Raw genomic sequence first — 72,089 nt, 5'->3', positions numbered from 1 at the left:
AATAAAACAGAGCTGCTCGTAATTGCCTCTGGCCCTCAGCTGAAGTCCATCGATCCCAACTACTGTCTCTTCATCCTGGGGGCGTAGGTGATTCCGGTAAGTTGCAAGGTCAAAACGCTGGGTGTTGTTCCTGACTCAGAAATTTCCATGAAACATAATGTTTCCAACATCTACTCTTCGTGTCCCTATGCAACTAGGCTCCTCCATCAGATTAGACAAGCAGTATTAAAACTGTGGGGCACAGTCCGGCAGGGTGCGGCGGCTGCATCTCTCGGGGGCCGTAAGAGGCCAGCAAATATTTTCTTTTTTTTTATATTTGAAGAAATTGCAGGGGCGGCTCACATGGTTGGGCAGAAGCATGAAACTGTCTCAGACACGAAAAAGTGGGCCACAGTTGTGAATGGATATTCATTCCTTTAATCACAGACTGTTTGAATAGTACCCAAGGGAGTGCTTTGTATTAAAATGTGATATTTAAATAATATTTATTCAGCAACAATGGTCAAAATTCCTAACTGCTCAATAGTCAAAATCTAACTGCATAGTGAAGTAACTCATCAAACTGGCCCACATTGTCCAAAACGGTGGCCATTTTAAAAGACCAACGCTAGGATTTTGCATTTTTGATACATGCATTGCCCTATCGGCCAGTCTGAGCCTGGCGGCTCATCAATATTGGCGAGGGGGTGCCCACCCAGTGGCTCCCTCACCCATTATGGAGGAGCTAAGGAGTCAGCCCAGTGAAGCAATGAGCACTCCCTCAGCTGCTTTTTCCAGCTGAGGGAGTGCTCCTGGGCTGGATGAACTGTCAAAGATGTCCTGTAAAAAATGTCATGCCTGCCCCAGAACCCATTGAAAACTGTTTGGCTATTTACCCATTTCTTTTTTTAAAGTATGCTCTACAATGCAACATTTTAACCCATTATTTAAACCCCCCCGATCCTCCATTGATTGGTTCAGGCTCCCACACTGCGCTCAGTCGCTTAGGCTTTTTTGGTGGAAATAGTTATGCCCCTCCACTTCTAAAATTCACCAGTCGCCACTGGCCCTCGGACTGTGTTGGGAACGGGATGGGAGAGCCCTGGGACTGTGGTGGGAGCAGGATGGGTGGCAACCATGGGATAGTGGTGGGAGCAGTGTGGGGAAAGCCCATGGTGTGTGATGGTGGGGGAGAGCCCAGGGACTGGGTAGGAGCGGGATGAGGGAGCCCAGTGACTTTTATAGGGGCAGTTGGGGGAGCCCAGGGACTATACTGGGAGTAGGGTGTGGTGACAGCACGCAATAATGGTGACAAACCGGGAGGATAGCTCAGCGGCAACATGCTCGCCTTGGAAGCAAGACGACATGAAGCAAAACAGGTTCGATCCCTGGGTACACGCTTAGAAACCTCTGGGTATTAAGCGTTATACATAACCTATCATATCATACCATACATACTGTCCATCTGTCCATTTGGCATTTTTGGGGGGTCCCGATCTGCCCAAATTTTGCTCTGGTGGCCCCGGCCAAAAAGGTTTGAAGACCACTGGATTAGACCCTTCCTTACATTAAAAAACAGATCCCTCCTGGCTACTGTTCTGGTAAATTCCTGATTGGAGCATCATAATAGCTTACTGGTACATCTCATGCCAACCTGACCGATCTGCAATCATCTCAAAATACTGTTGTAAGGGCAGATTACGGGTTAGCCAGAAATAACCAGAAATAACCATGTATCTGATTTTCAGAGGGAACTCCACTGGCTGACAAATAATTAAAAATAAGATTCTTGCTTTGACCTTTAAATATTTGAATTCTGCTGCCTCCAGTACCTTAGGGATAGGATTTCCCTCCAACACTCATCTAGAGAACGTCATCAAGAGAACTTTGCTCTAATAACACAAATGACCTACATCAACCTCTGTTCAAACTTAAGAAATTCAGGGGGCCATGTTTTGAAATGTATGCTCCTCTGAATGCAATGGTATCCCTGTTTCTCTTAGATCATCTACCTCTGTGGTTAAATTCAAGAAGGATGCTAAAACCTTATTGTTTAACTCTTCTTGCTGATTCCTGGCTTCTCATCGATTATTCCTCATTGTTTGTTTGGCTGTGTTTATTTGTGCGTTCTGAGGCCTAAGGGCATGTGGCGCTTTATAAAAATGTAAAATAAAAAATAAAAATAAATAATTACTTCATAATCAATAAACAGCAACCATATTTGGTATTTTCTAAATCTTCTTGTAAATGGGAAGGCAGGGACCTATGTGATGACATATACAGTTAAATAATGCACAGACATTGGAAGATGTGAAACGAATGGGGTGCATATCAAAACCTAGCATCAACCAAGCAGCATAAATCTACCCTTGACAAATATTGCAGCTGGATATCAAACTGTTTCCCGTGACCCCATGTTATTGACTTTCTACTGTGTCAGAGTTGTGGAAGCGATTGAATGTGGCTTTAAATTTGAAAAGTCTAATGAAGCAGTGATAAATGCTAACTGGTTTATGATGTTCACCACCAATGTTATTTTGCTTATTTGTGGAGATTTCTGGATTCTGCCAGATTACTGGCAACGTTAATCACCATGTGTGTGCATTATTATACATTCTTTGGCTGTGAAACAATGGTCTCTGTTGTCTATAAGATTAGTTCATATGTTATCCTTATTTAGCATTCCACAAATGTACTGTGCCAACCCCAGAGGCGACATAACCGGACTAATGTAGTTGTCATTCATTGAAACGTATTGATGCTATGTGAGCTGCTCAATACCATCCTACATTACTCAAGCCCTAAGAGCAGAGCAGAGCTCTACATGGGGCATTTTCTTATACTGCAGCACTCCCACTCTAATCTAATTGTTGCATTATTTAGCTCAGCTATGTACAGTTTCATCACCAACAATATATGTGAAATTGAGTCTTACATTTTGGTCAGAGATTTGAAAGTAGATTCCATCACTGCATTGTATGTGGAACAGTATGGGTACTATAATGTTCAGCACCAGTGCATGAGCTTGATTGTAACCTGTGTGGTACAGAAAACAACATGTCGGTAGTAATTTAAATTAATAAACACCAACCATAACTGGCACTTTCACAATGTGCTTGGAAGGGCAGGTACCATGCTGTGTGATCACATATGTTGTTACACAATGCACAGACATAGGAAGATGTCAAATGAATGGGGATGCATAGTATTTCCTATCATAAAATAAGCAGCATACTTCTACCCTTTAAAAATATTGCAGCTGTGTTTGTGCTGCAAAGTTGGATATCAAGCTGTTCCCTATGACCCCATATTAGTAACTCATTTTGTGTCAGATTTGTGAAAGTGTTTTAATGTGGCCTTAAATATGACAACAAGTCTTATAATGGAGTGCAGCTGATCAATGTTAACTTGATGTTGGGAAATGTTATTTTCTATATTTGTGGCAATTCATGGATTCTGCCATTTTACAGGAAAAGTTAATTTCTAATTTTGTATTAATATAACATGATATAGTTTTAACAGAAGCTTTACACATAATACAATTTGAAAAATATAAACAGAATAATAGGTTCATTCAATACAGTCAATTGTTCATTCCATGATTAAATTATTCCATTTAAACATAATTTTAACGTCCATTTCATTACACCAAAAAAACACATAAATACACAATCTCCAATAAAAGTCATTACAAACATAAAATCCAAATAAAAGTTAAGACACATTCAAAGTGCTTTTAGCATGTATTGCAGGCCAAAGGCCATCCACCACACATGAGGCAAAATACTGAGACAGAGTGATCACATCTATGGGACAATGCTCTAACCACCTTCACTCTTATTCATGTAACTACCAGGTACCCATACAATAAAGAAAGGAATTACAGCATATGGTTATACCTAGTTACAATCATGCCAGGTTCCTCAAACTGGAGGCAGCTTAACTTGGAGTATAAATTGGCTATTCAACAGGGGTCAGACACTTTTCAATCACTCTCCAGATCCTGTACAAGGCCATATGAAGACCTTTGCTATTGGTGTTAAGACACTGCTTCCAGAGTGGGGCTCCTTTATAGTGTCCAGTTGATGAACATATTTACCTAAGTGATGGATATAGACCATCCCAAGCAGAGTACACTCAGTTAATACGTTCTTTGTCATCTTAAGATGCATTATTTTCAGACAGATATGGCAAGAATGCTCTAATACTGCTAGAGAATGTGCCGAACCTATCACACTCCATACCAGTAACCAGTTAATCCATAGTAGAAGTATAAATCTTCTCAGATGGCGTGAAGGGCAAAGGTTCAGTTAGGGTTTGGCTTTTTCTTAAATGTATATAAAACATCTGCAAAAAATGAGTAACTTTTCAGCAGGCTCAGGTGTGATATATTCAACATTCCAATCCCAAAGATAGATATATCTTCCTAACAAGTGCCTCATACCGCTGGGATCCCCTCCCCAATTTGGCATCCATTCAAGCTCTTGAAAAGGGAGGTTCATACTATTACTGAAAGGGAAACTCCTGAATTCTACGCTCAGCGAGGGCAATCCTTATCAGTAACGGATTGGAAGAGCTACTTCGTCTTACAGGGAAAGTTAATTTCAACTGGTAAATTGCCAGTGAACATTTATTCTCTTGTGAAATGGTTTTGGAATTGTACTCTGAATGTATGGATATCCCAGGTATTACTAAATAAATGTTCACTGGGATGGGGGCAAAGGCAATATTGATGAGGTTCTCTAGGGCAGCTTTCTGGAGCTGCCCAGTGCACTTAGCCATTCAAACCCTAATGAGAGTACGGCTGGGCAGTGGAGAGATGACACACATGGTAATGGCTTTTGATGGGTAGCAGTAGTAGCTATGAGTTTATAGGTGAAATGCAGGATAGCGGGTCAGGCCATTGGCCCTATCAGGCCTGAACAGGTAGAAAAAGGTGAGACCCTTGTCTTTGCACGTCCTTTGATGAGGATTCGTAAGAAGGAGTGATTGAATGGGTAGTGGGAGGAGCATGTGAGTGGCAGGGCATGGTCATTTGACCAGCAGCATACTCAATGTTGTCTGACTGGAACTGGCCTACAGTCATTAGGTAAAAGCCTGTAAGGTGTGAAAACTGGAGCTGGGTGGAGCAACTGAGTGGCAGTGTATTACCTTCCAGCTCTTTCCCCTCATCACCTTCCTTGAGGACAAACCAGACATTCAAGAATGGCAGATTGCTGCATCAAATCAAAAATGTGTAACAGATTACTTGCAACACTTTATGTGTGTGAATTAAGATGTTATGATAATGTATGCCATGTTTACTCTGCTCAGGACTAAGAGGCCCACTTTGCACATTCAGTGTATAGAGATCATTGAATATAGACAGAGAAAACTATGTGCCCTTCCTTCAGATTTCTGGTGAAGGAATCCCTTTTGACTAATAGGCTGACATACATCTTGTAGATTATCCTCATATGATTGGAGTACGTGTGTGAAGGATTGCATGTCGTGTTAATAAGATATGTAAAGTAGAGTTTCAATGTGTGGACTCTAAGGTTGTGATGCATTTGTGGTTGGCACATTACGTTTTCAAGATGCTAAGCCTGAAAGAGACCTCAGCTAATTGTATAAATCATAGTGATCATTTGTTTCATATCTTAAGAATTGATGATAAGGGATGCACATATGAAGTGAAAGATATGCACCAACTATGGGATTTGCCAGGTCATACCATAAAAAAAGAAGCAAGGACATTTGCTATGGGAAATATAGTTTTCTCACACATAATCAAAGCACAGCATTGCTTGAACCCTCTTCAGAAAACACTGAAATAAAAAATGGAAAACCCTGCTTTCCAAGTAATACCTAGGCACTGTACTAAATTACACAACTAAATATACTGCAAACATTTTATATAAACAACAATTCATGATCGTTATTGAAAATATACAAATACACAATCACTGATTTCACCATCCAAAATTTATTTGTTTACAGCTTTTTTCTAAGATGCAGTCAAGCAAGCAACAATTTATAAATATAATGTTTTTAAAGTAGTGGTGTCAAATCTGCAGATGTGCCAACTGAACAAATTAATGCAATGTTTCAGTGGAAGTAATAAAAGGAAAAAAAATATCAAATACGTTATTAGTTAGTAAAAAAAATATGTTTAGAATAAAATATATCAGATGTGCTATCAATTTGAAACAGAGGAATACATATATAAATAGGAACGTGTACCAGTTTCGAGTTTTTACAAATCTTTGGAGAAGTGAGAAACCAAAATCTAGTTATGTTGTAAAAAGAAAAAGTAATAATTAAAAAAGCTTTTCATTTGAAAAGAAAATTGTTCATTTAAGAATTTAGTTATGGTGTCTAAACCATTTTATAGAAATGTAGAAACAGTTCATGTATGTACACATGACAACTTTTGTGATGTGTTTGGCGGAGTGGAAACACGCTTCTCATCCAGAAAGATTTTTTAATGAGGGGAGTTACGTTTAAGGAAGGAATAGTCCCCTTGCTATTGATGTGAGTGTGCACAGCTATGAAGTCCAAAACGGTGTGATTTCTAAAAAAGAAATCCTAAGGTCTGATATTACAGAAATTGGACGTTTAGGTCAGCATAGAATAATACCTGAAAAGGAAAGAGAGGTATGAATGTGCAATTTTTTGTCCAATATTGATACATTTCATTGTAAAGTCTTAAAGAGATGTTTGCAAGTTTTCTGCCCAACAATCATAATGCTCAAAGAGAGATCAAGATACTACAGAGAATAAATGACTGTGAAGTTCGTGAAAAAACAGGACTTCTGGTTCACTCTCTAGCTTGTCTTGAGAACATTAGATGTAAGAGCCAGTTTCATCATTTACGGATGCTGGCTGCATATTATACTATTATGAGATACCTTCTAATTAAACTTATGAGTGCAAAACATCAAGCATGCCTCTTGCACTTTTAAATCAAACACTTTTGAATAGAACTGTAGAAAGTTGAGTTTGTACACTGCAAATGATTATGTATTCGTAGATTAAACACTTAGAGGAAATGGAAATGATTATGTTTTCAAAGGATCTGATTTTTCAACAGTATAAAACAAGTATTGCAATGTCTGCGTTGTCTTCTACTGAAAGTCCTGACATTTTTTGTGTATCTTGCCAATGCATTTTATGTAAGTCTCAAGTGCAACTAGTGTATATTGAGGAGACAATTAAACAGAGCATAGAAGATGTTTGGAAATAACTTTATCTGTATTTGTTTGTAGAAGACCGATTTGTCACAAGTGAGGCACTTTATGTGTGAAGGCACTGTGTTGGGTTTTATATTCAAACAAGTATTCCTGTAAGAAGTGTTTTGAACAACATGGTAGTGCATGATATCCCTGTTGTGCTTCAAAAATGTAACATGTTTGAAGTGATTGCACTGCAAACTGTTCATCCTTTTCAAGTTATTGTAGATTGCAAAGAAAGACTTCAAACATAAATTAGTGCAAGGTGTAATATATCAAAGTTGTGTATTTATTTCTCAATTTGGAAGAAAATGTCAACACTCTAGGTGCCTGATTCATGGAACTATTTGCGTGAAAAATTGAGATTTGCGCGCCTTTTTTTTAGGGAGAAAGGTACGCAAATCTGCAATTTTCATGCAAATAATTCCGTGAATCTGGCACTAGGAGTGAAGCGTGACATTCCTGACCCTTTGTTTGTTTTTGTAAATGGTGTTTCCACAAAAGATAAGAACAATTGGCAACAGCTTATAGATATTGGAAAGATGAAAAAAACATTGGCATTTCTATTGCAGCACATTGATCTATACAAAGGCAGTGTGACTGTACTAGACTTGTCTATGTTTGATGTTGAGTCAACACACAAAAGCAGTGAAGGTCAGTTACAAGGTTTACCTGTTGCAGAAGGGGATAGTTTATATGACCCTTACACTATTCATCCTCTACACTCACGTGAAGACATGGGCAACAGTTTAGAATTATATCAAAGGTGCAGCAATCAGTTTCAGGGAAAAAACGCTAGAAAATTGTTGTTACCCTGTGCTTTTCCCTACTGTCACAGTAGGCAGATAGGATGATTGGAAAAATTCCAATTTCTTCTTCAGAATGTCATTATACAAAAATGTATTCTGAAGATTCCTGATTCTGTACCATTGTTGAATATATTTTTCACTTATTACGTGAAAGTGAATTTTCAACATTATGTTATGTTGTTGTTCATACATTTCAGACCAGAACTAGAATTGCATGTGAGATGCTGCAACAGGTGAAAGAAATTTTTTGTATGGGGTAAACTTCCCAAAATTCTTGCTTGGACGAGTACCAAGCATGTGGGGCTCCACATATACATATGCTGTTGTGGATGAAAGATGCTCCTCAGTTTGCTAAATAGAATTATGGTTGTGTAATGGAGTTCGTATAAAAATATGTTACTTGTTCCATTCCTGCTCAGCATGTGAATACTGATCTACGGAACAAGGTCGACAGATTTCAAAGGCACTGGTAAGTAATGTCACAGAAAATTCAAAAGTAAAGACAGATTTGGCTTTCCAAGGCCTGTGACACCAGTTGAATGAGTGAATAGTTTAATCTCATCTGTTCGACACCATTTTACTGGTAGGTCACCTAGAAATACCTATCATTTATAAAGAGATTTTGAATGCCACTTCAATAATGATAACAATCCTGTCATTGCTCAGCCTTGGAATGCAAATACTGATGTACAGAATATTGCTCATGATACAACAGCAGTTGTTCATTATGTTAAAGCACACATGGCAAAATATGGAAAGAGCAATGCAGCTGAGGTATGGGCTGACGTATCAGCAGATAAAAGTATTTGTCAGAAACTTCTAAGCTTTGGTCTGAAGATGCTCTCACATAGAGAGTGAGCTAGCTATGAAGCTGCACATTGGCTAACTAGTTAGTCTCTGTATAGAAGTAGCATTAATGTATTTTGGTTAAGTCTTGGCCAAGCTAGTACAAGAAAGTTAGCTGAAACAGCACCTTAAAGTACAGAGGTTCTGAAAACCAACTTGATTGATACATATTATCCAAATCGATCTCGAGAGTTAGAGGATCGTTGTTTATAGGAAGTAGCAGAATGCTACTCCTATGAAAATATTAAAGCAAACAGTGACAGAGGACAGTATAGAGTAAATGGATGTAATGGTTGGCTAGTGAGACATGAGAAGGCACGTCTCAACCATATGAAACAGTCTTTCCAAACTGCAGAGAAAAGGGAATGATTTCATTTTTGTCTTTTGCAGTTGTTATTCTCACAACTTACAGAGAGTGATTTGCTTGGAAGATTTGAAACTTTTGAAGAATATTTTTTTTGCTAAAAAAAAACTTAATTAGATATCCACAATGTGAGCAGTACTTGGAGTTACTGGGGAAAGAACTATGTCAAGAAGAACTTCTGGCAGCTGAATTGGCAAAAGAGACTCCTGAGGGAAGTCATGATTCTGCAGCAGGAAGTCAAACTGATGTTGAGCTTGCCATGGAAGAAGTAGAAAGTCCAACACAACAAACTAAAGTTGCAGATGCAAATCATGATGACATAGTTAGTACACCTAATATAGAGCAAAAAGAAGTTTATTATGAAAAGAAAGATATGTTTTTATGTGGTTGACAAGCATGAATAATTGTGTGTCTAATACAAAACTGTATTGTTGTATTTTAGTGGACAAGCATGAGCAGGTAAATCATTGTTAATTCATGCAATAAGAGGTATGACCCAAAATGTAACTGATTGCTTTGTGTCATGTATTGTAACTGTTCCAACAGGTTTAGCAGGTTCCATATGTTTATAATGACTACTTAAATAAGAAAAACATTTTCAGTGAAAGAAAAACAACAAAATAAGTTGAATGCTTTTCTCTTTTTTAAGCCCGTTGTTTCCCCAGCTTTATTACCCCCTACAATCCCTCCCTCACCCTTTTTAATCCCTTAACCCTCCCCATATGCTGCTACCAACAATCTGACATTTTATTTGTTATTAATTTTTCACTGAAAAAGCTATTCATTATTTCTTTTAATTATAAACACTGTATACCGTTTAGCAGCATTCATTGTAGCAGCATTCATTGTAGGGGCTGTTACTTTACATCGACTGTTGATGCTACCAGTGGAGCAGGACAACACACTAGAGTATTGAAAACTTGTGTAAAGTGCAGCACAAGAAGTAGGAAAGGTTCTTAGAAAATGAAATACCTTGATTGTAGATGAAGTAAGCATGGTGTATAACTTGATAACAGTTTTCATTCACTTGATTGCTTATGCAAGAACTTTTAAAGACTGACTACAGTTTTTCTTTTGGAGGTAAACATGTGCTTGTTCTTGGAGACTTTTTACAATTAACTCCTGTGAAAGTTCAACCAGCTTTCAAAATGCTGCAATGTAAGGCTAGTCAAAAAAACATGGAAAGTATTGGTAATTTTAACCTTTAGAATTGTTTTGAATGCCTGGAACTTACCATCAATAGGAGGCAATCTTCAGACTTAGAGTATGCAGAAATGCTTAATAAGATTTATATAGGTGTTCTTGAGGAGAATTTGAAAGGAGTCTTAAAGGGAGGACTGATTTCTAACATGTTTCATGCAGATTGCAGTCTGTCTGATGTCATGTTGACTCTTCAGAAAAAAAAACATTTCATGTGTTGCATTGATGTGCACACTTGCAGAGTATAATAAGTATAACTCTACAATGCTACTTTCAGAGTAGCAAAATATTGTAGAGATAACATCTTGTGATGTTTTAGATGGTCATGTTATGCCATTAGCACTGGATAAGAGAGAACAAGCTTGATTAGTCAAAATAGAGAATTCTAAAACAGCAGCTCTAGAAGCAGTTTTTAAACTGTGCATCAATGCACTAGTGATGTTAAAGAAGAACTTGAATGTAGGGTTTGGTCTAGTCAATGGAGAAATGGGAAGAGTGATTGCATTTCACACATTTCCTCACAGTACAAATATTGAACATGTTGACTCAAAGTTTGATTCTGTAGAAGAAACTCATTTGATTTTTTGGACCTCTGCACGTTTCATCCTTTTTAAGAATACCTTTGTGAAAAGAGCACAATTTCCATTGTGCTCTGCATATGCAATTACTATTCATAAATCACAAGGGTTGACTTCAGAAGCCGCATGTATTGACATTGGTCATATAGTGTTTAAAGAAGGAATGTCATATGTAGCTCTGTCAAGCATGAAAAATATTAAAGGTTTATTTTTAATAAACTTTGATGAAAGAAAAGTGACTGCTGACATTTCTTGCATTGATGAATACGATAAGTTACGTGTACTGTATGCTCCTCACCTGAACCTTATAGCTGTACCTACAAAGCACTTAGCCAAGAAATATAAGGAATCAGTGAAACTACATTCAAATAACATCATTAAGACTAAAAAAAAACAGTATCTACCGGAGCTGGAACGTCATTCAACTATGACATATTCTCACTGCAGATTTAGTAGTGAAACAGGAGTTGAATGCTAGTCTAATGTAGCTTTGTTTGTTGTTTCAAATGACAACATTGGTGAAAGAAATAGCTTCAACAACAGAGAAGCAGCTATGTGTGGAACTTTCATTTCTTAAAATATCTGTAGATGAAAAACCACCCAGTACACATTCGGCAATGTCAATCTGAAATGTAGTAGTTGTTGCAAGTGGAAATCAACCATTTTCTTTAAATATACAGGAAGATAGTCAATAATCTCAATGACTGTCTTCTATTTACTACTGCAGGAAACTTTTAGTGTAGATAGATATGTAGGAATTAGTAATTAGTAGAATCAAAAGTGTCCTCAAGGTAATAAAGATGATACTACTCAGGATTTTTCCTGATCAGAAATGTGTAAATTTTACAGATCTTCTAAATAAAGCATTCCTTGAGATGCAATGCAGTGACTTTAGTTGTAATTTTCAATCTACACTGCAAAATCTAGTTTTTAATAAATATGTATTGATTATGTTTCTAAGATACAGTGTAGATGATAGGAAAATAAACACACCAGTAAATACATTAGTGAATAGTCAAGTTTCTATTCGTAAGAACACTTTTATGATGTGTGCAAATATTTTTCATGAGGGGGTATCCATTCACGGTGGAGATTTCACAACATGGTTGCAGAAACCTGACAGTATTCTCCCACCTACTGCCTCAGGATCTTCCATTGAGCTGTCCAGGGAAGGGGCTTCGCATCCCGACCCTGGGGGTGGACAAGTGAGGGAGGATCACCTCAGTGGAGGGTCTGAGGGATTTAGAGGAGAATACCTATGGGCAAGACATGTTATTACTCCATTCCCAATAATACCCCAACCCACTCTCCCTCAGCCTTCATGGGGTATTTTCAATCACACCCCATCTCCCCTCACCATTTTCATCAAACACTGAGACAAGGCAGATGCAACTAAGATCAATGAGGATTACCCATAGGAAAAGCATGCGGAAGCAAGACAGTGCCTGCTACTACAACCTACTACTAGGCTGTCCAACTAATAGAGTCAGGCAAGATCAGGCACTTCATCCCAACTGTGCACATCTGACACCTCTTCCCTACACTATGAAAGGTGGAGTTCTGCCAGAAGCAGTGAGCGAGCTGGAGATGCTGTCTGTACCAGAGAAGCCAAAGACCAAAGAGGGGCAGGAGCTGAAGGCTTGAAGAGAATGGCATGTGAATAGACTAGCCTGGTGTCTGTGGGGGGCTACAGCGTGGTGAGGGAGCTGTGTCTCCAAGGAGGTGGAGTGGGGCTATCTGCATCCTGCTGGTGGCATACAGTGAAGTGCTCATTTCCATGCAACCTGTGCTGGCCGCAAGGGTGTCTGAAGGGGCAGGTTGTGAGACCCTGACCTCAACCCTGCATATCCTGGAGGGACTGCTTGTCAATGCGACGCTGCCCGGTGAGTTTCATGAAAGGTAACGAGAGAGAAACTCGGGAGCTTGTGTGTGACTGCAACGGAGCGGGAGGAAGGCACCGAATGAAAGCGGCACAGAGTTAAATGCAAGTGACATATTGTGAAAAGGCATACAGCAAGAAAGCAAGCAGAAACAGTGTAATGTGGCGCAAAAGAAAAAAATCCAAAAGCAAGAGAGAGAAAACAAATGGAACGTCGAAAAGAAAGCTTGAAGGAAAATGCGCTATGGGCACTGCAATAAGAGGAAAGTGAACTGTAAGAAATATCAGAGAAAGAAGGGTGCCAGTGACCAAAAGCAGGAAAGAGGTTGCCAGTGACCCGACAGATTTAAAAGGGGAAAGTAAAAGTGAGAGGAAATGAAAAGAGGGTACGAGTGACCTAAAGGCAAAAACAAGAAAGTGCGAGCAGCATTTTAAAGTGACAAGAAGGTGCAAGAGTGCACAACAAACGGAACAGAGAGGGCCAGGGGCACAATAAAGGCAAGAGCAGTGTGCAAGAGGCACAGCAAGATAAAAAGAGGTTGCAAGTGTGCACAATAAAAAAAAGGCATGCAGGCGGCATGGTGACGTGGAAAAGAACAGAGTGAAAGAGGCACAGAAGAGAAAAGGTGCCAGAAGAAAGTTACAAAGACTAATGAGAGGGGTTGCAGGTTAGAGTGGTCACACTTAGGAGGAGCAAAGAGCTCAGCATACTCGGAAGTCTCTGATATTATCCCGTGTAAGAAGAATTGTGAAGAGAGAGTCCCCAGAATGTCCCTCATGTCCTCTAAGTGCATGTCAGCCCAAAGGATTAGAAACGAGAAATGCCATTTGCTGTTTGGCCAAATACTGGGTAAACCATTGTATCTTACACATGGGAACATATATTCTCTTAGACAACAATTCAAACCCTATCCAGCTGATGTATTTGTGGACACAGGTGCCTCATCACTGGATGAGGTTGACTGATAATAACAACCAGCCATGCTGACATCACTTGTGACAACACATCATAGCCACGTTAGTCACAATTAAACTTGCACTGTTCTGTAGATAGATTACAGACACATATACCTACTGTTAAAAGCTTTTCTTTTCCCTAGCTGAATGCAGCAATGCAAGAGAACAAAGCACACATGGAACTAGCTAGAAACCACTTCATCCAACTAACTATGGGGAACTACAGGGACGCATGACGAAACTGTATGGTCCTGATCATTACTAACATATAAAGAAAATATTAGAACGAATTGGGAAACCATAGATGGACTGTGGTGAAGTTGCACAAAGCCACAGCCTCAAAACATGGAAGAAGAGATGCAGACTCTGCAGAGCGAAGCACATGGCCAGTTTTTGCAGCCAAGTACAAGGGTGGGTGGAAAGTTCTTGATTTCCATGGCAGTGAGCCACCTGCAAAATACAGAATAACATCCTCAATAATTGCAGACCAAACGGCTCAGTTTTGTGGTCCTCGGCTATGTGAGCCAGTCGATCGAACAATGGCCTTATACTCAAGGTGGGAAGAGGAGCTGTTCCCAGTGTAGCAGACAAGACAGATACCTGTGTTGTCCACCGAATTTTGCAGCCTACAGGCACTCTCCATGCTAGCTGGCTATATCAATGTCAACAATGAGGACACACAGTCTTTCCCAGTACCTTGAAAAGGTACACCATGCACTGTGAACAGAACAGAGTCCAAGGCCTGGAGAGACCCGCTCCAGCCAATCCATACGCTCCAACCCGGGGATGGTCTATAATGTTGCAGGGGCCAATGGTCACTGTGCGGCCCTGAAACAAAGTAATAGATATTTTTGGGAAAGTCTCAGGCAAACCCACCTGACATGGGAAGACCAATGGAATAACTCACAAAGGGGATTTACAGGTGATATCACCCGAACTACCCAATGGATGCAGCCCTTAGGTTATTGGGATGGGTTGGTGGTTATGACATCACTAACCAACAAAACCAAGTGACGTGGGCTCTGGAGCTGTGATTGCCAGAGATGTTGTTGTTTCCTGTATGATCCCTGTGTTTTGGAGAATAAAGAGGGTTTAATTGCCACATGGCTGAGTTCTCCGTCATTTTATTTCAGAGGGGACGGGTTTGGATGGGTACCACATACTCTGTTGACTTGTGACAGTATCAATACGAACACCCCCCATCCTCTGGGATACTATTACAATTGTGTAAGAAATTTAAGGTACATCCTGACCAGACAAACTTCCTTTGTTTGTTAAAAGACAGAAGGGTCGTCAGCTTGGGGAAGGGAACCCTGAGAGGCCTAAAAAAAGTTGAGCAAGAGATATTGTTGAACACTGTAACGAGAGGCCTCCACTTGGGCAAGGGAACCCTTAGAGGCCTGACCAGAACTGTGGGCCTCATTACTAGGTGGGCGCAAAGGGATACCGGGCACCGTCAAGGACATCGGTGCCTGTAATCCCTTAGGCCCTATTCCGAGGTCCCTTAGCGGGTCCCTTCCGGCCCGTTAAGTTACTTCAGAGCTAATAACGGTACCGCAATTTGCAGTACCGTTATTAGCGCCTTCCCATTGAGCCCTATGGGGGCTGAAATGGGAATGGGGAATGGCTTTTTCAATGGGGACTTACCGGTCGCGCAAAGGTCGGAATAGACCGGTAAGTCCCCATTGAACGAGGGCAGACTTGGTACCGGTATTGGAAGTAGTCATGGTGCTATTAGCACAATGGCTACCTCCAAACTCGTAATGAGGCCCTGTGTATTCTTTTTTTTGTTTGGAACTTGAGGAGTCCGAGTTTGGGAAGGGAACCTCAGGAGACCAACAGATATTGTGAACTTTGTTGATTTGCTCCAAGAGCCCTGCATGGAAGTTTCTAGGGGTTCCCCTTTTGAATTGAACTATCTTGCACTGGCAGAACTTAACACATTGGTAAGACTATCTGAAATCAGTTGTGGTTTGCATTTTCTTTTCTTTGAACAACTATTTTCTTTAAGAAAAGGTTCCATCACATTTTGTCAGAGAGTGAGGACAAGCATGTGTTTAGACACAGACAGATTTTGTTTTTGGACCTTAGAAACATGAGTTGAGGGATCAATCCCTTTAGAGTTAGGGTCAATTTGGCATTCTGCAAACCCAAACAAGCTTAAAAATAAAGGTTTTCAAACTGTTGTCTTTCAGTCACTATCTGTCTTTATACAATGCCTGTCTCACAATGCGTACAGAAGTAGATGGGTTTGTTTTTAATGACTCTATAGTCACACACCAAGCTAGATTGCCAACGGGTTGAAAAAAGGCTTACTTAATGTTGTTTGAACCAAAAATGGTATATACATGTTTTATATTCTTAGTGAATATAAACACACATAATAATAGTTTGAAATGGAAGAATAGGGTGATAAGTGTTTTATGTAAAGTTGAAGATAGATTGTAACTAGGATGTATTTTAAAATCAGAACAAAATAAACAAAATAAATATGGAGGTAATATTCTGAAGATTACATACATTAGAAGAGAAAACAGCATTCTGCAATCTTCTACTTCTGTTTTATTATGTAAAATAGTGTACATTTGAATATGTAAAAGTGTTCCCTATAAGTAATAGGTTACAAAAATGGTTCCATGTACATTATTTTTAGTGTTAGGGACTGTAGAAGGTTGTGACTGTTTACATATGAAAAAACGTAGATACAAAAACAATAATGTACAATGTTTGTAAAAAAATTACATCTAACTACTAATAAGAGTTTTAGGGAAGGATTTCGATATATTCTGCCTCATCATGAGTTTGGTGGTAACCCTTAAATGCGGCGGTAACACTATTACCGCCGCATTTACGTGTCTGCCACGGGCTTGGTGGATTTACCCCCAGCTCTGAGCTGGGGCAAATCCGCTGTGATTTTGCTGATTTTTGATGCTATCACCGCCGGCAGTAATAGCGCCGAACATTCCCCATTGGGCTCAATGGGGAAAGGGAAATTCCTGAATAGGCCCAAAGGGGAATGGAGACTTAGGGCCTCATTACACGGTAGGCGGTAAGGGTTTACCGGTACCGGTATTTTACCGGTACCGGTAAATCCTTACCGCCTTACTACGAGGTCCCTTTGCGGGTTGGAGAATTTAATGCCTGCTTTTTGCAGGCGTTAAAAACCAACCCGCAAAGGGACCAGGGAGCTAATTACGGTACCACAATTTGCGGTGCCATAATTAGCACCGTCCCCATTCCCATTATGCCCTATGGGGAAAAAATGGGAATGGGGAAGGGCAATGGGGGAAGGGGGAATTACTGCCCCACCAACCTTGGAATAGGGCGGTAATTCCCCTTTCCACCAAGGCGGTGCCGGTATTTTACCAGCATGGACCAAGGTGCTAATAGCACCTTGGTCCACCGCTGTCCGTGTAATGAGGCCCTTACTGTTCCGCCAAACCCGTGATACGGCGCTAATAGCGTCAGAGGGTTTGGCGGTAGGGCTAATAGCCCTGTTGGTAATACCGCCAGGGTTAGTGCCCAAATCGTGATGAGGCCCATTGTTTCTTACTTGTCATGTATGCCAGTGGTCAAAATAAGTATGCAGACAATGGGCCTCATTACGACCCTGGCGGTCCCGTAATGAACGGTGCCGGTATGGGACCGGCACCGTTATTACGGGTGCATGATTACGAGGTACGCTAGCAGGACCCAGATCAGACGTCGGGTAAAACCAGAGGTCCATTCCCGGTCCCACGAGGGGACCAAGGAGCTAATTACGGGCCGGTTATTAACCGCCCCGTTATTAGCTCATCCCCATTCCCATTGAGCCCTATGGGGGCTCAAATGGGAATGGGGAATGGTTCTGTGCATGAGGAATTACCGGGTCCTCCAAGGTCGGAATGACCCGGTAATTCCTCATTCACAGAGCCCAGTATTGGAGCCCGGTATGGAGGCAGTCATGCCCTTATTAAGGGCATGGCTACCTCCATACTCGTAATGAGGCCCAATGTATTAAATAAGTTTTCCAATTCAATAAAAATATGAAAATAGCTTACTTTAAGTGTTAGTTTGTCTAATGTTTAAATATCTTCTATTTGCAGTGCGGAAGTTTTCAGAAAAGTAATTGCATCACTACATTGTGGACTTTTTTATAGTAGTTTATGCAAAATTGTCATTAGCTTGTTATGTGTGTAGGTGGTCAAAAAAAGGACACACACCAAATTAAAAAAATAAGCATTCACATGGCAATGTATAGATACTTAATATATTTTAAAATGAAATTTGATTTCATAAAACAATATTCCACACTGCTCACATCTATCTGTGCAAATAGAAGTTTAAATAACAAATTCCAGTTTGAAAACATTTCAAATATGAGGTGTACATTTTGAAATGTCATTATCAATTTCTCACGTGTGCACATGAGCAAACAAAGGTTTCATACAGATTTCACAAGAAGTATGGAAATTACATTTGTTAGGTTCTTAGTGTACATTTTGGTAAGTGTTAATACGTTTACACAGATGCACACGTTTTTATTGACTAACTATGATTTGAAATATTGGTATGACTACACTTTAAAAAGATTTATACTCAAAATAATATTACAATATTGGCATGTCTTCATACATGTATTTGTAAAACTGAAGAAAATAATTTGCACATATGTCAATATTTAATATTAAATTATGTTTGTACTGTATTGAAACATATCTTCATTGTATTCAAATGCCTTTATAGGTGCACAAACTATTGACATTGTGGGCAATTCTATTTAGAACTTGCTGTTGCAAAACCAAGTTCTTAGTTACCTAAATGGTTGGTGTTGTTGAGGTAATCATACAGCATTTACTGTTATTCCTTTACGATAATGTTTATGTGAACACTTATTAACATTTTTATTTAACCTGTCGTATAGATATACTAATAGAAAGTGAGATAGGATATAATTTAGGTATATGTATATGTACTGGTGAATATTCTAAAGAAGTAAATATAGGATTATTGTCCCTCAAACGAGGAGTATTTTTTCTCTGTAGCATGATTAATAAATACAACCTATTGGTTGTGTACTAGGAATACATTCAGTATTCACTTATTACCATTAGAAAAAAAACAACATCAATATTCTTTTTTTTATTTTTCCTATGAAATATGTTTTATTCTGTTTCAGAATTACTATTATTCAACAAAGAAAATGACACATGTAGAGGTAGCAGGTAAGACATTTCATAAATATAATATATATATGAGTGATGTACATATTTATACATCCAGATTTGTATATTTGTTATTATTATTTATAGCCTTGACTACAGAACCAGCCAATATGATGCAGGTATATGCAGGCACAGCTAAGGAGAGCAATCACTGGAGTGATTATGTTCTTGGCTACAGGCCCACCTTGCAATATTATGACCGCGGTTAAAAGTGAAAGTTTGGGGGGATTTGAGCCACTCAAACTGTAAAAAATAAATTACAATAGATAGTGCAATATATTTTCGCAGTCTGTGTTCAAATGAATCTATTTTTGTAACTTAAAGGGTGGCCCTTAAAAGGGTTGTTTTGGGGGGAGGAAAGAAGGGGGTTGGAATAGAGAAGGAAAACACATAAGGATGAAACATAAAATAAAGGGAATTAAATAGAAAAAAAGAAAAAAATGTTGGGTCATTTTCTTTGTTTTTTTTTCAAAAAAGGGTGGGAATGAAAATTGACACTTAAAAAGAAAATACGAACTACAGTTAATGTAGTCATCAGGGGCCAGATTACAGAAACATTGCACCGGTGCACGGTATGAGCACTAGGGCAAAGTTTGCCCTATTTTTAAAAACACTGGGACATATTAGAAAACTTTTGCACCATGACAACTGCACCTTGGCATTGTATAAGCACCTGGGAAAAAATTGCCGTAGTGAAAGAAAGATACATTTTGGATGCTTTTTTTCATCAGGGCAAAGTTTTCCCTAGTGCTAATACCATTCCGTATTAGCACTAGGGCAAACTTTTCCCTGTTGCAATAATGCAGTGAAAATCTTTTTTGCCCAATAGCAATTTTTGCCCTGATGCCTACACCATGCCAAATTGCACTTGTCATGGTGCAATAGTTGTCTTATACGTCCCAGTGATTTTTAGAAATAGGGCAAACTTTGCCCTAGTGCTAATACCGTGCAACTTTGCACTTGCACCGGTGCAAAGTTTCTGTAATCGGGCCCCAGATATTCACTTCTCCTGCACCTTAGTTGTGGCAACTCCCACAACTACCCATTGGTGGCATAGATCACACATCACTCTCATAACCGAGACATTGGGATCGGGCAACATTGGAACACTGTTGCAGGAGTTGAGGGTTCATTTAGTGTTAGTGATGTCTCACTGGTGGATGCAGCTGCTGGAGGTGGTGCTGATTTTAGTGCAGATAATGCATGAGCCCCATACATTTTAAGTTTGTGGTGTTTGTGTGATTTCTGATATGTGTCTTCCACATCCCAATGCACTCTCTCTAGATGATTGATTATCACATATGACTGAGGGCTTTGTGACTGCACATCTTAGCATCTTCATGTACAATGTGCACTCTACATCCTCCGCCTCCTTGTTAGAGCAGTGTTCTTTGACCTTGAAATATTTCCGACTATCTGCAGGGGTTTTCATTCCTATGGATTTCTTCCTGGGTGGGGATGGATTGGGGGCCCAGTTGACATAGTCATTGTTGCTGCTGCTATTCTCATGGTTAGACATGTTGAACTGTCCAACTGGGGAGGAAAATGTGAAATCATAAAAATGACAATGCTAAAAAGACAATGCCACAAAAATGAAAACATCTAAAAAAAGTAAAACAAAAAATAGACAAACTGAACAAATAACAAGACAAGGAAAAAGACAATTAGGTTAAAAGTGTGTAAAAAGGATGATCAATTAAAGGGTTAAAACAAGAAACTTGGTAAACCTTTCACTAACATGCTCTAGTAGTAATGATCATTATAAACATATCATTTTGTGGGTGGGGTGATTATTCGGTGCTATGCACTTCAGCGCACTTTGATTGGTCCCTTTCGCATGCACAAATTTCATTGTACGGCGTGGGCGTAACTACATCAATGCATCACATCTTATGATTGGAATGTTCATTGACGCAGAGAGAGAGGAATCATGTGTAGACACGCAGCCGCAGTATGTGATGTGACTGGCTGGCACCTTAGGAGCAAACACAGGTAGCCACGCAGATGACTCTCAATGTCAATGCACAGATTTCATCATACGGCATGGGCATAGCCTCCTAAATATACTGCAGTGTGTAATTGGGTGTTTGTGACATGGCTAAGCTTGGGCAGTGCAGTCCATGATCCGATCAGCTGTGGAAAACAGACTTGATGCTTCTTAGCCATGTGAACACAGCTATCAAAGTGATAAGGCCTTCCCTTGACGCGGCTACGGCCATGTGAAGGCTCGTCTCCTCGTTCACTGAGACGATTGGTCAATAATGTAGGTGCAAAGACGTAATTGCACTTGGGTGTTCTTACGCATATGGAAAACAGTTTCTGGTTTGCTATATCACATAACCGTGGTTGTATCCCTCCACCAAGCACCTCTTTCCCTGTTTTCTGGCATTGCTTTTTGTCTCTTGATGGGTGAATTTCTTTTTAAGCCTTCAGGAACTTTTAAAATCAGTACCTTGATTCATCCATTCCTCTTTTAATTTTCTTCTTCCTATACTTGTATCCTTTGTCTTGTGCTTTGTAGTTTCCCATTGTATGTTATTTTAGCTTGTTTTTTTTTATTTTGTATGTTTTTTTTATTTTAAAGTGGCAGAGTCCTGTTTGTGTTGTGCATTTTTACAGTATTTACTTTTCCTCCACGGTCGTGCATTTCAAAATTACTACGACCAGCAGTGATGGTGAGGTGGCGTGGGTGGTTTCAGCTTTGCCACCACGGAAGAAACAACAAGAAATATTTCTGCAGAATGGACAAACACAGCAGAAAGGAGATTGAGGAGGTCATGTGCAATTTATGTGGTAAGGTTTTGCGGAGGAGACCTTCACACAAGCCGTCGTAAAGCTTGGGAACATCCACGTTAATTCAACATATTGTCTGCCTTCATTGGGATTAAGTGAATGATTCATATAGGAAGGCTCATGTGAAACATAAGGTCAGAGCACATAAAGCAAGATCAACATAGTAGTGTTTATCATCTGCGCCACTGACTTCCAATACGATTTCTAGCTATTTTACATCAACTAACACCCAACCTCAGTCCATACTGATCTTTCTAACTTTATTGTGAAGCGCAAAATCTATGACAGCTTGACTGAGGTTGGAGGTGGCATCATAGACGCTTTGAGCAAGGCTCTTTCAGAACATATGGCCAATTTTCAATGCTAGATATATTTTTAAGTGTCCTTTTTTTAACTCTATTCTTTAGAAAAGAAAACACAAAACAATGTACAACATATAAAATGATAAAATGTGAAAAAAATGAACGTTCTTTTTTAAAACCTTTTGTTATATGTATGAATCCTAGGGCCTCATTATAACTTGTGCGGAATGGGTTTAACGGCGCCGGTAATGGTGCCGGTGCCATTAAACCCATTCCGCACAATTACGAGGTCCGCTCGCGGGTCCTGCTCTGGACGTCTGGTTTTTCCATATGTCCATAGCAGTTCCCGCAAGGGGACCAGGGAGCTATCAACGGGCCCGTTCGTAATGGGCCCGTTGTTAGCTCCCTCCCCATTTCCATTGAGCCCTATGAGGGCTCGAATGGGAATGGGGAAGGACCGGGCCCAGGTTCCCTGAAGGAGGAGATACCGGGCCCTCCATACTCAGAATGGTCTGGTATTTCCCCATTCAGGGAACCCGGACCCAGACACAATTTTGGAGGCAGCCATGCCCTTGTTAAGGGCATGGCTACCTCCAAAGTCGTAATGAGGCCCCTAGTGTTTTTCCCTTACCAGTTCTATCCTCTGTTTCCCTTAACCCCCCAAACTGTCCCTTTCAGGTCCAACTTTTCAGTTTTACAAATTGACCGTAAAAACACATGGGGCCTCATTATAACCCTGGCCCTCCCGTAATGAAGGGGGCCGGTACGGGACCGTCCCCTTTATTACGGGAGTGCCGTTTACAAGGTTCCCTTTGCGGGACCCGGATCAGACGTTTGGTCCCGCAAGGGTCCCGCAAGGGGAAGAGGGAGGTAATAACGGGCCACTTGAAATGTGTCCATTATTACCTCCCTCCCCATTCCCATTGAGCCCCATGGGGGCTCAAATGGGAATGGGGAATGGTTCCTGCAGGGAGGAATTACTGGGTCCTCCTATGTCGGAATGACCCGGTAAGTTCCCATTGCAGGAACCCGGTAATGGAGCCCGGTTTGGAGGCAGCCATGGTGCTAATAGCGCCATGGCTACCTCCAAGCTCGTAATGAGGCCCATACTGTATATATGAACCAAAGAACTTTAATTGATTCTTTCAGTACAATGGACCTCATTACAACTCTGGAGGTAGCCGTGCCGGTAAATCCGGCACAGCTGCCGCTGGTGGGTTTTTTTTTCTGATACCCGCGAAGGGCAAAAACCGGGTCAGGACAAGTTTGGCAAACCCGTTAATTGCCCATTTGAGGGTGCCGGCAACAAGGGCCTCCCTATCCCCATTCGGCCCCATAGGGATGAATGGGGAAGGGGACCTCAGATGCACCGGCGCATTCAGAGTGCTCCTGGTGTATCCGACAAGCTGTGCTCATGGGTGCCCGTCTGCCCACCAGGTCAGACCTGGCGGGCATACAGGCACTTGGAACCACAGCACATATTATGGCGGTCTGGGAACTGCAGTGCCAGAATGCTTACCGGTAGCGTAGTTCCCGGACCGTCAGGCTCTTAATGAGGTACAGTGTCAGTTGAAAAATGCTACAGATCCTTATGTATTTCATTATAGCTGCGGTTATCCCCTATGGAAGCTGTGGGTAAACCCCCCTCCCCGGTCATTGTCACATTCATCGCACATGCATTCTTGACAGCTGTGGCTATAAAACAGTTTTTAAAAAAAACATATTTACATATATATGTGGGCAGTAGTATTGTAAAAAATGCATTTTAGGATACATTGAGTGTAGTCTTTGTACACGGTTATTGTAACACTTTAAAAACTCACTGTTCATCAACAGTACATATAAATGTAAACACTTTAAAAAGTTAAGTAAATATGGAAATAGAGTTTTTTTAATAACTGGTTTATTTGGGGGAATGTGGTTGCACACTTTCTTTTTGCTTTACTTTGTATACATGATACCTCGTTTTCATTAACCCAATTGTTTGTATTATCAATGTTAATTAAATAAGGAATAACAAATCCTTGAAATTCAAGGAAAAATCTTTAGATGCATTGATGTTAAGGTGAGAACTTAATGCAACAAAACCCCTGAAGTTCAGCTAAAGCCCCCTTAACTTTGCACCCCCTGTTGCGCAGCCTATGACAAAAATGATGACATCACAGATCACATTACTGATCACATCACTAATTACATTACAACAGTAACTGACATTAAGGATGGCCATCAGCCATAGCCAGTGTGCATGGCCAAATATATTTTAACACTTTAATGGTTACTAATCACTGGTCCTCATTACGAGTTTGGAGGTAAGGTACGGCCCTAACCGGCATGGAGCAAATACTGTGTCCGTGTTGCCGCAAGGCCGCTATTAGAGGGCGATTAAGAGTACATGGGCACAAGCTTTGTGCCATGCCGGTAACGACCTTTCCGCCATGCCGTAAAAGGGTGAAAAATCGCCCTTACCGGCATTACGCGAAGTGCAGATAGCTCCACCGCCATCCAAGCCATCAGCATTAGCGGAACGGGATGTAGCGTCATCGCACAGGAACGGGAAAGAGCACGGCGGCCATCTTTAAAAACACAATCCATTGCCAGCCTCTGTAACCAGCAGCCATCTCACCACCACACCTCTACCACACCTCTACCACTACCTGCAGCATCTCACAATGCCCAAATCACTCAAAAAAAGTGCAGAGCGCTTGCGCAAGGAGCGCTTCTCACCAGAGGAGTTGAATATGCTGGCCGAGACGCTGCAAGAACATGCAGATGTCGTATTCTCCACCAACATGTCTCGACCTGCAGTGCAGCGGAAGAAGGAGATATGGGCGGAGGTGGCTCAGAAAGTGAGTGTCGTTGGCACCACCCCCGCACTCCCTAATATGTCCAGAAGCACTGGGACGACCTGCGCTTATGCGTGCGGAACATCCTCTCGGCCAACGCAAGCAGGGGATGGCAACAGGTGAAGGTGCGGACTCCCCCATTAAGATGGAACCCTGGGAGGAGATCTGCGCAAGCACCATTGGGATGGAGGCTATTGAGGGAGTGGGTGACATGGAGCGAGGAGCCCCGTCATTGGCTGATGCAGGTAGGTGTCCTAAATGAAACACTGCAAAGACCAACACGATGATGTCCCCCTGAACTGACAGTGCAATGATGGAAAGTAGGGTCCACCAGACACATATTTGCAAGACTGCCTATAGGCAGTGCACAGCACCATCTTGTCCACATGTATGATGCACCCCATATATGCCTCATCCCAGACGCATCCCTGCATCACCCACCCAAAAGCCAAGCAACCAGTATGTCACTACCCCAATGCCAATCAACTGCCACTCCATATCAATGCAGCTTCCCCAATGCATGCCTGATGCATGTAGACCCATCACTAATCCTCTCCCTTTCTTGGTCCCCCACAGGCACGCCATCAGACAGCGATGACCAGGAACCCAGGGAGGATGCTGAAACACCACACAAGAAGGCCAGGGGCATGGAGGGAGAAAGCCGCCCCTCTACATCAAGGGGAAGAGGGCAAACTGGACTACCGCGGAAGGGCAAGGCAACCCCAGAACCCACAGCACCAATGTGCACTAGGGCCCCCACCACAGCACCCACACCAGCCACCAACACACAGGAGCAGTGGCTGAAGGCACTGTATTGGCTGCCAGCAGTACTGTGGGGGAGACAGCTGCCACAGCAGCCATATCCGATGACGGGGCAGATGTTCTGCCACATGGCACAACCACCGCTACAGGCCCCCCACATTCACTACACCTCTCCCCATCCAGCATACTAAACAGCAACAGCCATGAGCTGTCTCCTGGGGAGTCATGGCCCGGTAGTTTCAGCCCCACGCCAACCGTGCATGAGGAAACAACCATGTCGGTAGCACCTCACACATCCACCAGTGTCCTGAACAGGCAAGAGGGGATCAGGGCAATCCAGAAGTGGCAGGAGGAGTTGACAGGGCTGTTGACACAGCACATCATGGAATGTGGCCGGGCAAGGGATGAGATAAGGGAATGTGCTTCATCCCTCAAATCTGCTATTGAGACCTCCTCAAAAGACATATGCAGTGAATTGGCAGCAGTGTGGCAGGTCCTCTCTCAAATGGTGGCAGCAACGGAGGCCATGTGTCTGGCACAGGTGGCAGAACAACCTGGGACATCCTCCAATGCCAGCTCCACTAAGTCCAGCCCCCTGCGTAGGTCTGGGCGGAACCTGCGCAGGTCAGACAGGGGTCCACCTGCTGCCAGAAGAGGAGAAGGGCTATAGGTTGAGCCAGGCATTCTGGTCTCATGTGGACTTATGGTGCATGCCAGTGCACACCATGTGTGGGGAAGTTGAGGGGGCAGGGGGAGGGGGAGGAGGGTGTGTGGGGAAGTTGTGGGGGGAGGCGGAGGGGGCAGAGGGTTTGTGGGGAAGTTGTGGGGGGAAGGAGAGGGGGGAGTTGGTGTGTGGGGAAGTTGAGGGGGGAGGGGAAGGGGGAGTGAGTGTGTGAGGTGGAGGGCTGGTGCACTTGATATGTTACATATTCTGAATACACCTGTTGTGAAATCTGAAATCACATGTGCGGACATTGCTTATTGTGTATGTGTGCTTTATTGCTTAACAGTCTACAGTGTCCATGTCCCTGACACACCCAGTGCCCTGAGTTCCACCTCCATGTCACACTCCCCATCCATGTGTGCTAGAAACATTGGCCAAACAGAGTCTGACGCATGGCATGTCCCTCCTGTACATCGCTGCCTCCCTGAAGTGCAGCCCCATCTCCACCATCCTCATCGTCAGGTGGTTGCAGTTCAGCGTCAGGGGGCAGAGGCACATTCCGTCTGATGCACATATTATGTAGCATGACACATGCCATGACAATCTTGCCCACCTTCTCATGGCCGTGCAGGAGTGCCCTACCAGACCTGCTGAGGCAGCGAAACCGTGTCTTCAAGAGGCCAAATGTCTGCTCAATCACCACACGGGTACGTGTTTGCGCACAATTGTAGTCCTCCTCGTGCCTGTTCTGCGGGTTCCGGACTGGGGTAAGGAGCCACCTCTTCAAGGGATAGCCTGCATCACCTGCATGTGGGCAACAATGATTATGTGTAGGTCCTCACATCAAATGGGACCTGTATCAATGACACCATAGCATGAATTCATTTCCTGTTTGCACCCACAGATCCATGCATGAATAGAGACACATGATGTGACTGCGATGTGTGTATTCCTCTTATGGACAGGTGTGCGTGCCATCGTCTAGTGGACGCAGGGGGGGGCAATTCCTTGTGAGAGCTCATGCACTGTGGTAGTCCACACTGGTTGTTCCCATGATCTGGGTGATGTGCAGTGATTTGTATGCTTCCATCCTGTTAACGTTGATGGCAGCGTCATGATGATCTCACTATGCACGACAAATGGTGACATGCTGTTTTGGTGGACCTCTGTGTTGGTGTAGGGGTGTGTTCATGTATTTTGTCCTCATGTGGCTCCTTTGTACGCAGTAATGTAGACCTGTTCTTTTTGATGATGGTATTTTGTGCTGTGATATGATATGATATGATATGGCATTTGTAACGCACCTATACACAAGTGTTTCAAGGCGCGACGAGGCAGGGAGGGGGGAAAAGGGGGGAAAGACAGACAACGATCCTACTAGGCCAGGTGTCATTCAGATCGCGCAAGTGCAGGGGTAGGGGGAAGGGAAACAGTGCAAGGGGAAGGGGAGAGGGGGAAGTGCTGAACAGGATAAGTAGAATAAAAAATAAATAATAAATAGGGCCAGCTGGGGGCAAGTGCAAGGTAAGTGCAGACAAGTGCTGGGAGGGATGCAGAGACAGCCCCGCAGTGCAGGGGTTGCCAGGGAGGCAGTGCAAGTGGAGAGTGGCTGGGCCAAGGACCGAGGTCGGTGATAGTGGCCCAGGTGCAGGTTCAGTGCAGTTTCAATGAAGAATTAGCAGGGGAGAGGGAGGATGCATTGGCCATCCTAATTGCTTGTCGCTGCATTGTGCTGTGGGGGCTACGGTCTGATTATGTGCAGTGTACATGTTGATGACTATGTAATGGTTGTTGCACTGCATCATTTTCGTGGTAGGGCAGCTTACGTCTTGCATTTTGTGGTCAGGTGTCGGGTCAAGTCTGGCCTGCTTTGGGATATGAGCATGGTACATCCTCTCAGGTACTCTCAGCCAGGTGAAGTATGCATCTCCCCCCCATCTCAGCCAGGTGAAGTATGCATCTCTCCCCCCCATCTCAGCCAGGTGAAGTATGCATCTCCCCCCATCTCAGCCAGGTGAAGTATGCATCTCCCCCCCATCTCAGCCAGGTGACGTATGCACCCCCCCCATCTCAGCCAGGTGAAGTATGCATCTTCCCCCCCCAATCACCTACCCACATCGCATTACCATGAGCCTGACATGCAACTCACCGAGAAGCCAGGTTCTCTGCCCTGCATGTCGCTCCATGTAGCGTGGTATCGTGGAGTTCTGCAAGACCATTGAATCATGGGTTGGTCCGGGAAATCGGGCACAACAATATGTGATGATCTTGTTTGAGTCACATAACATTTGCACGTTGATGGAGTGGTATAATTTACGGTTGCGGTACACTACCTCCATGGCATGTGGGACCACCAATTCGACATGGGTGCAGTCGATGGCGCCAATGCACCCAGGGATGCTGGCCAGTGAATGGAAACCAACTTTGGTGTTGGAAATCTCCTGGGCTGTCCGTGGTAGGAAAATGTGGTCGCCTGTGTGCTTCAGGAGGGCATCAAGCACTTGGTTCAGCGTACGTGAGAATAATGGTTGTGATATGCCATGCATGTGCCCCAATGTGCTGGTAGGTGCCTGTGGCCACGAAGTGGAGCACAGACACTACCTTCAGTAGAGGTGGGATGGCGGTACGTATTTCAATCAGGCTGACAATGTCATCATGTATCATGTCCACAATGGTGATGATGGTGTCCCGGTCCAGACGGTACAGGGTGTGGATCTGCTCAGGGGTTAGGTTGAATGGACTGGCTCGGATGTGAGGGATTGGGGGATGCCTGCGTGGTACCACTGGCTGCACTGGTGGGGCATGCTGGGCCTGCCTCACCCTCCTTCTCCTCCTGCGTCTCCTCTGTTCTGCCTGTTGTTGTTGTTGTTGTTGTTGTTGTTGTTGTTGTTGCAGCAGTTCCACTGCAATCAAGTTCTCCAGCCCCAGCATTGCTAGTAGTATTGGAATCATTTTGGTGTGTGACTGGGTGTGGGGTGTGCTCCTTTTGTGCTAGCCCAGTCAATATCGCCTCCACCTGTGCTGATTGTGTGCACCTGTGGCAGTTGGGAACACTGCACATGGCTGTTTATGGGTGGTCCGCGATTCCAGTATTTACTCCATGCCTGTAAGGTACTTTTTGTGCTTCAGTAGGCTGTTATTTGCATGTCTACCTGACTTGTGATGGCCTCCTGTTTACGCCATGCCGGTATTTCCGACATGAAAGGTTGCGTGCCGCGCCCATGCCGCTTTTTGACGCACCGTTAGTTACGGTGCCGCTAATAGCGGGTTGGTGGGTCGTAATGGCCCAGAGCGGTAAACGATGCGGTAATCCTTTACCAGCATCGTTTATTCCTTAGCTCCAACCTCGTAATGACACCCACTGTCTTCCATCATGGCAATGGCCGCAGGCTTCACCCATGGACACTGTATATTTTTAAAACATTTACAGGCCACCAATCATAGACTTTGGCCTTCACCAGAAGCTACAGCTTTCCGATACCAGCTGAGTCCACTGTATATCATATATAGGGGTTCCTGTATTTTTTTTTATTTTTTTACTTCCGTTAGTGTTTTTCCAGTGTTTTCAAAAGATTTCAGAATATGTGTTTATTAGAGTATTCCTGTTTGCCACTTCAAAACATTTCAGATAACTGTTTTTTGCAGTGTAAGCTTAGAAATATTATTTTATTGTTTCATTGTGTGCATAATTAGGGTAATATCTCTCAGAGCAAGATGTTATAAACACTTTCCGAAGAACAAATATGAATGTTTTATTCCAGTAATATCTAACATTTCAACATGTCAAAATTATTGTAGTAAATCATGCTATACTTTTTTCAGGGACTCTTTGCCCATCCTTGCTCTTTCTTTCTTTTCTTCCAATGAAAACTTTGATTTGTGAAAACAACCTTTCCATGTTGTAGAGATTTCTAATTTTAGCAGACAAGGCATAGTGTTATAAAAGGATTTGTCAGGAGCACTCACTTTGGTGGCGATAAGTATTACTGTGACTGTCAAAAGAAATACACTCCATGTAGATAATAACTGTGTTTATCAAGTGCTACTCACTACAACATGTGAATGGAGTCTCATTAATGAACCCTCTGTACCTTTATTGGAGGAGGGGTGAGCATGCCAAATCTGTTTTCCCGGGTGTGGGAATATCAGGGGATCCTATATCACAATGTTGCAAAGGCAACATAGCAGGTTAGGTGATTGTTGCTGAGATGTTATATGTTTATACCTTCCTGTAAATCATGTGGCTTTTTTCCTATTTCTGTTGCAACATGTGCTGAAAAAAATGTGCTGTTTTGATTGGGGATAAGCACGGCTCTCTCCCTTCACTCTGTGCAGGAACCTTTGCCCCAGAGTGACAAATCAAAAGCTGACACCCATGAAAAAACACACTGTAAGTGAACATATCTTAAAGTTAAATATACAAATGTAGTTTGACTGACCTTCCCCTTAGAAGAAAGTGTGCAAGACAAATGGGCATTAGCCTTTTTTTTTTAAGTAATGAACACCAGAAAAATAACCTGAGAGAGGAAATGTTCCAATGAATATGCTGGCAAAGTATGAAAGGTGCTCACCTTCAAAAGCAAGCAATCTCTAGTGAATATCCCATGGAAAACAAAATCCCAATACGAGACAAGTGCTTGTGCTCTTGTGAGTAAACGTTTGTGCTGGGAGCATGATAAACCTGGTAACCAAATACTTGAGCAAGCTTGCCATCCTCAAGAAAACCCAAGGGGTTTCAACCGCCCTCTGAAAAAATGTTACGCAGTCCAAACACATTTATCCTTTACTTGTGTCTGGAAAAGCAGCCACAATCAGGGAAAAATAACTGCACCAGTCTCCAGGATTGCAACCTATCTTGTCACATCCATTTACAAAGAAAACTATGTAACATTGAATGTGCACTTTTTTTGAATAAGGTCGGCGGACAGAGCGGAAGCAATGGGAGAAAGCAACCTGGCATACATGGAGGGAGTAGGGCCCTTTTCCTATTGTCTGCCAAGCCCCCTCTCCATCCACCTCTTCACCCCCAAAACTCTTCCTAGCCCTGCTCACACTAAGGTACCACTCGGATAGGGGAAACAGTCTTTTTCAGTTTAAACCTAGGTGGCACCTTTTTTCATGGGGTGTGTTTTTTTGGTGTTTATCGGATTTCACTGAAAACAGGAAAGTCTAATTATATACAGTATTCACCCACTATTGATGGCCTTTAGCACAATAATGGCCAGTGTCCACAATCTTTCATTGTGCCCGCTATATATTCTAATATATAAATGGGCAACTAGCCATGGCCTTTGACCATGAGCAGACTCTACATCTTTTGGCCATGTCCGCTGTATATTTTAAAATACTAACATGCCAGACTTCGGATGTGTACACTCTGTATTATACAAAACTAACCAGTACCTATCTATGCCCTCAGCCGCTCACTGTATATTATAGACACTAACCAGCCATTAGCCATAGTCTTCAACACAATACTAGCTGTGCCTAATGGACATTCAACCATATTAATGGGCACTAACTATGGCTTTAAGCTGTGGTCACTGACTACAGCTTTCAACATTTGCCCACTGTATATGTTAAAACTGTCATGAGCCACTAGGCATGGCTTTTTCTCAATGCGCATTGGTGTTTTGCAACACTAACTGACCACTAGCTATGTTGTTTGGTAATGGCCAGTGACCACAGCCTTCGTCATGGCCAAGGACATGACATACATTATTTTATGAGCCAACTTTTGAATCTTGTAATGTCTAAAGCTGTTAATGATGTAATTAGTGTTGTCACCAGTGATGTCATCAGTGATTCAATTTGTGATGTTATCAGTGTTCTCATACATCATGCAATTAGTGACGTCATCAGTGATGTTATCTGTGTGAAGGTGGCTTTCACTAAATTTCATGGGTTTTATTGCATTAAGTCCATGTAACTAAAGTTTTCTCCTATATGGTATAGTTACATGAACCCAGTAGGGAAACAGAGGAACAACAGGAATTGTTATGTCTGCTCCTTCATCCCCATGTGTCTGGGGCACCCAAAATGCTAGTAACCCAATAAATATTGTCCTTAGATGTCAAGTGCTTGCTGTAGCTAGTGCTGTATCGGGTTTACAATGTATTCCAAGGGCAAAAGGTACAAGTGGTGTTAATGGACAGAGATGAAGAGAAATGTACCAAGGATGACAGTGCCCCTCAATGCAAGCCTTGCCCTATGTTAAAACTGGAAGGAGTGTTGTTTGTTTCAAACAGGTGGGAAAAATCAGTAGTGAGCTGTGGAGCAGGAGGTTTGGCAGGGTTTGGAGTAGAAGTTATATGGAGCATCAAAAATAACTATATTGCAATATGGACTGCATATATACCTAAACTAACATAGATTGAAGCATGCAAAACTGCAGTAAAAATGCAACAAACAGATGAATATCAGTGAATAATTATCACTTCTGTTTTCGAGGGCATGGAACAGTTCCAGTAGGCACTAACACTAGGTGCAACTAGACATTGTTCATTCCACTCACAACTTTGCACTTGGCTATTTTAGTGGTGCTGGAAGTGCACTTGACAATAGCTTCCAAGCATGAGGTATCGCAATCCGTTCCATCCTCCATCCAAACCCTAAGGTGAATAAGAGGAAGCAGCCAGTGAAGCTAAGAAACAAAAGATCAAACAATTTGTCAGAAGAATTTTCCAGGTTGGTCAAAGCAATTCCAGACATATATCGGCTGTACACTAAAATTGAAGTCTTCTTCACATAATTCTTGACTCTAGGAATCCAGTCTGCTGCCAACGATAAGTGGTTGCAGATTACTCGGTGGGAAGTGATCCTGTTGGCGATTGATACCGAGCAAGGCCTCAGTGCTATCAAGAGTGAACCGAAGGTGATCCGCTTAATGACTCTTCAGAACCAGTATGTCATGGATCTCCTGATGAGTATGGAAGGGGGTGTGTGCAAAAAGATTGGGTTGTCATGTTGCACATACATACTCCCACATGCAGAGAATGGATCAATGACCCACATCATAGAGACCATGCAAAATTGAATGACTGGTATGGAGAGTGAAGCAGGTGTGCAGGTCGAAGATTGGTTTGACACTTTGTTTTTCTGGGCTCCATCCTGGCTTGGGGCACTGGAGAAGATATTTGCCCCAATAGTGTTTTTCCTGTTGGTGTTGTTCTGCACGTGCCAGATGATGATTCAGTGTTGTGCCAACAGTATTTCGAACAGTGCCAGAATGATGGTTACTTTTGGCGCAGGAATGGCTAAAAATATGGATGCATATAAAACATCTGGATCACCAAAGGTTAAAAATCCCAGCAGTAGATAATGTGACATATTGGGTATGGTTAAACCATTGCTCATGGGCAATGCTCTTTCCATGGAGTGCTTCACTGTGGAGACAGCAACAGGTGCAACCAGTTCTTTTGGGAATATACCCAAGGGAAAAAAGAAATACATTTGCGAGAGGTGGCTTGCTGAGATGCAGTGTATCATATTACTACAGAGTGCACATTACATGTTGGATGATGAAATAATTGTCAATGACAAGTATCTCGTGGTGAATAATGTTATTTAGTTATGATTGGTTTACAGTAATTCTGATAACCAGGCATACATGTATGTGCATATATGCTTACTTACGTTTTAAATTTAAATCACATTAGCTAGATTCAAATTAAGATAGAACTTTGATCAATGTTCATATTATGAAAAGACACAGCTTTCGTTTCCAAGCTGCACAGCAGTATTATTTCATCAAGCGTTACACAATTTTTATACATCAAGTTGTATTTCATTGTTTGATAAATTAAAGTATAATGATAAAACAGCTTTTGTTCATTCCGAGGCTGTGGTAGTGAGACATATGTGTTTGGCACTTTTACATTGGGAAAACCTCGTTATTGAATCTACAAATTGACATATTTGATTGTACTTTGTGGTGGGTAAATACATTGCCCTGAATAGCTGTCAATGACCTAAGCAATCAGACAGTTCACACTCTCTTGCCATTTTACTTGGCTCTCATGTTCCTTTCTCTTCTCTTCTCTGTCACATTGCTGTCTATTTTCACGCTGTTTTCTTTCTTTCTTTCTTTCTTTCTTCCTTCCTTCCTTCCTTCCTTCCTTCCTTCCTTCCTTCCTTCCTTCCTTCCTTCCTTCCTTCTTTCTTTCTTTCTTTCTTTCTTTCTTTCTTCCTTTCTTTCTTTCTTTCTTTCTTCTCTGTGTTCCCACCTTCCTCTTTCATACAGCTGGCTTTCCTTTTCTTTCAATTCCCTGACCCTGTCCAGTGTTCTCCTCTTTTTGTTCCATTCTATCTACTCACATTGTCACTAGTGACCTATGGCTATCTGTTGCACTCTTTCCCTTGCTTAAGGCCTACATATTAATATTTTTTACTGTATTTTCTGTAGATATCTTTTACAATGCACTAACTGGTCAATTCTGCTGCTATTTACAATGTTTTGAAATTGTTGGGAAACTATTCTCGTAAACAATTACAGGTCTGTTAAGGTCACGTCCTATAAAATCCGAGCCTTGTTTTTGTTCAGTAATTGCAATGCTGGTAGAGAATTTTAAATACGTGTGCAAACAAAGGTCAGCAATGATGAACAGCAGTGGCAATATTTATGCTGAGCATCAGCAAGGGCAGAGCAGGTCTGCCGAGTCACTTTCTTGTTTAGGGGCCAATCAAGGAGAAACGGGTCTTTCTTCGTAGAGTGGATCTTTGCAAATAATCTGAACGCCCGTCACAAATATGACCCAGCATCGTAACCCGCATTATATCATTTCAAGCAGGTACAATTGTAGCACAGATTTTCAGTCTCTTTCGTACGTTCAAGTATTTATCTTAGTTACATTCGCAGATTAAAGCCTCGTTAAAATTCACAGTTTGCAGATGTGTCATGCGTTTCAGGCATGTATGACTGCACACCACAGTAACACAAGTACTCATGTGTGTCACATCTATCCACATCCTCTATGAGGGAATTGCCATTAGTCATATATGCTTTAATCAATTTGCCTATTGTATATGTACATGCAAATATGGCTTCTCAACACAAAATGGGGTATGTACACATGGGCCACAGGTGGAAATAGAAAACAAAATAAATCGTTGCTATATTTGAAAAAGTGTATTCATGCCTAGTAGACATGGCAAAGACAGAAGGCCATGCATGAAAACAACACATATGAATTTAGTATCTGTCTGCTGGCTGCTGTTTTTACTTGTGAGAACTCCCCAACAGGAAGCACCACATTCATTCAGTGAGGTGGGTACAGCCTGCCTACTACTCCACATGACACGTTACTTGCCACATGTGCTGGATTGGGGCTGGAAGGCAAACCCCTACATGTAAGGAAGTATTTGTAGGAAAGCTGGTCTCCACGATGGAGTTGAAGACTGGCATCAAACACATAAACAGACCTGCCGTTGCTCTGTATTAAGTGTTTTATTGGGTGCCAGGCCAACTTATCAGTCTGTGCTTTCAGGCATGGGAACCCAGACATGGCAACAGCAGCAGAGGGAGGTGGTAATGGAGACCAAGTTAATTGTGAATTATGTGTGAATTATGTGTCTCGTTAAACCCTTGACTTACTGTTACGTTACTATTGAAAACTAAATTCTAAAAAGAAAATTCTAACTCTAAACTCTACACATTGTAAATTGTAAACAGTCTAAACTATAGACACACTACAATGCTAACTGTACACACCAAAATAATGTTAAACACTAAACTATGCTATATACTAAACTACCCCATACATGCATCTATGTTATTCTACATAGTAGGAACTCGATATACCTGTTTCCTTTTCTCAGCTGGAACTCAGTCGTAACTTGCAGCATTGCCGAGGAATAGCCGTGCTAAAGGGAGATTGCACAGATGGAGAAGCTTTAATGTAAGAAGAGACAGCTGAATTAGATCACGCCAATTCAACTGGCACCAGCATCAACCCAACAAGCTTGCCACTGCAATAACCTTCAGGGACTCTTGAAGACAATACATGGCAAGTCCCATAAACCCCAAAATACGCTGGGCCATATGGATTTGTGCATGCAAGATCATCACAGTGCCTTTCAACGGGGTAGCCAGCCCTTCATGCTTATCACATTACTCGTTCCAATTTTCCCTTTTTTTGTATTTTATATTTTTATAACTCGGCAGTTGGAGCCCATTTAGACATTTGCCATGTTATGTTTCTTCACCTCCGTGGAGCTTTGTGGAGCCATTAAGCCAGTGTCAGAATGTTGTGGTGTCAAGCAGAGTGATGGCAAGATGCATGTGCGAAGGAGATAATACATTGTGTGGCCTACTGGGCTGTAACAGTGGTGTGTGTGTCTCTCTTCTTCTATAACTTGTCACAGGATTCCACTGGGGCACACCAAATTCTGTCACATCAATCTTTCCTTTGCTATCTGTCAGTCTTACCTATTCTTGTACCTCCAAGTATGTCACTGCCTGGTCATCACTGGTCACTCTACCCACTGTTGTTATCTCTGAACCATCTACTCCTTCAGGTTTCACCTACTCCAGGGTATCCCCATCTACAGCTAGTGTTACACTACCAGTATCCTCTGTACTACCGTCACTACCACCGTAGTACCACCACCACCTCATGGTTCCCCCCCCTCTTTCATCTCACTCTTTCCCACCAATATCATCTCCTCTTGGTCAAATTGAGTCTGTAATAACCTTTGAGTTATATAGTTCGCTATGCTTCATTAGGAAAATTGCATCAAGACTGGGCAAATTAAATGAAAACAACATCTTCCCAAACAAATGATAGAATAGTTCTTTCCTAAGGGAAATCAGGTCCTTTTCTTCTCAGTAACCTGACCTTTGTCCTGTGTCTCTTCTAGAGGATGCACGTCCACAGGGCTTCTGGTCTCTGAAACACGTCAGAGTTTGTACATTTCAAAAGGTGTTACCTCATAATTTCCTGGTGTTGTGGATTTAAAGGTGACCCAAAACCTTCTTGGTCAGAACTTGTTGTGGGCTTCTGTGGGTTGTGTAACCCAAGATTCACTCTTATGTAACATCCTGTGAACAAATGAGTTCGTGGATGTAGCCACCAAAAGAGCTAGAGAGTAGTACCTGGGATTTTCTGGGACTTCCTCCTCATTCCCCCTTCACCTATCTCATCTCATAATAGTATCCCTGACCATGGGCCTCATTATGAGGTTTCCGCCAACTCCATAACACCAAATCCCACACCTGGCTTCCCAGTACCACCAGGACATTACAAGTCCCCCTGGCGCGGGAAGACAGGTGCTGGATTTTGTAAGTCCCCATTCCTGTGGAATCCCATAAAACGCCACAGGAATGGGGACACGGAAGCACTGCCACCGTTGCTAATGGTACCAGTGCTTCTGTGACAAGTCCGCCTATAGGGGCCATTCTGCCCAGCATGGTCAGACCTGCTGGCCGCGACGACCCCTACAGGCAGACTTGTAGTGTGGCGGTCCAGAAACAATTGTTCTGGTAAGCTTACCAGTACCCTTGTTTCCAGACTGCCAGACTCGTAAAGAGCCCCAATGCCTCTTAACTACTCCAACTGCCTGGCCCTGCCTAGGGCAACTGGGACCACCAGAACCTTCCTTCTGTGGCCTTTCCTTCTCATATGTCTTTCATTTGCTTCCTGAGAGTTGTATCTATTCTTCCACCCCCTGGTGTGTTATTGCCTGGTCTGCTCTGGTCTCTCTGCCAATGTTGTTATCTCTGAACAGTCTACCCTCTAGTCATTACCTCCTCCAGGGTATACCCTTCTCGCTATAGTGTTACACTGCCAATATTCTCCATGCTACCATCACTGCTACCACCTTCATAACCACCTCAACCTTATTGTTTTTCTTCCTTCAACTGTTCTGTCTCAGTCTCTCCTCTTCGTCACTTGGAGACTCTGATGATATTAACACCTCCTTGCCATTGGGTTTCACCACCTCGTCATGCATGCTGATTCCTACCACCTCCCTTTTACGTCTACTCCTTGTTCAGATGTTATCACCTCTCCCTGCAACTATCCACCTCCAATGGCCCTGCATTAAAACTCTAAATAGAGGTCGTTTGCATAAATAATTAACAATATTTTCTTAATATATATTTATTCCCCACAAATAATGTATACAGCATCAGTCATGTATGGGTCTAACACTTAAGGGTTAATTACACTATCCCCTAACTGCACAATATCAACCTGACCAAAATGTGGTCAGGACAATGTTGCAGTCTCTAGGGCTAAACACTGATACAACTTGCTACTTTTTGTACACAATTGTGCACAGTTTTATATATTAGGTTTTATAGAATCTGTTGAATGGTGTTTACAGATATTATTTAAAGTACATTAATAATAACCACAACCATGTGAGACTAATAATTTTATGGTTCATGTGAAATTATAGAAAAAAAATATGTTCAACAAAAATATGTGCAAACATAGTAGAAACCCAATTTACAATTATTAATCTTATTGTAGGGACACAATATTCTTGATGCTTGGTTGATATTTGTTGATGTCATTTTATAAACTTAATGTGCCTAATTTACACTGCGTTTTTCAATTAAATGCACCCATTGAAACGTGATTTGTGTATCCTTACCAAATATTTGATGACCTAAAAATAAACATTATAAGTATGAAACAAAAGTAACTTCATATTCTGAAACATATAATAAAATATATTACATTCCATAAAATAAATACATTCACTGTCATACATATAAAACTCTTCTTCAAATATTATAGTAAACCCAAATAAAAGGAAACCATTCTTCTGTGTAGCCATAACATCTTCCAAACAAGATCAGGCAGATATTAACTCCTCTGAGCCAATCATGCCCTTGGGGATCCTGGCATTTGTTTCTAAGTGCTGGTGAATACCTAGAGCTTCAAAATGCGCTTCTTTTTTTATTTTCCTACACCATGCACTTGTCTTGGTATTTGAGCACATGAACGAGAGGGATCACATCACTGAAATTATTTTATCAAAGTTGACTGCCTTTGTAGAATGTTAAAATGGTCCGAGAAGGTGGATGGGATATTTCCTGAGGCCCCATTAAATTTAATTGTATTGATATTTTATTTCTATCGCGCTCATACACAAGTGTTTCAGAGCGTGACAAGGCAACGGAGGGGAACAGAGGAGAACAAACAATGATCTTACTAGGCCCAGTGGCATTGAGAACGTGCAAGTGCAGGGAGAGAGAGAGAGGAAAAGTGCATGGAAGGGGGAGAAGTGGAAAGTGCGGAGCAAAGGAGAAACAGATAAATATTAATAAACATATAAATAATAAAGGCAACAAACAGTGGTAGTGCTGCCAGAAAGTGGCAGGTGCAGGGTTTAAGGCAGCAGACATGTTAGGTCTGATAAGTGCAGGAAGAAAAAGGGGGGGACTGTATGGGTACAGATACAGATCCCAGTGCAAGGGGTGGCCCAGAGGCAGTGCAGGAGGGTGGCAGGGTGAGCAGCTACCTGGGCCCGGAGGACAGATGGTGGGCAGGTGAACGGTGCCAAGAGAGAACAGATCAGCAAGGGAGAGTGGGGCGAAGGCAGAAGCAAAGAGGAAGGTCTTGAGGTGCTTCCGGAACCAGAGATGGTTCTCTTCAAGTTTCAGAGTGGGAGGGAGGCTGTTCCAGAGGGCCTCAGCCAAAGACAGATATCCAACCCCTTCTTGTTTCTTTGAAACACGACTGACCCTGAGGCAGTTAGAGGTAGAGGAGCGGAGAGCTCGAGAGGGGAGGTATTTGCGGAGGGATAGCTGAAGATATTTTGGACCCAGGCCCCAGAAAGCCTTGTGGACAATGCACAGGGTTTTGAGCTGGAGAGATACTATACCAGGGCTTGAGGCTAAGGACAAGTCTTGCAGTCCTGTACTGGATTAGTTGCAGAGGGTGGAGAGTAGAGGCAGGTAGATTTAGAAGGAGGCTGTTGCACTACTCCAACTTAGACAGAACCAGAGCTTGGGAGACAGTGAGCCTCTGGGGGAAGGAGAGGAAAGGCAGAGTACTTCTGATGAGGTGTAGTTGGAAGTTTGACTTTTATGAGACATCAGCGATGTGGGCGGAGAAGGAAAGTGTGGAGTCAAAGATGACGCCGAGGTTCTTAGCCTCGCAGGTGGAGGTAGGAGGAGAGCCAAGGGAGGCTGGCCAGAGAGTGAGGGGAAAGGAGGGGAAAGATGTGTCGATGAGGAGGATCTCTGTCTTGCTGTCATTCAGACAAAGATCGTTGGCGGCACACCAATCTTGAATGACAGTTAGGCAATCAGAGATGAGAGAAAGAGAGGAGGTGGCCGAGGGAAGCGTCAAAATGAGTTTAGTGTCATCAGCATAGCACTGCAAATTGGAGCAGAAAATGGCAATGCAGTGGGCATGAGTTGCCAGGTATTGGTTAAAAAGCCAGGGCGAGAGGTTAGACCCCTGGGGGACACCACAGATGGAGTGGGAGATAGATAGGAAGGACCCAAGTTGGACTTGGGAGGGTCATTCAGAGAGGAAAGAGGTCAGCCAGGCCAGAGCCTGATCAGTGATACCCAGGTTATCACAGAGACGGTTGAGCAGGATGGTATGTTTGTCTGTGTCAAGGTTGGAGAGCAGATCTTCACAGATGTTCAGGAGAGCAGTTTCCATGCTTCTGGCAGTTCTGAAGCCCGACTGGTGGTCATGGAGATAGCCAACAGAGTCAGAATGAAGGTTAAGCTGAGAGATGAAAGCTTTTCCCGGAGTTTGCCCAGCAAAGGATTAATGGAAATTGAGTGATAGTTAGCCAGACAAGAAGGATCAGCTGTGGGTTTCTTGAGAATAGAATGCCCAAGGGAGTGCTTAAGAGGGGGGGAGGATCCTGAGGCAAAGGAATGGTTGCAGGAATCAGAAAGGGCTGGAGTGAGGGTATCAATGTGGTCCTTGATGGTTTACGAGAAACAGGGATGAACCTGTTTTGACTATTCTTTCATAGATCAGACTTTTCTAGCGACCTTATCAGGTGAGAAAAGATGAAAGTATGAGAAAGAGGGCGGGGGAGCTGGAAGAGGGTCAGCATACAAAGGAGGAGAGGGTAGACAGGATGTGCTGGGTTTATTAGATAAAGTGGGGGGCAAGGGTATTACAAAGAGCCTTGGCGGCAACAGGAGGGGTAGAGACTGCAGCAGGGTTGGCCAGCTCCTTGCAGATTTTGAAGAGTTCGGCCGAGTTGTTAGATGCCGCAGAGACACAGGCTTGAATGTGGGCTCTCTTCTTGGTGATGCTAGAGAGTCTGTATTGCCTTTGGAGCATGCAACAGGCCAGTTTGTCAGAGGATGAACAAGAAGCCTTTCATTTCCTCTCAGCCACCCTACACTTACGTTTAAGTGTAGCTAGGTCGGAGTCATACCAGGAATTGCACTTGGCTTTGGACTTCAAGCGGATCCTCATGACAGGGACAAGGGCATCAAGAGTATCAGAAATAGAAGTGTAGAGCAGAGACAGGGCTGTGTCAGGATGTGAGTCAGACAGATGTGGAGAGAGGGAGAGAGAAGGTGGTGGCAAATGCCTCAACTGACACACGCTTCATGGGCCTGATGCCAGAAAAGGTAGGTGGTAATATTGGGGTAGGCTTGGCCTGGGGGAAAGAGAGGGAGAGATGAGAGGAGAGGAGGGAATGATCACTCCAGAAGGGAGGAGTGGTCAGCGGGATGGTGAGTGGGAGGTCAGGTGAGTGCTCTGCAGAGTAAGTCGGGCCAGAGGGGAGGATGGACAGGGAGAGGGAGTCACAGAGGTCACGGAAGGGTAAAGAGGAGGAACAAGGAGAGTCTGGATGGATATTGAGGTCACAGAGGAGGAGAAGTTGAGTGGTAGAGGCCAGTAAGGAGGAGGAGAGGTCCTCCCACTCAGAGAGAAATTAGGTGATTTGAACAGGAGGCGGTAGATAGTTATCACGGTAAGTGAATGGCTAGCAGAGAGAGAGAGCCTACGACAAGGCATTTAAAAGGGGAGTACGTCTGAATGGGAATGACAGAGGCAGGAATTCACTCAGGAAAGATCAAGGCTACCCCTCCTCCCCCCATCAAACCGGGAGGATCTGGGTGCAGAGAGGATCTTGTAGCCATCAGAGAGGAGTGTGTCAAAGCTTGTGACAGAGCTGGCTGTAAACCATGTCTCAGTAGGAGCAAGGACATCAAGGTCTAGTTCTTCAAGGAGGTGGCAGATGTCAGAGGAGTGTTTGACAGTAGAGCGAGAGTTGAGAGTGGCAAGATGAAGAAGGTTGACAGCCTTAAAGACCATCCGGGGAGGGGTACACATCAGAGGTATGCCCTGTGGAGGGGAAGGAGCCCTAGGAGGGCAGAGGAGGAGGAGGAGAGAGAGGACAAGGTAGCCAAGGGGGGAGAGGAGGGGATAGCAGGAGATGAGCGGAAATTAATGAGGCGTGGGAAGTGCCTATCGAAGAGGAGGAGACTGGCCTGAGGGCCTTGGACCATGATAGTGCCATTTAGGTAGACATTAATGATGTCTTTAGAGGAGTCGAAGGAAGCCATGAGAACTTCCCAGCGAGTGCCACCATTAACTGGAGAGGAGGAGATAGGGCAGAGCACAGAGATCATATGAAGAGTCCATAGATCTGGCGATGGAACGACAAAGAGGATGTCAGTCATTGTCTGTCTTTAGGAAGCGTTGGAGTAGGTGTTAGCGATAGGGAGACCAGGGTTGGAAGTCAGGATATCCTTATTGAACTTCTTCCTGCCAGATTTATTGAGAAGGGAAAGATAGTCAATGGAGAAACAGTTTGAAAAGATAGGAGAAACAGGAAGCACCATGGGAGTGGAAGCATGGAAATGAGGGAGAAGAAGGAGGGGCTAAGGCAGGTAGGTGTGGAACAAAAGAGAATGCTGAGGTCACTGGGCCTGCACGTTTCAGAGAAGCACGGTTTACATGCAAAGTACAGTGAAACTAGCAAAAGTAGCAACATTTGACTTTCCAGCAAAAAGCAAAAGTAGCAAAATTTGACTTTCCAGCAAAAATCTAAAGTAGCAAAATTTGACTTTCCAATTAAGGATTCAGAGGTTAGCAAATGGTTTTAAGAAGCACTGCAATCAGAATGACAACATTGTAGAAACAGGCAGTAAGAACAGTGATTGTCAAAGGTGGTAGGGGTGAGTCCAGAACGAGGGAGCTAACACATAGTTTAGATAGTTACAATGTCAAGGCAGTCTGGATTTCTTGCAGGAGAGAGGTGGCAGAGTCATTGTAGTAAAGGTGCTGGGGTACATGGATGACCCTGAATAAATTCCTGTAAAGTGTCGTGGCAGTGAACAGGGAGCAGACATGGGCCTTAGAAGTGGGCCTTTGAAAAACAGGCCGGCTCCCGCCTCCCTTTCACAATGATTGTTAGTTGAAGCTGAGGTAGCCAATGGACAGAAGCCCAGGGCAGGCTACACAGCCTGCTTCAAATGCCATCAGCCATCTTGGAATGAGTTGAGGGGTGCAACAATGGTGGACAAATGGTAAAGGTCAGGCAAATCAGGAGCACACACAGCTAAATGCTGGGCAAAAAACATGTGCTTCAACACACATGCTTTGCTGGAACAAGCGGCTGCATTTTAAATGTGGAAAACATGAGTTGTGCTTCATATTATTTTGTTTCTTTTTTTCCACTATGGGCTTTCCCAGCTCAAACAAAGCAAAAAGGTGCCTGTGGCAGAGTATGAGTGCCACAAAGGCTTACCTTTGAATGTGCGGCAAAGCTGCAGGTTCGGCGTCTTCAGAAATCAGCTAATCCAGATTTAAAAAGTGGGCGTAGAGAGCCGCGACATCAGCTGGGCATAGAATACAGCTGAAAGCAATTTAAAGTTGTGCATGGAAAGTGCAAGGTCTGCAGGGTGCAAGACCAAGAATAAAGTGAAAGGTCCAGGGGCCAGAAGTGGACCTTTGAAAAATGGGCCAGGTCCCGCCTCCCGGTCACAACAATTGGTAGTTGAAGCTGAGTTAACCAATGGACAGGGGCCCATAGCAGGCTACACAGGCTGCTTAAAATGCCAGCAGCCATTTTTGAATGAATTGAGGGGTGCAACAATGGTGGACAAATGGTCAAAGTCAGGCATATCAGGAGCACATACAGCTAAATGGTGGGCAAAAAACATGTGTTTCCGCACACGTGTGACAACTGCATGATTTTGGCCAGAGCCCTAATACTCTCCAGACTAGATTATTGCAATGTCCTTTACATCTGCGCCAATAAATCAAGCCTTCAGAGGATACAAATCCTCCAAAACAATGCCTTAAGAACTGCACTTGGTGTGACCAGAAGATCACATATCTCAACGACTAGGCGCCAAAATAACTCACTTTCTAACCACAAGAAAATCTTACTAAAAACAGCATCCCTCAGCCATAAAGCATTAAGCAATGCCGCCCCCAGCTACCTCATGGATAGACTCCTCAGGAGAACATCAACCAGACCTATGAGACTTAATAACGTCAACTGCCTCACTATCCCCAGATTCAAGTTGGCCAAGGTAGGTGGCAGCAGCTTTCCCATGAAAGCAGCCCAACTTTGGAATTCTCTGCCACACGCTCTTAGAGAAGATCAACCATACCTGAACTTTAGATGTGACTACATTAATTTGCTCAAATCCACTGACCAGCAAGCTGTACACCTCTGTACTGTATCTGTATATTCCCTCAAAGCACTTCTTAACATATGCCTGATGTGTATATGTATTATTCCTGCTTATAACTTGTATATGTGTTTTTATTCCTGATGTATATATGTAATACTTCTGCTCATAACCTGTATAAATATGTGTTATTACTGCTCATAACTTGTAACTATGTAACCTTTGCCTCGCATTTTCTTTAACTGCTGTGCCCTGATACGTCCGGGTCTGGTGCACATTAGAAATGAATAAACAAACAAACAAACGTGCTTTCCTGGAACATGCAGCTCCTTTTTAAACGCACAAAACATGAGATACACTTTGTATTATTTTGTTTATTTTTTTCCACTATGAGCTTTCCCAGCTCAAACAAAGCAAAAGGTTGCATGTGGCAGAGAATGAGGGCCACAAAGGGGTACCTTTGAATGTGTGGCAAAGCTGCAGGATCGGTGTCTTCAGAAAACAGCTGATTCAGATTTGAAAAGTCTGCAGGGTGCAGGAGCAGCATGAGCAAGAGTAAAACGCCTTGGAGTCAATGGAATAGATGGCCCTGCTCCACCTCTGTGTTTCATCACATACCTATTGGAAGCTTTCATTGGTTTAATGAGGTCTTGAAGCACATGTGAGTCTTACTTCTATCACGTGAAAACGCCATGCATGATGTTGTGCTAGAGGCGATATTCTGAGCATCTTTCAGGATTTAACAGAAGGGCTGCAATGGCTACATGTTTTGCAACATATGACCATTAGAGTGACAACCTCTGTGTCATTTTTCAATTCTATGTGATAATCTCGAATATTAAAGGACACGCAGAAAAAAGATTTCTTTCGGCCGATATGGTGCAGCCTTTAATATTCGAAATACATAACTCCCCCCGCTCTTTGAAATCCCCTCCGCTTGACATACCAATACACACAAAGTCACACACCTACTCCCTAGCCCCTTGGCTCACATACATATACACACAAACACACACACAGATATTTGGTAAAGTACCGGTGGTGGATTTGATTCCAACACATCTATTCAACAATGAGCTGCAGATATTAGTCCATTTTCTAATCACGTGTTTTAATTTTATTATTGTTAAATGTCACGTCCCATTATCTTGCCACCTAGCAGAAATAACCTAATTTCTTTTTAAAAGGGTGATGATCTACTGCTATCAAACTATCACCCTATTTCATTAATTGATTAAGTCGAAACGATTTATGTTACATTTCTCTTTGAGTGCTTAGAAGGTTGTCTATGTGAAAATAATTCTCTTCAGATTGACAAGATATTTTTAGGACGAAGAAACGGGACAATATAGCAGCAGTTCTTACTTTCTGCAATAATTTAATCAATCTATATGTGCAAGAAAAGAGACCATTTATATTGTGTTTGTTGACCTCGAACAGTTTTCAACTGGATCAAGGGGTACACATTGGGGAAGGTGCTAGAAGAGCTTAAGGTCCTGGACCATTACAGAGAGTGGAGCAGCGATTACTCTACCAGAGCAAAGCAAGAGTCAGGTATGGTAGAGGGACTGAGAATGTATTTTCACTATTAGCTCGAGTCCAGCAGTGTGTTTTCCCTCTATTTTGTTTTTATAATATACCAGCTGATATACCCGGTATTGCTCAGGCTTTCATTCCATCATAGGTACAGGTATAGTGACGTTGTTTTGCCCCGGGCCCCCACCTTGGAGGGGGCCCCCACAAGGGTGTCTAATCTAAACAGGTTAGTGACCATTGTTTACAAAACTTAAATAACACACATCAAAATATTTTATGGCGTGTGCTGAGGCTCTGAACCTATTGCCTGTCTGTTGCAACAAATACTTTCTGCTCTGATCAATTCACCCTGTAATGCTTTATGTGTTCACTATCACACACATAGGGCCTCATTACACGGATGGCGGTAGGGATTTACCGGTACCGGTAAAATACCGGTACCGGTAAATCCTTACCGCCTTACTACGAGGTCCCTTTGCGGGTTGGGGGATTTAACGCCTGCTTTTTGCAGGCGTTAAAATCCAACCCGCTAAGGGACCTCAGAGCTAATTACGGCACCGCAAAATTGCGGTGCCGTAATTAGCGCCTTCCCCATTCCCATAGAGCCCTATGGGGCAGAAATGGGAATGGGGAAGGGCAATGGTGGAAGGGGGATTTACCGCCCCTCCAACCTTGGAATGGGGCGGTAGATCCCCTTTCCGCCAAGGCGGTGCCGGTATTTTATCGGCATGAGCCTTGGCGCTAATAGCGCCATGGCTCACCGCCTACCGTGTAATGAGGCCCATAGTTTGTGTGTTCACTACAACTCCTGTAGCAATCTCACCTTTCTATGGGAATAATATTGATCATGTGAAATAGCCAAAGTTGAAATGCATACTGATAAATGTGAGTGCTGCGTTTGTTTAGAAGATAGCTCAGTGTGTTAAGCACTAGTTGCAGAGATGTGTGTTCATATGCAAGATTACAATACTGAATTCCAACAAGGCCAACTCAGCTTTCCTATGTTTGAAGTTGATAAATCTGTAGTTATGTGCACTTTGTTTTGTAGTGCAACGGGTGCTATTTTCAGCAGTGTACCTGTAACTGTGGTTGCTATAAAAAATAAAAACAAATATAGCATCAGTATGGTGAAGGTCTAGAAATTGGTTTCTGCAGATAGATGCTTGTAAACCCTAGGCAGCTACCTCAAATAAAGAATATGGGCCTCATTACAAGTCTGGCGGCAACTGTGCCAGTAAAACCGGTAGGTTGCCACCAGACCTGCAAACTTTTCTGGTGCCTGACTTCACGGAAAAACCAGGGCATTACAGCCCCGGTGGTCCGTGAAGTCAGGTGCCAGAAAATGTAAATCCCCATTCCCATTTGAGTGTGCAACAGTGCTGATGCTTCCATGAAAGTCTGTGGGCGGGTGCCGTTCTGCCCGCCAGGTCTGACCCTGGCGGGTGGAACAGCACCCACCCGCAGACTCGTAGTGTGCCGGTCCGGTAACAACGGTGCCGGAAAGCCTACCGGCACCGTTGTTACTGGACCAGTACACTTATAATGAGGCCCAATAAAGTGTTAGTCAGAGAAGTGATTAGCTATGCAAATTCAAGACTGTGGAACCAAAGCGTTCATGCTTCTATCCTGGCTTCCCCAGCAGAGGATACAGTGATCCTGGACGAATCAATTTATTTCACTGACTCCCTGTACTTTCTTCCTTGAAAAGGTTGCCTTTTCACATGTTGGGGGTATTGTTTAGCCCATTAATTACCTGATCTTACTTTTTATGTAGGTCCTTTCTGTGCAAAAGGTCCTAGACAGAAGAGAGTGGATCCGATATTGCAAGCATCTGGAAAGCATATTTTAAGGTCTGCTCATTTGGCACAAAAAAAACAGTTTGCTTTTTTGTACAACCGAAAGGTTTTTGTGCATGTTTATGAATAACAATCTCACAAGCCTGTGTTTTGGGCCAATTTAAAGCATTAAAATACAAAAGAGAAACCCAGGTGTAATCTTTGAGGATCTCATCAAATAGTATATTTGCACCTATATACTTCCCTTAATGATCCAGACAATGAAGCTTTAATCATTCCCATTTTGCATAATTAGCTTCTATAACATTTTGCTTTTAAAATTGTCATCCTAGGTTATGTGGTTGGTCTACTTTCTAAGTCAGATCTCTAAAATGGGATTATTTTAGTTCATGGTACGCACTAGAAAAGCAAGTGGTAAAGTGAAGAAATTGCAGAGTGGATGCAAATCCCAGCTTTACCTTTTAACCACTGTGTAATCCTGGGCATCTCATTTAATCTTGCACTACCTAATATGTCACAATTGTCAGTCCCTAAACCATTCACAATTGTCACCCTTCTGAGTGATTTTGTTCTCAGGGTATGAGCATCACAACAGCTTCACACCTGGTTTAACTATAATGTTGCTTCCTCTATACTAATAGTGAGCATTGATATATTGCACACCACAGCCAGTTGTTTCTTTGCTCTGTAATGGCAACCCTACTTGAAAACCATGATCCTCTTCTAATCTCAATCTGTCTGGATGCGTGTACCTTCCTCGTAGCTTCTAATCTTCATCCACCATCTATTCTATGGTAGGTGTATCTTTCTCCTTGCTTCTAATTGGTCTTCTGTATCCATGCTCGAGCATTTTTGCAGTCTGTGAGGGAGCTAATCTGAGTCTGTATATTATGGATTATGTGTGCCTTTTACATACGATCTGTGTCCTGAATCATGTATACTATGACTTGTGTACCTTCCTCGTTCCTGCCAATGATGAAAAATGGCCTGTACCTATGTTAGGATGCAAGTAGCCTTGTCATGGACTGCTAATGTTGGCCTTGGAATGCTACTTCTTTATCTTTCTTATTACAGCAATAATGAAGAGAGTAAGGGGACTGAAAGGGAATACCGTTGGCTATTTTTATAGCTGCGAGGTAACATGCCAAGAAATGTGTTGTGATTGTGATGATGGGGCACGACCAGATATTCTGGATACCTTCATTCATTTGGCTTGAAGGAGGGGGGGCCCCAAAGGTGTCCGTGCCCTGGGCCCCCAAAGTGCTTAAGATGGCCCTGTACAGGTAACTGTGCAAAATGTGGTGCAGATTGATGAAACAGTGTGGAACTGTTTAAGGAACAATGCTTCACCAATCCACAAACCCACAAACATATTTTGACTTTTGCTAAAATCCAGGGAAAAGGGTGGAGTGTCCAAATGTCATGTAATCAGTAATGCCTGGAGAGTCCTAACAGGTGACTGTGCAGAATTGGGTGCAGATTAGTGAAATGGTGTAGAATTGTATAGGGAACATATGCAAAGCCACACACCCACCCACACATTTTTACGTTTGCTGAAATTAGGGGAATAGGGTGAGGTGTCCAATGTCATGTAGCCAGTAATGTCTGGAGGGTCAATACAGGTGACTGTGCAAAATGTGGTGCAGATTGGTGAACTGGTGTAGAATTGCATAGGGAACATACGCAAATCCATAAACCCACACCTGAATTTTCACTTGTGCTGAAATCCTGGGAAAGGGGTGGGGTTTGCAGATGTCATGTAGTCAGTAATGTTTGGAGGGTCCTAGCAGGTGACTGTGAAACACTTGGTGCAGATTACTGAAATGGGTTGTAATTGTATAGGGAACATAAGCAAAGCCACACACCTACAAACCCACAAATGTTCACTTTTATTACAGGGCCTGCAGTAGCAGCCCTGTAGTTATGGTTAAGTTGCTCAAACCATAGGAAGAGCACTTTTTGTGCAGCTTATAACTACGCACCCCCAAACCCCTGGATCAATCCTCATAAAAGAGGTATATGGCACCGTCAGATTGATCCTTCCAAGTTTGGTGAGGTTTTGTCAAGGGGGGCAAAATTGTAGGGGGGACCCAAAATGTGTGGCTTTTGCCATAGACGCAATGGAAAGAAGATGTGCACACGTCTACAGCGCAAACCGCAGGATGAATTTTCAGCAAATTTGAGGCAGGAATGGCGGCTTGATACCAAAAGCATGCTTTTGTAAATTCGGTGTAAATCTGTCCAGTCGTCATTTTTTTAAATGACCAAAAAGGAGGTTAAAATAAATGAGTGATATCTGGGTTTGGTCCGCAAGCTGACTTCCCTCTTCGGTCTGAGGATGGGCACTCGATTGGCTGAAGAGTGGGTGTGATATCCGCGCACACGGAATGCAGTCGTTAATTGGATGGTGAAGAGCGTGAGGCACATCAGATTTTTGGAGACGCCCACCACATTGGATTTGTGGACATTCACAGGTGTCTGTGGACATCGCAGTGCAGACATATTAAGAAACACAAAATTGTACTTGAAACAATATGTGGAGAGGTGAGGGTGATGTGGAAGGGATGGGATATGGCCTTAAAAAGTACAAAAACTGGCATGTTTTTTCTCAGATGTCCGCAAACAGCTCACAAATAAGATTTCAATTTTGGGGGTTGGGGGTTAGTTTCATTAGTTCACCGTGTATGATATGTTCTTGGCATGCAGTTAATTGTGATGTGGTCAGTGGCTAGTGATGTCATGTTTGATATCCTCGGGGTTAGTCTTAGCAGTGCTTGAAAGTGGCGAGAGTTATGGGCGCTTAGCTTACCATAACGGGTAAATGTCAGAGGTTTTTCGGTTTTACTTGTTATTATAACGTCCCTTTAACAAAGGTTTTTCATTGTATATTACACGGCCACGGTAGTGGCCGTGTAGTTATGGTTAAGTTGCTGTTTCCATAGGAAGAGCATTTTTTGGGCGGCTTCTAACTCCGCTCCCCCTGGACGAATCCTCACCTAACTTTGCAAAAACAGTATATGGGTCACTCTGTTTGCAAAGTTTGGATATGTTTGAGCCAGGGGGGCAAAGTTATAGGGGGGGTCCCAAAATGTCTTTTTTTCCAATAGACTGAATGGGGGAAAAAATTTGCGCACGGCTACATGTGAAACCGTTGGATGGATTAGCACCAAATTTGTGCCAGGGGCAGGTGCTTAGACCTGAAAGCGTGCATTGGTGACAATCCATCTAGTAATTTCCTTTAAAACGACCAAAAAATATGTCTGAATAAATTAGTGATATCTATGTCCGCTCCGCGGTCACATTTCCCTGTTCGCTCCGCGGACATGATACCGATTGGCCAGGGGGGGTGGCATCATCACCGCGGACACGCGAAATGTGCGCCGATTGGCTACAGTGAGCCGGGATGTACGTCAGAATGTGTGGATGCACCCAACACCTTGCATCTGAAGACAGCGCGCTACTTACCAGAGGTGAAATGCTGTTTTCAAAACTGTTTTGCTCTCCTATAGTGTGTGGGGACGATCACAGAGTAAGAGACGGATGAAATACTGTACTTGTTTGGCCGGCAATTGTCTATTATATATTCTGCATTGACGCCTTCTTCAGGATGTTTGTACGCGGAGAAAATGAGGGATCTAATAAGGCTACTATTTGAGTCCGTGCTGTGTACAGGCACCTTGAAAATGTTCGCAGGACACGCGTGGCGTTAGTGACCATTAATTTTAAGTGTATTTCCCAATTACATTACATTTTCCTATGGGTATGTTATTGCTTAGTACGCCACCATGGTCGTGACATGCTGCAGTGGTTGTGGCCAGAGCCTATATAACCTGCATTGGCGCCTTCTTCAGGATGTTTGTACGTGCAGAAAATGAAAGATCTAAAAAGGCTACTTTTTGAGTCGGTGCTGTGTACAGGCACCTTGAAAATGTTTGCAGGACACGCGTGGTGTTAGTGGCCATTAATTTTGAGTGTATTTCCCAATTACATTACATTTTCCTATGGGTGTGTTATTCCTTAGTACACCACCATGGTCGTGACATGCTGCAGTGGTTGTGGACAGGGCCTAGAGTCTTAGATACATGGCCATAGGCCATAGGCCGAAGGACATATTTCCAAGTCTGTAGGCCCTGCCCACAACCACCGCTGCATGTCACGACCATGGCTACACGTGCAGTATCCATTATCGCTTACATGGTTGAGGGGAGAGTGCACAGTGTTGGGTGTATGGCCGAAGGCACCCAACAAGAAAGTTATAAGCACTGGAGTTATAAGCCAGTGAACATCAACACATTGCAATAATATCTATGTACAAACAGGTAGGAGTGCAGTGTCTGGCAAGAATAAGTGAAGCATAGCACACTTATCAATACACCCGTACTACTGTACATCACTGAGGTGATTGTGGGCAGGATGTAGAGTTTTGCTTCCATGGCTGCAGCACGTAGCCCATACATCATTGTCGTAAAACCCTAGGGCCTGCCCAGAAACACCAATTCATATTACTGCAGTGCATACACTCGTCCTATATGTTAGGATGTCAGATGGTTCTGGGGAGGGTGTACAGTGTTGCCTGCATGGCCGAAGCCCATACACCCAGTAACGACCTTGTTAGCGGTGGAGGCATAAGCCATTGTAAAATGTTCGCAGGACACGCGTGACGTTAGTGACCATTAATTTTGAGTGTATTTTCCAATTATATTAAATTTTCCTATGGTTGTGTTATTCCTTAGTACGCCACCATGGGCGTGACATGCTGCAATGGTTGTGGACAGGGCCTAGAGTCTTGGATGCATGGACGTAGGCCGTAGGCCGTAGGCCATATTTCCAAAACTGTAGGCCCCGCCAACAACCACCGCTGCATGTCATGACCATGGCTACACGTGTAGTATTCATTATCACTTACATGGTTGAGGAGAGAGTGTACAGTGTTGGGTGCATGGCCAAAGGGCATGCACCCTACAAGAAAGTTATAAGCACTGGAGTTATTAGCCAGTGCACATCAACACATTGCAATAATATCTATGTACAAACAGGTAGGAGTGCAGTGTCTGGCAAGAATAAGTGAAGCATAGCACACCTATCAATACACCTGTACTACTGTACATCACTGAGGTGATTGTGGGCAGGATGTAGAGTTTTGCTTCCATTACTGCAGCACGTAGCCCATACATCATTGTCGTAAAACCTTAAGCCCTGCCCAGGAACACCACTTCGTATTACTGCAGTGCATACACTCGTCCTATAGGTTAGCATGTCAGATGGTTCTGGGGAGGGTGTACAGTGTTGGCTGCATGGCCGAAGCCCATGCACCCAGTAACGACCTTGTTAGTCATGGAGGCATAAGCCATTGTACACGTATACATTCAAAAGTATATGGACATATATCTTAACCTCTAGGTCCTGGCGGCACCCACTGGAGCACATTTGAGAGGGACGTTACTGACTGTGTTGCTTTTGTGGAGTGGCTGTTTCCATAGAAAGAACTGTTTTTGGCTGCCTTATAACTGTCGTACCCTTGGACTGATCGTCGCCAAAGTTTGTCAAAAAAATATATCGCCTACTCTGACTTTGGTTGGAAAGTTTGGTCATGTTTGGTGCAGGGGGTCGAAAGTTTCTACTAATTTTTTCGTGTGCGCGGATACCGCCAGAACAGCTCCAAAACAAGACAGCATTATAATTTTCACACTCAAGTAAAAGTATTTCACAAGGTGAAATATATATATATATATATATATATATATATATGAAAAGGGAGATTAAAGCAAAAGAGTGAGTGCAGGTCATTTTTTTTATATGGGTGTGGGGTTTTTTTTGGTATGTGGTGCAGAAATATTAATTTCTTTCTGTTGTTTTGACTCAGACATGGCTAATATTTTGGAGTGGCTGAAGGAGTATTTCCCGCATGGGGAAATGTCTGAAGACAGTGGGCCTCATTACACGGATGGCGGTAAGGGATTACCGGCACCGGTAAGGGCACCGGTGCCGGTAATCCCCTACCGCCCTACTACGAGGTCCCTCAGCGCGTCCCGTCGTTAACGTGTGGTAACACCACACGTTAAGGAAGGGACCCGCTGATGGACTTCAGAGCAAATATCGGTACCGCTAATAGTGTTACCGTTATTAGCTCTTTCCCCATTCCCATTGAGCCCTATGGGGGCTCGAATGGGAATAGGGAATGGTAATTGGCATGGGGATTTACCGGGTCCCCAAGGGTCGGAATGACCCGGTAAGTCCCCATACCGCCTACCCAGACCCAGAAGGTGGTAAGGGGTAGCCATGGCGCTAATAGCGACATGTCTACCGCCTACCGTGTAATGAGGCCCCGTGACAATAATGGTAGACATTGCTCTGCATATGCAAAATAATGACCAGTATTTTATAGGCATTTAACTTATGTCTTTTTTTTCAACACACCAGGAAAGAAAAGAGGAAAGGGCAACAAACGAGACAGGAGAAGACAGGATAAAAAGGATATAGCAGAAAATGGACATATTGAACAAGAATTTTTTAAGTTTAGGGGAGTTTGTGGAGGACTGTGTGAGAGGAAAAGTTTGTTACCATTGCTCCACCTGCACCTGCCCTGCTTCTCCATTCCCTAGTGACTCATACCCAAACCTTCAAGAGGAAAATAGATGTTTTGACGAAATATCCATCCCTTCTTCCCCTTACAAATCTTCTCCTCATAACCAGCCCGTGTTGAATCCTAATTCCCCCATATTTGTTTCAGTGTCCGCTTCCCCCGCTATTTCTTTAGAATGATGTGTGATTGTGTGTGTTTTCAATGTTTTTGTACAGTAGTTGTAGAGAAAGAGTTTGTGTTTCATTTTTTTTTTAAAAAGACATAAAATGTTTACGAACAGCGCGCCTGTGCGACCTATCCGCAACAAATGGAATGTGGGTGCTGTAAAGGCAGTACACCTACCCTTAGTAATGTCAAGTGAGATAGATTTGATGTTTGACTGCATCATCTGTTGAAATTGTGCGTACATAAACAGAAAGGGGTGTCCAAAGGATATTATACCTTGCCGTACCACTTGGAAACGAGATGATACATGTTCGTAGAACACACCAGATATCCGGAATGGGTGTAAATGAGCAAAATGTGTGAAGGACAGTATAGCTGCCTGTATCGGGTGCAGGCAAAATGGTGCCGTCCGTAGAACAGGCGCGGTGGCCGGCAAGTTCGTAGGCAAACAAAATGGAGTTGTCCTAAGGACACTGGAACTGTCCGTACAGTGAACATAGCATGTGTGCACATGCGCAGTACAAACGTAAGTATAGCGAACATTGCGCCTGTCCGTAACTGTCCGTCTCACTTGTGTCGCACTTTCAATTACTTTGAGAAACGAACACTGTCCGTAGGACACTTGTGCGCATGCTGACGTTTGATACTCTGCATTTGCTGCCCAGGGGACTTCCATTACTGGCACGGAGGTGTTGAGGACGTCATCATGTGACCGCACCCACGCTGAGCATGGGGACTAATTTGTGCGGTTGGTGTGCTTCCGCAACAGTACAAAAGAACTTGTAGACAGGAGGCAAAGTATTGTAGAGGGTAAAAGTGTAATTTCACATATCCCAGACAATAGCTGACCTCAGGACTTGCTGTGTAAAATTTTTGTACCGCTTTGCAGGGATGAAGACGATCACGAGGCACACCCCTCCACCCCTACAAATGGCCACAACCCCGAGCACATCTTCATTGTCCTTGTAGCTATAGCAGATTGAGGTGTACTGCCTTTACTGCTGTAGTGAGCAAAAGGAAACTAATCGGTATGGCTTCCATGGCTGCTGTTGGATCATTATCCTATGCACCACCCCCAAACCCGCCATCACCACCGCCTCCCCAAGGGCCTGCAGAGAGATATATGGGTGAGGATGTAGAGAGCGAGGAAGAAGAGGAGGAAGAGAATGAAGTGGAGGAACTCTGCACTAGGAGCACTCGGCGGGAGTCGTGGGTGTGGCGGTTGCTTTCCGTTTATGGGAACGTACCAAAAGCACGTGCGAACCTGGTGAAGTGTAACCAGTGCGAGGTGGTGCTGAGTCGCGGGAGATTTGGTATGTACAGTTTTGGTACAACAACCATGAAGCAACAGCTCACTTTGTTCCACACTGCCGACATTCGCAAGGTGGTGCCATGTGAAGAGCGTAGTCGATTGAGTTCCTCCACAGCATCCTCTGTGTCCGATCCTCCCACCACAAGAGACGCTCCTGTGAGGGAGCGCCTGCCTCCAGCTGCCTCACAAGCCATTCGCAATGCTGTTGACCCTTACCTTTCAAAGGTGACAGTAGTGTGCACCTATTGTGATTCAGTACTCTGCAGGGGGGGAGTTTTTGAAGTGCTTTTGAGGCTGCAGTCACAGAGCACCAGAAGAACTGCTCCTTACCTAAGTAAAGTTCACCCTATATCTTTCTCTGTTCACTTGCCCTTTCTTATCCCCCTGGCTGGTGTCCGTTCCTTACCCTCCTTTGGCCTCTTCTCCTAGTGTGCCATGTGCTGTTCAGCAATAAACGTACAAACAACAAAATTACAGAAAAGGCTCTTTTCAGAGCTGCCTTTCTCAGTATAACAGTAGAACTATGAAGTGACGTTCGTAGACCCCCGCAGAGTTCTGAAAAAGTTAGTGGACAGTCGTAGGGGAAAAAAGGGAGGGTGCAAGCAGAGCAAACACAATGAAGTATACACTGGGAGTAAGTGGCGGCTCTGAAAAGAGCATTTCGGTGGTGTGTTGTGTGGGTCAAAAACTGTGGATTGGTGAAAACGGATTGCCAGATAGGTTAGTGTGATTGCAAAAGAGGTCGCAATGCATTTTGTACATTGCGAAGAAAAATCTGATTGCCAGCATATGTAAGGTGGAATCCATCTCGGAAAATGAAAGTGCTGCGAAACAAAATGTTTTCATTGTGGAAAGAGAACATGCCAACATCTCTTAAAAAAGGCACACACAGCCTTATTCACATTGTGTCTCGCTTTCTCCATTTGTGGACCAAACACAGAAGAACGCAGCCATATTTGTCTTTGTGCAATACGATAAAAAAGTATTTGACAATTTGGAAACATATCCATGAGCTTCGCGAGTCCTTCCTTCATTGCAAATTGCAAAGAAATTCCAGATACATGGCCTAAACTGTTTCCTCCGCAATGAATGATGAGTATATTTGGAGGACGCTCTGTCAGTAAAGTAACATAGAGAGGTACCAAATCCAGCCATCTCATGCCATGCACGCCATGCCAGTGCACTTCCACATGAGGAAATTCAAGATCTGCAGATAAACTGTAGCTTTCTGCATGCACCTTCAACCAATGTATCCATGAGTCTCCCAAAATCTGGATAATCTGTTTTTGAGCATGGAAAGCCATGGCTGTGTGGTTTCCTGTGAGGGAGAAGACAGACTTACTAACGTACGTCGGTCAGAACACACCTACTGAACTTTATGGACCAATCCCTAGCTCCGCTCATTCTCATTTACATGCGTCTCCACCCCTGAATCCCCGATGGTGATATGTGCCGGCTGCAAAGTACCGCCATGTTCGCAGACATGTACAGGATCAGACCGTGGTGACGGTACATTAAAGTACTATTCCCCTTTTTCCCCTTTAAGGTAGGCTCAAAAGAGCCATTTTATTTTATTATTTTTGGCCAGATACCGTACAGACATCTATTTTATGTATTTTTTTGTATTTTTTGTCCTTGCTTTACTCCTGCAAACATTACAGAACCTTCTCTAAAGCAAGCCTTATGTTCCAAAAGAACATCGCATTTCCCAAAGGAGATAGCGCAACACCATCTACTTCAAAGTGATCCACATTGCTTGGAGCAATGTTATCGTGGCTGCAGAAAAACATACCAGCTCGTAGCATGAATGCACGCATGCCGCGATTGATAATACACTTCCCGATGCTTTGAACTGGACAGAAAACAGAATTGTTGTTCCATAGTACTCTATGGAGTAAAATAGAAAAAATTACTTTCGTTGTTGGAAAGATGGTCATGAGTGCTTCAACCAACTGTGCCAAATCTCCCAACAAAGTACGTGAACTCACGTATCCCAAATGGCAAGCACCGTAGTGCAAAATTACCACATGAGGAGTGGTCATTGTATGCATGTCTCTACAAACTTTCAGAATTGCTGCAGCATTCGCATCAGTGTCAGCGCTCCACACCACCTCCATTCCTCTCACATCGAAATGGTGTGCCACATGCCTATCCTCGGCATAGTGTTGCAAGCCTTGCACAAAAATGACTTCAACCACCAAAACCCTGACCCTCTCCAACTCTGACATCTTCATTGTGCGCACCGTCTTTTGACACAAAAGAGTAATGTGAACATCTAATTGGCTGATGCCTACAGTCGCTTTGTCATGCAGGATTTGCTGTAGAAACCTGCACATGACACGCCCTACCAGCGGACAAGCGTTGCCTACGTGTGGCACACAACTCTTACCCAGTCCTTCCACCTTTTCTACAGCGGTACCAAAGCGATTCCCTCATTGGACACAACTAAGCAGTCGCACAATCATCCACCAATCACATTGAACATCGTTAATATTAACTCCATAATCAACATTGCGCACTTCAAAATTACAGTCGATGATTCTGAATGGAAGTCGCATATCATTGCAAAGCACCTACTTCACAAGCTAATGTGCAAGTATGGTGATTTTCTACATACAGCTCCTTGCATGTGCATATGCATGAGTGTAGAATACAGGTATGTATATTTTAATCAGAGAACATGTGGAACACTTATGATTTAATTTAGACAAAATAATGCCGCTAAATGTGCATAGGGAATACATAACAACACTCCCCCTTTTAAGTGCAAGATGTCCGATTTGCGATTCACAAACCACACAACTTCTTACTGTCTTCCGCATAACCTGTACATACATTGCAAGCATGCCTGTTTAGGGCAGAACTCAATTTTGTATGTGAAAATGTCGGAGTTATGTACTCTGTACGGCCTACATTAATGCTACTTGCAATGTGATCATATGAGAATAGTAATCGCTCCCGATTGCGGTGTTGACATTTCCTTCTGAGGGTCTCCCGATTTTTCAGCATCGTGCTTTTAATTTACAAGTACAAAATGTTTCCCCATCTAGTACTCTGCCCTATCGCTTACAAACCTCTCTCCTATGCATAGTACACTTTGTAAACAACAAGGCATTTCCATACCCTTAAGAGGTTTAGCTATTTTGAAGGACTTTCAAGTACCATGTTGCAAGTACCAAGCAAATACTGCACAGAGTGAAGTGAAATGTACATGTGTAATGGGTTGAAATATGAAAGTTGAATGCTCTGACGAAAGAAGCAAAATTAATGTGTGCAGTATCATCACTGCTGCAAACACACAAAGTAATTGATTTTGTTTTTTTGAATCGCAATGAAGACTACTCTCCTGAGAATCAACAGCATCTACACTGCAGACAACATATCCAAAGAAACCTGGTCATCTTGCAAAAAAGAGTAAGTACAGTACAACCTTTATATTGTAACTACTCCTCAAACAGGCTGCGTGGGTTATTTGTTTATTTTGGGCACCAAAGCAAGCATTGAATCCCTGTGTGTTTGTTACTCAAATAACATACGTAATCCTTAGAAGGTTAGATAGTGAAAAGAAGTTGCTGTAGCAAGTTTTTGGCATTTTGGTTATTGATAATGGTTCTCGTCACAAGTAGGCCACTTTGTACTTTCATCTGAAGCACAATGTAGTAGTATACAAACAGTAAAGTAGCCTTACCAAATCATTGCAAGCGTTCAATGCACGTTGACACACCATAACAAATAGCTTCCCCATCAGACTCATGCACATATGCACACTGCACACATACATTGGACAACAGACCAAAGTATACTTTTCTTTTGAACAGACACCACAGAATGCCTACCAAAAAGCAACTGCGTAGAAAGGAACGCTGAAGTAGAGCAAATAAAAATAAAGGTGCCCAATGTAAGCATCCACCTGTTGTAGAGTTTGTAGAGAATGTTGGTACAAACCAGCTAATGCAGTTGGTTAACAAAATAAAGGAAGTCTCAACTCCCGGAACTGTAGCTCCTCATCAAAAAGTATCACAAAACACAAAAATGTTGTCAAAAAAACGGCTACCAGTACAGCTAACAATGTTCCTAATAATCTTGATTGTGTAAGAAGAACTCATAGTAAAAAAAGTATTTTATCAAAAATGTTTCGTCACAGAGTCCTTCAGAATCTGCTAAGAAGCGGACCGAAAAAATCCTCACCCCTTAAAACCTACCATAGAAAGTTAATCCTACAAGCTCTCATGGACAGTGCAATCCTTCTCAAAAGGAAGTTGTTCATATAAGTGTTAAATAGGATGAAAGCACTACCAAAACTAAGTACCAAACTACAAAAGAAACTCAGCAATAAATGGAATGTGAACAAAAACAATTTCTTACATGTTTGTGGTGGTGAATGGAGTCACACAACCGGCACAGAGCCATATTTTAATGAAGAAGCATACAAACAAAATCAAACAAACACAATTTCCATCCATAGCAGTGGACTAGGGTATGAGAAAATCAATACTACCATCATGGAACAAGAAACACTGCTTACAAAACTATTCCCTGAAAACTCAGAATTGCCTCTCGATTCAGCAGAACCACACCGTCCAGTATACAAATGGCCGTGTCCATCAATGTGTGCCATTCCAAACAAAGCTTTCATATTTTTACGTCAGTTCCTCAATCAATATGTAAAAGGTAAAGACAAAAGTAAAATGAAAGTGCTGCAAAATATGGATATTTGTCCAGTGTGGAAAGACACAGGACTAAAAGGGCATTCATTAGCTTGCATTTCTGGGCCTATTTGCAAAAGTACCTTCCATGATATCAAAAGAATATCAATACATCATTCCAATGTAAGACATTTTGTGTATAAAATATACTATGCAAAAAGTCCAGCTTCAGAATTAGGCAATTTAAATGCCACTCTTCTGCATGGTACACCCAAATACTTAAAAGAAGAAATTGACCGTATTCAGAAAAAGTATTTTGGAAGTGAGAGCCACTTACAAAATGCAACAGTTTTAGAACATAGTACCAACAATTCTGCACATAGCAACCTTCTAATACGCACATACAGAAAAGAAATAGTAAAATTTAAAAGGTCATCGGCTGAAGTACCAAACCATGTATGTGTGTGTTGCCGCAGAACGTTTTACAAAAAAGGAACACAAAAAATGTGGACATAGCATACAAAATAGAAGACAATGAAGACTCTAAATGGTTTGAATTAGCTTTGTACCTTTTAGCTGAAAACAAATATGAACTAACTGAACGCCTAATATGTTGCAGTTACTGTACTGCAAAATTAGACAACAACCACACTCCTTCACGTGTTATTACAAATAATTTAGAATTGTTTGCGTTACCAAAAATCCTGCAACAGCTCAATTTGTATGAGAGCATAATAATTCAAACAGTTTACCCATTTCAAGCAATTATACGCCTTCATCCAAAAACAGCAAAATTACCTTCCTCTGATTTGGTGAAAGGCATTTGTGGCAAAGTAGTTTATTTGCCATTAGAACTAACGGAAATTGGAGTGGAACGTTCAATAGAGCATTCTTTAATAGTCTTGGTAAATGGAGAACCAACAAAGGACAAAAAAAATTGCAACAATTAGTGGACTTACACAAAGTTAGACAAGCATTGCAATATCTAAAAGACAATAATGAGTACTACAAGGAAATAAATATTGATGAAAGCTTAAGGGAAACAACTGTAAAAATTCAAGAGCCATCAGAAACTGCACAATTCGAACTTCTGGATCCAGCTACAGTATCCACTCTTTTGGACCAATACACAATTAATCCATTGCATTCGAATGAAAGCATAGATGATGCACTCGAAACTTACCAAATGCGACAAACCAAAGGGTCACCAATGAGTATTTGGGAACAAAGTATAGAAGCACATGCTTTTCCACTGCTATTTCCTACTGGCAAAGGTGGAAGATACGATGATGGATCCACTCAGATTGGGGCATCAGAATACCGCTCATTACGAATGTATTCGCAAGATCCTAGATTTAGACAAAATGTGGAATACATCTTCCACCAACTCTATGAAAGTGAATTAGCAACACTATGTTATGGAGTTGCACACATTCTTAAATCTGGATCCCACTTTCAAAATATGTCAGCTACGCAGTTAATACAAAAAGTACAGGAAAACAATGAGGTTTTACAATCACCGGAACTCAAAACTCTTAGAAAAAAGAAAGCCAAGATGGAAACCCTATGGAAAACCAACCCCTCTGCAGAAAACAAATCCAATCTTATGACCATTTCCTCCAACTATAAGAAAGAGAAAATCCACACTAATAAAAGAAGCCTACAATGTTAAAATAAACAATGCCCAATCTTCTGCTAAAGGACTCTTCACCATCCTGAAGGAATTAGAAAATCTAAACCCTCCAACCGATACCTGAGTGAAGGACAAGCCATGGTGCACCAGCATCCAAAATGCCCTAGCTAACAAAATCACTGGTCTTCAAAACAAAATCGAATCCAAAAGATTACAACTCTCAAATAGTAACGCCTTCATACCTAGCACACCCACCCCGACCAGCAATACTTCCGGCTTCACATTCAAACCGGTTACTATACCCGAAATCCAAAAATCATAGCATCCCTTAAACCCTCTAATTGTAAAGGGGACAGCTGCCCCGCACAGATCATCAAAGATGCTGCGCGAGACCTAGCCCCCTTCATTTCCAAACTATTATTAACCTATGCTTCTCGACCAATTTGGTTCCTAATAACCTAAAACAGTCATGGGTTCTCTCTCTCCTAAAAAAACAATCTCTCGACCCGGCCATTCCCACCAATTACAGGCCTATCACCACACTCCCCTTCCTGCTACAAAATCCTCGACAGAGTTGCCTACCTGCAAATCCAAGATTACTTGGAGACCAATCAACTGCTAGGCCTGCGTCAATCTGGCTTTCGCCCTCAACACGGAATGGAAACTGCCCTTGTTGACCTCAAAAGCCAGATTGATGACATCAAGGACAAAAACAAAGCAGCCATCCTACTCCTCCTAGACCTCTCAGCAGCCTTTGACCTGGTTCACCACAAAATACTCTGCAACCACCTCTCTTCTGCTGCCCACTTCTCCCCCTCTGCTGTCACATGGATACAATCCTTCCTAGCCAACAGAACCATGAGGGTTTTCTCATCTGTGGCCGCAGCAGATCCCATCCCCCTCACCTGCGTTGTCCCACAAGGATCCTGCTCTCCCCCACCCTCTATAATATCTTTACAAAGCCTCTCTTTGATAAACTGGACCATCTGGGTCACCTACACCAACTACGCAGATGACACCCAGATACTCCTCACCATCACTGGCAACTACAACACTGATGCCACCAGGATTAACAAAATCTTCGCCATCATTCAGGCATGGATGGCCACACACGGCCTCTGCCTGAATGATGAGAAGACCGAGCTCCTCCTAGTCGGGTCCCCCAATAATCTACAGAAACTCAGCCCCGACTTTTCCAACTTCACCATAGATGGCAACATCATTCCAGTTGTGAATAATGTGAAAACTTTCGGTTTCTACCTTGACGCCAATACCAACCTCTCCAAACAAGTTAATATGACTGCCTCAGCCACCGCATACACGGGAAAACTAATCAGGGCCTGCAGACCTTTTCTATCTACAAACAGCTTCCTCATTCCGGTGAGGGCCCTCATACAATCGAAGCTTGACTACTGCAACAGCCTCTACCTTGGTGCCAACCAAGTTATAATCAAGAAACTTCAGATCCTCCAAAATAATGCGCTGAGAGCAGCATTAAATATTCCAGGGAGAGAGCACATCTCCCACATAAGAATATCTTGCAAATGGTTATCCATTCAACAAAAAATCGACCTTAAAACCATCTGCCTCACCTACAAAGCCTTAAACCACCTAGCCCCCCCAGTACCTTACCAACAAACTCACTCTTAAACCAAACACACGAATCACCAGATCATCCAATACTCTCAGCCTCATCGTGCCCAGATTCACTGCCAAAAGACCGGGGGGCTCGAGCTTCAGTGTCCTCGCCCCTCAACTCTGGAACACCCTGCCACTGAATATTAAACTGACCAAATCCTTTGAAGTGTTCAGAAAACTAGTCATTAGCTGGCTTCTGGAAAAGGCAATCCTCAGACAGACTAAGCTCAGTACTAACTGTATATATTGTACATATTCTGAATTGTTTCCTACTACCTGCCTGTACATACCATATATGGCATATTACCACCACAATTGTATAACTGCTTTTATACTGTAACTATGTAACCTATCCTTAAGTGCCCATTTACCCCTGGGTCTGGAGCGCTATACTAAAAAAAAAAAAAAAAAAACAAACAAACAAGTATAACAAATTTTTTGCAAACATGCGTGTTACAAAGGAATACTTGTTCAGATGGCACAGAGACGTGCGTTGCATGGTCAGAAACCTTGGACCACCGACTTGGTTTGTTATGCTAAATTATGCAGAATATGCATGGGAAGATTTAAATGAGTTCCTACACATAGCAAACAGCAACAAAAACAACATAGATATATTAACACCTGGAGAACCTTTCTCTCTAGAACCAGTTAATGTCTCAAGATATTTCCATCATTGTTTCATTTCCATGCTACACTTTATTTACAATAAAACTGTTCCTCCCCTTGGAGAAGTGCAGCACTTCTTTTGGAGAAAAGAATATCAAGCGAGAGGAGAACCACACATTCACCTGCTGTTATGGATCAAAGGTGCACCGAAATTTGGGCACGACAGTGATAACACTGTTTTGCAGTTTATCCAAAAATATGTCACATGTGAAATCCCTTCAAAACAGACACATAGTGAGCTGCATGGGCAGATTTTACAATTTCAAAGACACAAATGTGGCAAATATTGTCGCTTCAAATACAAAAACAAAGGTAAATACTACACCAAATGCAGCCTTGGTTTCCCTAGACCAGTTACAGAAACAGGTGAAGTAAACAACTTCATGTTTTCAGTTCGACATAGTGTTAAAGGTAAATCACCTAAAAACACGTATTACATAAAAAGAAGGGAAGAATCAAAATATATCAATGATTACAATGTAATCATTGCCCTCTTATGGAATGCAAACATAGATGTGTAGTACACTGCAGACAATTCAACTGCGGTTACACGATATGTTACAGCCTACTTAACAAAAGCAGAAAATACAGAGCTTCAAGACCTCTGGGATGACCTAGCATCAGACAAAACATTAACACAGAAATTGTGCAGCCTAGGCATAAAAATGCTCTCTCATAGAGAATGTGGGGCCTATGAAGCAGTAGATCATTTAACTGGCACTGCTTTGTATGGAAAATCAGACAACATAGTATGGCTCAGTCTTGGTCCTGCAAAATCTAGAAAAAGAGTGCTAAAATCATATGAGGACATATAAACAATTGCCAGAAATGATCCCAACAGCCAAGACATTCTAAAAAACAATTTACTGGACACATACTATCCGGACAGGAGTAGCACTCTGGAAAGCATGTGTCTATACAACATAGCTCAAAACTTTGCATACAAAAATAATGTAAAACCTGATGAAAGCAAACGTAGATATAGAGTAACCGATTGTGAAGGGAGCTTAGTGAAACTTACCAAACGAAGCTTAATTAATCATGTAAAATTGTCATTAAAAACTCCTCAACAGAAAGAACTATATTACATGTCTCTGTTAAAACTTTTCAAACAATGGAGAAAAGAGGAAGACATACTAGATAACTATGACTGCTACAAAGATGCTTTCAAAGCAAATGAAAGCACTATCACCGATGTGATACGCAGTACAAAACAATGTTACACAATGAGCAGCAACAGGAAGAAGAACTTCAGGCACAACTAGATAAGGACTCTTCTGACAGTAGTCAACCTTCTGTGACAGGAAGTCGAGAACCACTAGTACAACCACTAATAGCAAATGAGGCTGAAGTAGCTATGGCAGAAGTAGAAAACACCATGTATCAGTATCAAGAAGATACAGAAGACTTAACTGTACAACAAGCAAAACTTCACAATGATCAGCGCACCATTTTTGAAGACGTAACAAAACAAATTGTACATGGTGTGCAACATGAAAATAAAGAATGTACCTGCCAAAATTACAAACCTATACTGCAGTACGTCAGTGGTGAAGCTGGATTAGGGAAAACATTCTTAATGAAAATCATCAGCAAGTTCCTTCAACAATTGACAAACAACAAACTGTCAGCTGTTGTAACAGCCCCTACAGGTTTAGCTGCCTACAACATAGGCGGTGTTACTTTACACCGATTACTACTGCTTCCAGTAGAGCATCAAAATAAATTAGACTACTACAAACTTTCTGCAGAAGCTGCAATGTAATTATGTAGAGAATTGAAACAAATGAAAATGCTACTAATAGATGAAGTGAGCATGGTCTCCAACCTAATGTTAGCTTTGATTCATCTCAGATTGCAAGAAGTACTTAAAAGTACCAACAAAGAACTCTTTGCAGGGAAACACATTGGGCCTCATTCCGGGTTTGGAGCTAACCATGGAGTAATTAGCTCCATGGTTGTCTCCGAAACCGTCCCAAATCCGGCATGGTGAATGGAGTAATTACCAGTCCATTCCAGGGTTGGAGGGACCGGTAATTCCCCATTCACCTTTTGCCCTTCCCCATTCCCATTTCTGCCCCATAGGGCTCAATGGGAATGGGGAAGGAGGTAATTACGGCACCGTAAATTACGGTACCGTAATTACCTCCGAAGTACCTTTGCGGATCCCGTACTTAACCCCTGCTAAAAGCAGGAGGTAAGGAAGGACCCGCAAAGGGACCTCGGAATACAGAGGTAAGGGATTACCGGCATTGGCACCCTTACTGGTGCCGGTAATTCCTTACCTCCAACCTCGGAATGACCCACATTATCTTTTTCGGAGATCTTCTACATTTGACACCAGTGAAAGGTGAACCGATTTTTAAAACCTTAGGCCACAAACTCTTCCGGAAAACTGTTGGTAGCATAGGTAATGTTAACCTTTGGCAACATTTCCAATACAGAGAATTAACTGAGAACATGCGGCAATCTGCAAATCTCACTTATGCCAACATCTTAAAAAGTATTAGAGTTGGTGTATTATCACAAGAAGCACAAGTTGTATTGAAAAACCGGCATATACATGGACTTCATGGCGATAATGCATGTGCAACTGATGTTATGGAACAAATAGCACACAAAGATGTCAATTGTATGGCCTTAATGCCAACTCTTGCAAGCTGTTTCAAATTCAATGAAACAATGTTAAAGAAAGAAATGCAAGCAATACTAGAAATTAGCACCACAAACTAGACGTACATGGTATGACAGTACCCATGTGTGAGCAAGCCACAACAAGACTAAATAGTTTAGAAAATTCCATCTCCAACACAGCTGGGTTGGAAAAAATATTGAAATTATCCTTAAATTGTAGAGTAATGCTTAAACGTAAAACCTTGACGTAGAGCAAGGGCTACTTAATGGAACACTGGGCACAGTTGTTGGCTTTCAATCATACCCACGTGATAGCAACATTCAGTTTGTAAATGTTCGCTTTCATAAAGTTTCAGAAGTGAAAAGTATAGGGCGCTCAATTGCTCGATTCCTTCTCTTCAAAGACATGTATGTACGTGGAGAGCAATTTTCTCTAACTCTTGCATATGCAGTTAGCATTCATAAATCCAAGGTCTTACCCTAGACAAAGCATTGATAGATATAGGAAACACAGTGTTTAAGGATACAATAGATTGCGTTCACTGTACACCCCTCATCTGAAACAATACCCTGTTCCAGATAAAGTGAAAAGTGGTAAAAGAAAATTAAATGAAACAGAAATGCAACAGAATTCAACTGCAAATTCTGCAAAGAAAACAAAAGAAGCAAAAGTTTCATCAATTGCCGCAAACATAGAACAACCTAATAGGGAAGGTAAACCAGGGACGTCGGCAAAGAAGCAACAGAAAAACCAAAAAATGCACTCAGATAAAGAACTTGCTGGACCATTCAAATTTGCAAATGAAAGTGGGGTAAGTTGCTTTGCAAATGTAGCAATGAATATTCTATTTCAATTGCCACCAGTTGTTAACAATATTTACCTGCACAGTACAGACAAATTGGGCCTCATTCCGAGTATGGCGGTAAGGGATAGCGGCCACCGCTAACGAGAGCGGTGGCGGTAATCCCTTACCGCCATACTCCGAGTTCCCTTAGCGCCATGGTGCTTTTAACACCTGCTTTTAGCAGGCGTTAAATACCATGGCGCTAAGGGACCTTGATGTTAATTACGCCACCGTAATTTACGGTGGCGTAATTGACGCCTTCCCCACTCCCATTATGCCCTATGGGGCAAGAATGGGAATGGGGAAGGGTAAATGGGGATTGGGGAATTACCGCCCCGCCAACCTTGGAATGGGGCGGTAATTCCGCCAACCACCAAGGCGCTGCCGGTCCGGGTACGGCGTCAACCAAGGCGTTAATAGCGCCATTGGTTAGCGCCGTACTCGGAATGAGGCCCATTGTGTTTGCAATTGTTAGTGCTGCATAGAAATGCAACAAGCAATCCTGACAACACATACGTTGTTCATGGAGTAAGGCAACAATTGGACGACTGTGCTGGAATGGTGAGAGTCACAATGAACTCACAAGAAGACCCACAAGAATTTCTAATGTACATACTATTAGTATTGGAAACCAAAAGCATACCTATAAATGAAATCTTCCAAATTTCGTACATGTGGAAACATACATGCACTCTCTGTAGCAAAGTGATACAGGAAGAAATCCCAAATTAGTGATTTGTGTATGTTTCCATACCAAATTGTGAGAGCATTCCATTTCAGCAATTTGTACAAAATGCAATCATGGCAGATTATGTAGTATTTGCAATTCAGACAATCACTCCACCTTACTGATACAATCACATAGTGCCTACATAATACTTATGCTTCTAAGTTATAATGCAGATGGCACCAAAAACAACTGCAAACTGACTGGATTCACACACGGTCATGTGTCACTTGGAATGAAAACCTTTACAACAGTAGGTATAATCTACCATGCAGGAGCTACAGCCAATGCAGGTCACTACACTGCATACATTAAAAAGAATTGTGGATGGTTCGAATGTAATGATAGCACCATTACTGTAAAGCAGAGATTGCCAGCTAACCTAACAAATGCGTATTCAATGTTCTTAAAGCCAAAATTTACGATGTAATGTGTACTTCAAGATTGTCACCAAATTATGTGAAAGATTGCAAACAGTTAAAATACGCTCGCGGGTATCTAACTACCCAAGATGATGGAAGAATGACCCAAATAAATGATTATCACAGATCGTTGGAAACAAATGCACAGGTAGAATACGCCTACAGGTGCCTAACTGTTGTTAAAAATCAGCAGGAAGGCAACAAACAAAACATTAATGGGAAAGATGAAGGAAACAGGATATAACAACAACACAAATGAATAAGTATCACAAATCTGTATTAACAAATGCACAGTTAGAATCCGCCTACAGGTATCTAACTGTTGTTAAAAATGGGCAGGAAGACAACAAACATAACATTGATCAGAAAGATGAAGGAAACACTCAAAGGAAACAAGGAAGTGGTTAGAACCATAGGAAACAACGTTTTTTTTTTAATCTGACAAGGATTATTTTTTTTCCCAGACCCAAAGGTTAGAAAAGCAAACACAGGAACTGAGCGCAATGCACAGTACATTGGTTTGTAAACTAAATGTGAGGGTAAAAAAAAAGGTTAACTGTCTATTATGCAATGTAGTAAATTTTCAAAAAATGCAAACACTAACACACCTTTTTCTTTTATCACAGAAATGGAAAAAGTGATACTTCTGCCAAGTACGATAGCCACTTAAAAAATGTATGTGGATTCTGAACAAAGTAAGGAGTAAGTATATTGGAAATCATTTTCTACACATGGGAATCTACACGTCTAATCTATCGTACTAATATGCTGCAGTGCCTGTACGCTGGCCCTTACATCTTTGGTGAGTACCCTACCATCTACGCCTTACGACCAAGGTACAAGGAGTATAGTGCCTATCCACAACCATCGCTGCATATCAAAACCATGGTCCTTGCAAAGTAGCTACTTATAAATTTCCTTTTTGGACGATCGTTTGCAGCCATGAAGCTAAGACACTAGGGCGTCAACACAACTAGGGCATTGCACCAAACCCATATTGACTTGTAACTCCACTGCTTGGCCATGCACCCAAGAGAGAAGGGTCTCTCAACAAACACCTCAGTGATGTGTCGTAGTGGGGGATTTTCTATAGGTGTGATATCCTGCAGTGCTTCTGGCCAGAGGCTTCACTCCTGGCTGTATGTCCATAGGTCTTACATGGGATGGGTGTGCAGTGGCTTGCACGTCTAGTACTTATAACTAAAAAAGTTGCACCCAAGACTGGACGCACTCCCCACTACTTGCCAATGGAAACGCAATACTACGGGTGTATGCATGGGTGGCACATGCTACTGTGGTTGTGGCAAGAGCCTACAGTTTTGGAAGAAAGGTCTTCGGCCTTTGGCTGACGGCCATGAATCCAAGACTCTAGGCCCTGGCCACAACCACCGTAGCATGTGCCATCCATGGCGGCGTACTGATGAATTCAATAATCGTAGGAAAAACTATAGCAAATACGGCATTTTGTCAATTTCAATGTTCCCTAACACCACACATGTCCTTACAACTGTAACAACTCCCCCGTGCACTGCACGGGCTGAAATACTGGCCTTATTGGACCCCTCATTTTCTGTGCGTACAAGGAGGCCATAGAACATATGTCATTAAGAAGGTGTAAGTGTATTATTGGGTGCATGGCCTTTGGCATTGCACCCAAGAGTGCTGGGTCTCCCCACAACCACCTCAGTGATGTGTGGTAGTGGGGGTTATTCTATAGGTGTGTTGTCCTTCAGTGCTTCTGGCCAGAGGCTTCACTCCTAGCTGTATGTCCATCCCATCTTACTTGGGATGGTTGTGCAGTACTTTCACGTCTAGTACTTATCACTGGGTGCATGGCGTTTGGCCATGCACCTAAGACTGCATCCACACCCCACAACTTGCCAATCAAAATGCAAGACTACAGGTGTATGCATGGGTGGCACATGCAGCGGTGGTTGTGGCCAGGGCCTACAGTCTTGGAAGTAAGGCCTTCGGCCGACGGCCATGCATCCAAGACTCTAGGCCCTGGCCACAAACACTGTAGCATTTGACACCCATGGTGGAATACTAATGAATATAATAATAGCCATCGGAAAAAATAATGCATTCACGGCATGTTGTCAATTCCAATGTTGCCTACCACTACGCGTGTGCTTTCAACAGTTACAAGTTTCCTGTCCACTGCATGGACTGAAGTGCTATCATTATTACACCCCACATTTACTGTGTGTACAAGGTGTCCATATAAATTACATCATGAAGACCGAACCCCAGAACAAATGCATTGATCACCCATGTCTTTCTGTCTGAACCTTTCCCAATACTCTGTGACACAGAAAAAGACTTTCATGAATAGAGCATGTGTACACTGGTTGTTGCTCTGCTTTCGTCGGATCCAAGATATCGGGCGCATCAAAACAATCTGACGCAGAACACATCTCGCAGCAGCCAATGGGCTGAGACGTCATATGTCCACGGTCATGACGCCAGCCCCTTAGCCAATCGGTATCTTGTTCATGGACCGAACAGG

The sequence above is a fragment of the Ambystoma mexicanum genome, chromosome 4q, assembly GCF_040938575.1.
Source record: "Ambystoma mexicanum isolate Mex_15411 chromosome 4q, UKY_AmexF1_1, whole genome shotgun sequence".
In the NCBI taxonomy this organism is placed as follows: Eukaryota; Metazoa; Chordata; class Amphibia; order Caudata; family Ambystomatidae; genus Ambystoma; species Ambystoma mexicanum.
Note: the sequence above shows the minus strand (reverse complement) of the source record.